This window comes from Ruditapes philippinarum, unplaced genomic scaffold (assembly GCF_026571515.1).
Source record: "Ruditapes philippinarum isolate M1 unplaced genomic scaffold, ASM2657151v2 ctg1400_1_1_1_1, whole genome shotgun sequence".
NCBI lineage: Eukaryota > Metazoa > Mollusca > Bivalvia > Venerida > Veneridae > Ruditapes > Ruditapes philippinarum.
This window is the reverse complement of record NW_026859487.1, coordinates 7,636-79,724: the sequence shown is the minus strand read 5'-3', so window position 1 is coordinate 79,724 and position 72,089 is coordinate 7,636. Positions and strand designations below refer to the sequence as shown.

General features: G+C 31.2%; 1 protein-coding gene across 1 annotated transcript; it reads right to left on the bottom strand.

Annotated features, from left to right (window-relative positions):
- Positions 1 to 20,561: 20,561 nt before the first annotated feature.
- On the bottom strand, positions 20,562 to 27,138 carry LOC132756675 (WSCD family member GA21586-like). The gene is made up of 3 exons (XM_060747807.1): positions 26,192 to 27,138; positions 22,610 to 22,846; positions 20,562 to 22,307 (listed from the first exon to the last, which is right to left on the bottom strand). Exons 1-3 carry the CDS (start codon positions 26,661 to 26,663, stop codon positions 21,919 to 21,921), a joined length of 1,098 nt encoding a protein of 365 aa, XP_060603790.1. The 5' UTR covers positions 26,664 to 27,138; the 3' UTR covers positions 20,562 to 21,918.
- Between the last annotated feature and the right edge of the window lie 44,951 nt (positions 27,139 to 72,089).

The following is a 72,089-nucleotide window of genomic DNA, read 5'->3' as shown; positions in this document are numbered from 1 at the left end:
TTAATCCAAGTTTCGTTTCCTCGTAGTTTTCATTGTCTTCTCTTAAATTCAATGTATCATAGATATCGTAAACATCATCACCTGCATAATGAAGTAACAGTGCTTTTTTTTTCGTTTTCTAGTGTTTATACCCAGTCCAACAAATAAGTTTTCTAATTTATCCAAATACTTTTCCCATCGTACTCCCAGAGAATTTTCATCAGCAAAAACATCGAATTTCGGAAAAGCAGGTAAATTATCCATTTTCAAATCTGCTTTTTTTCACAGAGTCAGTTTAAATTAATCCACAGTGTTTTTTTATCCGATCCTCGTCGCCAATGTAACATTTATATTTTCTATTTGGATGGCTTACTAGCACACAAACTAAACAAGACCCGAAGGATGGTTTATATATTTTATTATATGTGTTGCATCCAAGTATACACTCATAAACTCCCAAACATCAAGTAAACATACACACAGTAACAATAACGATATTTGATATTAAAGGCGTGGCTTATTATATCTTGTAGACTTGCTTACTACACCTTATTCAAAACCTAATATGTTTATCTCGACATTTCGTTATCTCGATATTTTTTTGTCCCGATAACTTCGAGATAACGAGAGTCGACTGTATTTCAATGTGAATGGTATGGAAGTACAAAGTTGGGTATTTATCGATCGATGTCTTAAAGCAATGTTGTAAATTTACAATTTTGTCTCATGAGTAATTGTCTGCAAGCATTCTAATTAATATATTTTTCTTGTTAGTCGAAAACAAATTATTTACTTAGTAAAGCTATAAGCTAGATAACTATATTTCAATTCCTAACTGTATAATCAAAGATGTTTTATAATTATTGTGATATCAATTCAAGGATTTTGCCTTTGGCTACATATACTTCATACCATGTTAAAATAATTGAATTTTTTTCAAAGAACATGTTATCATTTATAACGATTTATATCGATCTGTACTGACAGCAGTCAAGAAATTATATCTCATGTATATATTTTTGTAATAGATCGGGGGCCAATATTAAAACAATGTCATTGTCATTGCATTTACCGTTGCTGTGATAGAGCACAAATCTACCTAATAGTAACCTGGGATAGGTAAACACGAGGAAGTGGTCAAAACGGATGTGTAAAGCGTGCTAGGCCTTGGATGATTAAATTGCACACAAAAGTGCGTCGGTGTATTCTGTATTTAAGCCATAAAATACATATCTATTACATTCACATAATGTCACTCTTTATACTCTCTAACATGTCATGAATTATGAAAAGTTTTTTTTTGTTAAGTGAATTCATTGGTATGTCAATCTTATCCATTGATGACCGAAACATAAAGTTGAAGTAGTCTTAAAATGCATGGGCTCATCTACAACTTATTCTGGTTCACATGTTTAATCAACAAAATAATGTTTCTAATACAGACTTTGTTTTCAGAACCTATGTGAAAGGAAACCATAAAAGGTAATTCAAAATTTAACGGGTTCGTGTTGAATAATAATTTGCTTAATAAAATATAAAATTGCACGAATAATCGGCACGCCGCAGCCTGGACTGAAACCAAGGGTCTCTGGATTGCCGGTTCAGTATGCTTTCCACTAAACAACATCGGCCGTTGCGTTTCCTTCTATTTTTATATTAACTAAACATTAACTTATTCTTAACACTTAAAATTTTCGGTTGTTATGGGCGCATTCGTTAACAATTGTCATAAAGATAATTAAACGGTTTCTTTCCTTCTAACGTGATTCGGTCAAACGCCGTTATTGTAAGAATTATAATATTAAATAGAAATGTTAACCTGTAATTACATGTCCTAAATGTCTAAAAAACTTGATTAAATGTTGCCATAATTAAGTGGGCTGTTATAAATTAACTTGTGCACTTACCGCTTGGTAGCGGTAGTCAATATTGTAAAAACAAAACGTCATAGACATACACACTTGAATAATAAGTACCCAACTTTTCTTTCCAAAGCTATTAAACATTTCACATAGCTTGCAGCAATTATCAATGCTAATAGAAATATATGTGCCTTGTGTACATATATACTTCATATAATATATAGATATAGATAAATTTGATATCGAAGAAAGGCAAAAGAACAATTTTACACATTTGTCATAACATTGATTACGTGTAAAGTTCGGTGATGAAATCTCGATCAATTCAAAAATAATACTGTATGTACGAGGGATGTCCGGAAAGTTCATATACTTCTTCATTTTTATTGTATAACAATACATACGTTGTACAAATTTTGTCAGCAAAAATATACATATCTAGCGAACACATTTATCAAAAATTACTGAATTGTGACTTACGTGTGTATTTTTACAGCATATACATACAACAAATATACATCGTCATGGAGCACTTTGACAACGTCAACGGCGTCAATTTAATTTCATGTTTATCCAATATTCAATTTCATCCATTTTAAACAGCCATGGAACCTGCCTGGCGTATACTTAATACATGTTATGTTCCCTTGCTATTACTTTATGAATTTCATATACTACATTAAAAAAACAACAAAGGTGTCACTGGTTCCCATACAGTCTGTGAGATGTCTGTCTTTTTTTCAAGGATTGTTGTAACGCAATCTGCGACATTTCGGTCATGCTGCTTTTGGTCATCTTATACATTTCTTATACAAAATACTGTCATCACCGCTTCTTAATCGTGTTTGACAATTAAACACAAGTTGCCCTTAACAATCTATGGTTGATTTTGTTTTTCAAGTAAAGATTATAATCATTATTAGCGTTGCTTTGAAGTTAAATAACATTACGTTGCTCCGTCCTTGAATTTGACGTCAGTTTTGCGACACAAAACTAACGCAACTTCATTGCCTATAATCGTCGTTAACAAGTTGTTTCTTTGCGTATGACGTTGTAATTTTCACTAAATATCACGCAATAGTACCCTTTGATGTCGCAACATTAAAACAAGAGTTTGCGTTAAGATTACAACTTTTAGCAACTTTTTATTCGAGGAGCTATTGTCATGAAATCAAAGTGCTCCGTGATTCGTTGATCATGTTGCCATGGTGATTGGCGATTTGCGAATACAACTTTTATCATGTTTTTTAATTTAGAAATTTGTAGCAGAATACATACTTAAGCAAAATATTTAATTATCATGTTAATATGACTGCTTATAATAATTTTTATAGCCTTGTCTACGAACTTTCCGGACAGCCCTCGTATATCCTACAATGCAATTGAAATCCGCTTATTTTTATTTTCAAAAATTAGTGTTAAAAGGCTTAGAGGGAAAAATATTATTTATTTCTTACTTCATAAAAAGAAACACAAATAAATAGTATTTTATTTTATCATACAAGGTTTTACAGAGCAAGAAGTTAAATAAGCTGTACTTAACATTTAACGAAACAGAGCTGTTGGTGTTGATGAACTACCTGTTGAAGTATTGAAAAACTAATTATGTTATCTCTTTTCTGCATACATTATTTATCAATTGTTTTAAATTAGGATTTTTGACTCAGATATGGAACAAAACTTTATTAAACCAATTTCTAAGTCAACTACTAGTGACGCAAAAGATCATTTATCGGGGTATAGCTATAACACCAGTTATATATGAACTATATTGTACATTAATAAATAAAAGACTAAATGCATGGTGTTTTGAGAAAATATATAATTTTTGAGAGTCAGAATGAGTTAAGACCAGGTCGGAGTAAGTAGATCACATTCAATCTTTAACCAGTATTATTGATACTAGACCGAAACAACGTCTGTCAACTTTCTGTGCCCTTATATATTTTTAAAAGGCATTTGACTCAATTAATTGAGAGCCTTAATATATTAAACTGTTAAGTTAGTGTATAAAAATGTATTCAACATTCTTCACTTTAGAAATCCACCTTTAACTTGTTCAGATTATGTGTTTAAAAAGGAGATACAAATCTCAATTATTTTATACAGTACAAATATTTCCGTCTTGTATTGACCGAACATCTTGATTATTCTATTACAGCTAAAACTGTTGCATAGGATGCTCATATACTATTAGGAAAGTTAATTGCTAAAACTAGAGTTTTGAAGGTATTCCTTATGAAGCATTTACAAAACTGTATGAAGCTACAGTTGTACCAGTAATCACATATGCTTCTTCTGTTTGGGGCTGTGATACATTCGTTTGTATTAATGCTGTGCAGATTAATCAAACAAAACCTGCAACATTTTCAAATTTGCCGTATTGTGCTTTACTAAGGGATTCTTTGTTCTATTTTATTGCCACATCAGCGTTCTTTGCGACGTGTGGATAATGAAAAAAGTTGCCCTGTACATTCAATCAGAGATGTTATATTTCCGATCCTTAAAATTCGTTCAGAACGAGATTATTGTTGTGTTTGTGGTATTGTAAGTTTTAACTTTTTGGCATTTTCTAGTTGAGTTGTTCCAATGTTCCTTCTTGAATAATGTTAAATCACCTTTAGGATATGTTGCCCTCTTTTTAACTTTTCTTTGACGGCTTTTCCGTGATATGCATGCTTCATAACTTCTGACCCCACTTCGAAATGTCAGATTGTTTGGTTCCCCATATTGTTTTCTGGCTCAGGGCACACGCTTTCTATTACTTTGGACCATACGCCATTTTTTATGGAATGGCACTACTGTGTCACATTTAAGAGTCCATAACAACCGCCGTATGATCACATCTGTGGATGTTTCTTAATTCAAAATTTTACCATTTTAAGTTTAAATCTTGATTTCTGCTAAAGCCGGTGGGCGGTAGTTTGCACTTGCCAGTACAGTCCATGAACAGGCTTAATCAAACCGAGCCTGCAACATTTTCAATTTTGCCGTGTTGGGCTTCCTTTTGGAATTCTTTTTTCTCTATTCCATTTTCTTAATCCTGTTTGTTACTTTGAAACTACAAGAAGTCTCAACAATACCACCATTGTTCCTTTTTTTGTACTGAATTATGCGTGATGACGTCATATATCATAAAAAGATCAAGTCTATCACAAAAGGATAAATAACATGCCCTTAATAATATATACTTAACTTGGTTCAGACCATACGTAATCGCCTTAGACAAAAAAAACAACAACTAATTCTGATTCGATCGTGTCGACCTTATACAGGACACATTTTAACTGCGCGTCACAGAACCGCCCGTTAGTTTGGACCCGAGCCTAATGGCGAATTGTGATTTTTACCGACAAGTTACGCTCCGGGGTCAGTTTTGCTGACGGTAGGGTCAGTGTAAACGGGCAACGGAATGAGAGATTTGCCCAATGTTGCGTGCAGGAACAAGACCGTTTTAATAGTGATAGCCTCATGGTTTTTGCATAATCAATCAAAATCAAATAACAGATTTGGTCATCGTTCGGGGGAACCTAAATGCAGTAAGGTTTGTGAACATTCTTCCTGTTATGCAAAATAAGCAGGACAACACGAGTCCCTAAATAGCCTGCGTTATGACCAGAGCCACATTACTGGTACCGGTTCTGCAATGATATTGCAAGATGTGTTCCTGATGCTGAAATACTCTTACAAATTGTTGCTACTACTGGTACTGCATTTCATTCTTTAAGAAGTGGTACTGCCCCTGCAATACCATACAGTACTTTGGTTATGATAAAAATGTCATCAGTTTTTCTCAAAAAGTGAAGCTGTAAATCCCATGAATTTATTCATTATTTAAGATTTTTTTTCAAATATTACTCATAACTATAAAAAATCAAGTTATACGAGCTTAAGAAATTGCATTACATGAACATTTAGCTAAGAGAAATCATATTGCATAAATTAATTCTGTATTTATTTTTGTTGTAGTTTTTATGCATAACTGTTAAAAGCAATCAGTTTTCAAAAGGGATTCATTATTAAGGGGTTAATATGCGAAAATTATGGTTATTAACATTTATTCTAGTAGTCAAAATAAAATTCATGCCTTTTTGTTGAACTGTTGATTTTATTGCGATAAGAACCATCTAAAAGGTAGGTCTTTCACCGTAGGTTGTGTGAATTTTAATGTATTTTCTGAAACTGGATATATATTCTGTCCAAGAAGGGCTTCTTCAGTGTTGTTATATTTTCTGGTCCTTCGGGATCATTGATGCAAACACTACAAAGTGTTGAGAATTGAGTACCGCTCAAGCCGGTGCTAGGGAGCGTGAGGGATGTTGCATTTATTCATTATCCCTCATGTACAGACTCAATCAAACCCGGTCTGCAATTCTTATGTTATTTTGTTGTGATTAATACTTCCGAGGGATCACTTTGTTTCCAGAATTCTATGCATGATGAAACATTTTAAAATCTTATTTTGATCAATTGTAATCAATGAAGATTCACGTCACTGAAGTGTACACGCGTTAAATGGAAATACTTTAAAACTGTATCATTAATATATGTAAATATACATACTATTATACATGTTATTTTTGATTCACAGTGTGTATTCATTCACAGTATGATAAATATATAAACGTACTGTACTTCATAAAAAAGTACTGGTACTGCAGTACTGAGATAAAAACCTAGTTCTGGTACTAGCATATACTGGCACTTGTACTAAGGTACAACATCCTTAGTGCTGATGCAGCTCTGGTTACATTTTATGGCTCAGAACGGCGTCAGCGTCTTGCCATTGCCGGCGGCTTTGCCCAATGAAAGCCCCATATAACACATGAAGGACCAACATAGGCTCTGGATAAACAATTATCACCAAATGAACAATATCAGTAACCTGTAGCATGTCGTTCTTGTTGAATGGCTAAACATAACCAATGACATCATTCTTTCATTACAATAATATAAAGAGGAGAAAAGCAACCTGTATTAGTGCCAACGGGGGTCTTTCACGTTATTTACACAGAGAAAGTTTGGCAAATGAATGACAGAAAATATTTATTGATCTTATTTTCTCAAATCTTCAAATTGTCAAATAATGCAACGATGATATTTCTTAAAGTCCTAGCATGAAGTTCTATATAAATACTGTATAGTTTGTACTTGAAGCGTAATTCTATCTTTATATATTGAAAGAAATTAAGACGCCGACAGAGTCACCGAGAAGTTTAATCATGCAACTAGACAAAATCTCTGGAAATTACAGAAACAAACTTATTGTGAATATTCTTAGACTGAAATTAGTATAAGTCACTCATTTGGTAGTTAAACGTTTTCATAGCTCTCTGTAATAACTATTGCGAAATTTAAATGCTCTAACCTGACCCACGTTGGTCAAGTTGGGACACCCCCATTATATTTTTTGTAGGGAGAAAAGTTTTGTGCCTGTGACTGCTTAGTGTATTCATTCCGAAGACATTGATATAATATTAAAAGAAAAAAAAAATCGAATGAATGAAAATGTCTCCATTTAATGCTTCTTGACATTTGAGGTTGATATTCAAAAAGTCTCTCAAACATTTCTTCATTTTTTTGATTTTTAAAATCGACCCATGTGTCTTTTAACCTCAATTTTGAGCTTCATTTAAAGAAAAAACCTTTATCAACGTTTTAACAAACTCACAGAATTTGCTTTCAAGTTACATATAACATTGACATACCTATATTATATTTACCAAGGTGGCGTTATAACCCTCAGTACCCATGTAAAGATTCTTTCTTTTTGCTTAGTGTATTTTGAAAGTAACATTGTTGACCATAATGATGAACATCAAACCATTTACTCTAAACTTGTTTAGCTCGTCAACGATAATTAGGTCTTTGTTGACAAGTCTGGGAACTTCTAAGGTGGAACAACGGAATCGTACAAAATAAATGACTAAAAAAGATTCTCAATTAACAAAAACAACAAATTGATCCGGGGATTTTTTTGTGCACATAAGCATTACTTAGAACTTGAAGGATTAAGAGGAATACCTGAGGTATCTGAAGTTTTATGGACATCAAGGCCTACTTATATAATCTTAAATGTCAAATCCCGTCTACTACTTTGACTTGGTGGCGTAAACTATCTTGAATTTTGCAAAATTTTGAGGCCCTCAAAAGAAAAACAGTGTCAATGTTCGGCAAATGACCCAGCACGTCCCACCATTGTTATTTCATATGAACTGATAAGGCGAAAACTTATCACGATATGACTTTTGCATATTTGTTTGTAAATATAAGAAAACATGATTGCAAGTTGAGGCCAATAGTCATAAAGCACAGCAACCAAATATAATATTTTGTTGCACAAGGCATTCTTATTGGCACCGAATTAAAATTTGACATGTAATTAAGGATGGCGGTGGTATAAAAGAAGATAAAATGATCTTTATAACTTTTATATGAATTCAGAAGGAAAAACAAGGTTAATGTTTCTCTTTTTTCACCATTAACCGGAAACCAATGTGTAGTGTTTAAAAGTAGTTATTTCGTCAATGATGTTTCGTAGTCAGAGTCTGTAAACCAAACATTTCTACAAAGAAATATGAACTATTTTTCTGCTTATACAACAAATGCACACGTGTTCATTTAATTATGATATGACAATTCAATTACTATAAAAAACCTGTTAAAATCTTCCGCCTGATATCTTATATTTCTCTAATTTATACCTATTATACCCTTTAACAAAGATCAACACAATAAAATTGCGGCGCGTGCACCTTGCTTTATGAGCAGATAAGATACCCTAACTAATTTCCGTTTGCTTACCCAGTCTATATCCTAAATGTATCCAATAAACCATAATTTTTTTATGTAATATCACTTACTAGACATTAAATTTTAAGTACTTTTCCTTACTTATTTTTGATTAATAAGCATTGTAAACATAAACGTTCAAAGAATGTTTAGAAAAATTGTCTTGAGATAAACATCTTTTTTAGAAAGACAGAAATGTCAAACAATTAACAATATTTCATTTAATCTGACTTCTAGAGTCGTAAAAACTAGCAGAAATTATGATATATTTCAAGTATAATAGCTTTAAGGAAATGTAGCAATGTTTAAACACAAATAACAACGATGCTTATGATTAGTTATGGTCATTAAAATAAATGTTTTTTTATTTTTTTAACATGAAAGGCGGTCGTTATGATTTTTCTGTCCGATTAGATTTTCAAAAATTAGTCCCTTGCTCATTTGTTCTAATACAGCCAAAAGTTTATTGATACCACATTTGATACTTTTCCATTTTCTGAAGTTTTTTCTTCAAAATATGACTGGACCTTACGTGGAAAATCAATGAATGAAGTCCTCATAAAATTTCGTCCGTAACATGTTGTGTAAATAAGATAAACAATCAGGCAACGAAAGAGTAGGTGTACTCTTTCTCAGTAACGGTAAGTTTCTGCCTGTAATGGTACAGGAAAATCAGAATACAAAATAAATCAGCGAACGAGTGTTTTTTTTAAACCAAATGAGTATTTGTTAGACAATTATATTGCAAAATGCAACCAAATTTACTTGTAATGACGTGGAAACAAAAATCAAAATATTAAATTGGTGAATATTAACGCAACTTACTCTTTCGTGGTGTAAACCAATGAATGGATATTTTTAGTGCGCGTGCATGTTTTTATTTCTGGTAGATTAATGTAATGCGGTGGAATTATGGAATGATATAAAGCGTTGATGGAAGCTATGGAAATGAATAGCATGATTTACAATTACAAGACATTTGCATATACAAAGGATAATGCAGAAGAACCTGGAAATTGTTTATCTATTTTAGCAATCTTACATTTCAAAATGCGAAATCGATCAAAACAATGACGCACCATATCATTGAGAAAGTCTCCATCAATATTTGACTTCATCTGAAGAAAAAACTTATTAATTATCAAATGTTCATTGAATAATATACTAATTAATTTAAAGGAATGATTAATTATACAGTTAAAATTGGTTTTGAAGTGAATAAATGTTATATGTAGGGGGCTTCTGTAATAAATGAAATTTCATTGAAGAGCTTTTACCTCCACAATACGGAAATTGACAGAGCGTGAATAAAAATGGAACATGAAATGTCTTACTGCCAGTATCTTTCAGAAAGCAGGGATTAAATAATCAAACATATGTAAAAATAAAATTATGAATAATTTATGCATATATGTATTTGTTTTCACAAGGATACAATTTTTTGTTATAACGGAACTTACAACATGATATGGTTAAAATGAACACTTATTATGAAAGTGTTTCATGTACATAGAAATTTCAAGTTTGATTATCTCTTGTGATTAACCTAATTCTATTAAAGGATTCAATAAATTTGTAAATATTGTACTGAAATTCAGATTTTGTTGTAAATGACAGTAGTCAGTAGTTAATCCGTCCCAACATTGCATCCAAGCTTTAACTTGGGCGTTCATGGTAGCTTGCAATTATCACAGCCGTTTATAAACAGGCTCATTCAAACCGGGTCATCGGCATTTTTGGCGCGTTGGTTATAGGGTTCTGTTTTTCTCCATTTGCCTCTTAAGTGTAATTTGTATATTAAAAATAAATATCGGGACATTAAGCAGTGGTCAAAACATATTTTATTGGTAGTTTGCGTCGGCATAAGTTCATAGAAGTCCGCTAAAAAATATATTGTTTATTAAGCATAGATAAACATTGTTAACATTTGTAAAATGTCGAATCATTTATTATATATATAAGGTTATTTTCTGTTAAAGATGCTTGTCTACATGGGAATGTTTTATCGAATTATTTGCGCATGGGCAAATAGAGTACAGAAAGAACGTTACATTCATACGTATGAAAAATAAGATATGAAATTTTGTTACATCATAAAATGTATTTATTTTATAGTTTTGTGGTGCACTTATATGACAAAAGTGTGTATCGATTTTGCATTGGATTCAAATAAATTTAAATATTTAACGTAATTCATATCTTTTGAAATATCAGTCATATATGAGTTTGATATTTTTGGAAACACTGATTTTTTAATATATCTCTATTAAAGATTCCTGCTTTAAATAAAACAAACGTAATTTTATTTTGTAATATATCATCATTTTTAATTGGAAGGATACGACAAAACATTCATTATAGTAACTGTGAGTATAGAAATTACATTTTCACTCGTGATAGAAAGCTATTGCTAGTTGTTGATGCTATTGTAATTTATGTCGGTATAAGAAATGAAAGAATGGAAAAACATTAGGGATTTAAGAAATCCAAATTAAGTTTTGATTTTCACAGTGAGCATTAATATTATCATGATTAATCATCTCCCATTTGGTACCACACAATGAATTAGTCATTATTATATAGACTGGATACTGGTATTTGTATCCATTATGGTGCTCATTTTGAAAAACAGAATACAGTAAAGTGGATTATGATATTTAATGCAAACGCTCCTAGGTATGTAAATCATGGTCAAGTTTCGAGAGTGAACGAAAACTCTATGTAAATGAAATGTTGCTTCATGGATTTGATATAGAAATATTTGGCGGTTGTGGTCCGGACGGCATAAAAACTTAAACATATCAACCAGAGTTTAAAAATAACCATTCCGATATATAAATTTTACGTGGTGTTCGAAAGTTCAATTGTAAAGACTATGTTACGGAGAAATTTTTCCTAAATTATAACTACAACTGGATACTAATAGTAAAAATGGCCGTTTATCATCTGGGACTTTTATAAACACTAACAACTTCCCTAATGGAAAAGCTTTATTTGATTATCTTACAATCCTAGGCAAAAATGAAGAACAATATATTATTTTTAAGTCAAAAAGTCCATACCACCAGCCTTTATAAAATTTAACATGAATTGCGATATTTGCAGGAGAATTTAATAATAAATCGATGTAAAGAAAAAAGTATCATAATATTTAAAATTATCTTAATAATTAACAATGTAAAAGATCTTTAGATTTATAAGGTTTGAAAAAAAATGTTTAAATGTTAATAAAGTATTGCCCAACTGGGCATAGCTGTTTGCTTCATGTTCTTTAAATACAATTTCACTTAGTTTAAAGATCTTGCACGATATTTAAGATTTCGGAAATTCTCTAATTGCGTTTACAGAGTCCAATAGCACAGAAAAAATATGATTACAAGCAATAAATTTTTAGAAATGTCTATATCAGTAATTTTATTAGAATTTAACAGAGAAGTAATAGGAAGGGCATCGAAAACGAGGCTGATTTGTACAAGGTGACGTAGCCCCAAGTGCTGATTGTGTTGATGTTCTATCTCTTTTGTATCATAGTTACAAATAAAACGCGCCCCTTGTTGTCATATTATGAAACCCCAGACAAAGAAACCAATGAACGAGCATTTGAATATGATAATCCTTTCGCTTCCCCCTTCTAGGTAATTTTGTAATTATTCAAATGTATTTCAAAATTGAAAGTATTATTACAAACACAATGACGTTTGTTTACAAACACAATGATGTGAAAAACATCTTTAAATGCATTATTTGCAAAATTTATTTACATTAAAACATACAAGATTGTAAAAACATGTTTCTTAAACACAATGCTATAAGAATTGTCTGGAATATAATATGAATTATAAAAAAAACAAAACAAATCTATCCTTAATTTATGTAATTTGAAAATACCTATATACACGGAAACTGTCTCACAAAGTCGAGGACAATGGCTTTAAACAAAAATACAATCCCTGGGCATTAAATAATTTTGCATATATATGTATCTCAATAAATTTGATATACAATGAGAAATAAGAAAGAATGCATACATGACCTATTAAAGCATTGATACAGGCGTTAGATGTGTGTATGCGGTCTTCGTCATAAATAGACATTTTACCAACATAAAACGTGACCTTCAAAGCAATGTATACATAAGTGGTCAATAACGTATTAAATCTGTTAAGTTATGATGTTGACATCTACTCTATGTCTGACACTATTTGTCGAAATTTCAAGGAAATCGTAAGAAATATATATTTACAGTGCATCTTTTACTTCATATAATGCTTATATGGGCACAATTAAATTGGTGACGTTTGACTCTGACTTGGCCCAGCAGATGGTTTATTAACTTTTGCTTTTAGAGTTAAAATCTATTTTTTTTAAAAGAACCAAAATGTTCCGCTGTCATTGATATTGAAGTGTCTTACGAAACCTGTGACGGGTGACGAAAAGAAAATAGCAAAATGGTATGCCCTTTGTTTGTCAATTATGAACAGTGGACAATATTGAAAACATTATAAATGGAGAAAGGTAGCAAACATTTTGCAGTATATTAGAAATTTAAAATTATACAAATTCCAGTATGCTGAAAATTTCAAAGGCAATTGTGTATGTCTCGTAAAATAATGAGGCTTTACATAAAAAGTAACTTATATGTACATAATTTAAAACAACATTAACAGTTTTATAACATTATTAACATTTATTATTATAAACATTATTGTACTGTACTCAATCCACAGAAGTTTAATACCTCTGACTGTTAAGATATATAGTTTTTATATCATTCTTACAGTATATGTACGAAAATATTGCATTGTGTACGGACATGAGCGAAATTAACATCCATGTTCATTTGTGTTTTTTTCTCGCAAATGTAACATTTACATCGTGTACAAGCATAAACAATTTATGGCATCCCTGTTTTATGTAATGTACGCATATCATAAAAATATACCCTATATTCATGCATGAATACCATTTAATTGACAATAACATAAAATTGAACTTAAAAAAAAAACAACAAACAAACAAAAACTGCTTGGAAGAAGGTATTGATTGTCGTAATTGTATGTAATTTGACTGCAACAAATTAAAATAATGACAAAATAGAGAATGGCATCACGCACAGGTGACAGTATGATGAAACGCCATATTTTTGGCGTTTGTACGCTAAATAAGGGGTAACAAAATGATTTTTGTCACGGTTCAGAACTGTTTACTATTTAGGGGAGATGATGTGTGCTAGAGCCGCGATACGGTATTCTGAGGGTCCCGGGTTCGAGTTCCGGTCAGGCTGCACATTTTGTCACCCTGAGACGTATTGAAAAATTGTCTCCCTCCCTCGTTTAATCTTTTTGTTTTGTCACAGTTGAAAGATCTATTCACAAAATACTGTTAAAAGGTGAAAATTGTGTGTGACAAAATGAAAAAAAAATATATGTTTCTCAATCTGTTACTCTTTCAAGGTTTTGCTTCTTGTTACAAGCACAACCAAACAAAATAACGAAATGGCACAAATTAGTTAATTTGAATTATGATTTTTTGTCTAAATGATTTGATGAGTTGATAAAACGTTTTGTAACATTTGGATATCTAAGTTAATGCAATCTAATGATCCATACTGACTTAATCAGTTAATAGAAAATAAATAGGTGACATTTTAACAGAATTTGTCCGCCAGTTTGAAAACGGCCGAAGGATACAAGCCGCTTTAAATCGTGTTATTTATATTTATGGCGTTTGTTGATTAAAAACAATCATTGAATTGTGAATTTTAAAATAAAGGACAAGTTATTATACCTTTATTCTTAAGAGTAAATGTATATGATTATTAATGCCAAGTTTTAAATTGGTAGAACCCTTCCGGGCAAAATTTTCGGATAATTTGACCTAGTCTTCGGAGAAATTTGCGTTTATCAACTGCAGCTTAATATTTGTTCTAGCCCAATAAAAATTAAAATAATGGACAATAAACTAATATTAACACCCCTGACAAGTTTTAAAAGCATTTATTTTCATGAGTTTGATACTTTTAGAACCTTGCAGGTGTTTTCAAAATGCCTATGAAAGATGTAAAATTTGGCGATTTAGCTCAATTTCAAGCATATATTCTGAAGAAAATAAATACTGTCAGAATATTCAAATACATGCACGAAATAATTGTTCTATGCCGAAGATTTATACCAATTTCCAATTTTCAGAGCGCTTTGTAAACAAAGTTACAGGCAAGTTTTAAAAAACATGTATAAACCATTGTAATTTTATGCCCGTGTGATTATTACGAGACAACCGGAAACATAAAAAGAAAGAATTTCTATCGAAATTTAAACCTAACTGAAAGTTTAACACCTTGTCACCAAGGCCAGTAAGACAAGTGATATCTTGTAATTCCGATAAATACCGACAAAATGTAATTGAATATTCAAATATCTCAGGTCAATATACATGACTGTATACATCTTTTTTATATGTCATTGAGCCGTAGGTCAATAAACTTTTTGTCAATGTCATTGTATCTTCAGTTATAAACATTTCAAGATTCTTTTCCATTTCGTGAAAACATCAATTTCATCTTGTGTGACATCTCTAATTTTCATAGCAATATTATTTCAGATACCGTCTTATACTATTATTGTTATTCCACCGATAGACTTCCAAAGTTTTTGAATATATTTTACTCTTAGTATTATTTCACACCTTACAAAATTTAACCACTTTCAGCATTTGTACACATGATGTTCCAATAGAATTACTTGATCCAGTCAAAAAAAATCAAATCAAATCAAATCCATATCACATCCAATATAGCCTAGTTTTCATTTCCAGAGTTCGAAAGATTCATATCAAATCCATATCGGACCATATCTAGCCGCGTTTTCATTTTTGAGAGTCAAAAATCCTTATCAAATCTTTTTTGTTATTGAAGTATCAACGTTCTGCCAAAATGTTAAAAATGGTGGTGTAAAATAATCAGGTCATTAAACATAGTTCAGGACAATACTGATTCTATTAGACTCATGTACAGCTGCAAAACCTTTATCAGAATTGACGATTTTGTCTGCGTTCGTCTAAACGTTTAAGTACCGTGTTTTGTGCCTGTTACTATTCAGATCTTAAAAAATATCTCAATCAGATCTGTTTTGTAAATTTCGGGTTTCTTAAAGATGTTCAGTGTCTCTTTCGAAGAATAAAAATATAACATAGAGAAATATTATTAATTGTGATATTTTCATTTTTAAAAGTTTGTGATCTCATGTTGATACCGGATTTCGACGTGCTTTACGCCAAAGTTTAATGTAAATCCTTTTTTACATACGCTTAGGATTTAATCACTATTTAATTGCAACATGTTTGATATTCAATTCAGCAAACATGTGTCTATATGCGTACCAATATATCCGATATCAGGTTCATCAGACATTATATGATGGTAATCAGACTAGTCCGCCCCCTGCCCCCTTACCAGTTCATCTTCTGACACTTTTACACAGACTGTCCAAATCCTATTTAGGGTGATATTAAATTTAGACAATTCCTTACCATCTTTCATATTTCATTTTATTATTTACATATTTTTATTGATATGTAACAGCCTGGAAGGGACTCGAAGCCCCGACACTCGGAATACATGTACATTTGCCATTCCGCGGCTCTTTCCGCTGAGGTATTCGGTCGCTTACACTTTATTCCCCTAAATACTGAACAATTCTACACTGTTAAATATACTTAAGGACAATGAAAACGCACGGTCGGGATAATTGCATTTTAACAAGGAAAATATATTTCATTTAAATATAATTTCACAGTTTCATAAAACTGAATGCATTCCGGTCATTAAGATACCAACGTTATGAAAAATGATTGCATTTTAATGAAGTTATTGCATAATAAAGACAGTACCCGAAAAATCAAAAGTAACACTTTTGACTAATTGTGATAAGATCACAACAGAAAACATATTGAACCAATTCATGGTTACTTTTTGAAATGAATTTTTTTTTGAACTGTTAATTATTAACTTGTTTTTTTCACACCTTTTCAGAAATGTTAAACACAAATGAGCAATTAAAATCTTTATAAAAAGGAATATTAAACTATGCCAATGGTCAGTTTTAGAAATTGTAAAAACTCACATGGAAATTGCATATACACAATTTTCCTTTATAAAAGGTGCTAAATTTTAAACACTACTGAAGGCTTGCTACATGTAGCAAAATGTATGCAATGGTTCTACAAAGAGAAACCGATGGGTAGATTTAGGACAGATTCAGTCTTTTCAATCAAAGCTCTAACCGTTTTGGTGTCCATCGGTCTAGACCACAATTTCTAAGCTTCACCAGCGTTTTCGCACTACATTACAGGCCGAATGGCGCGATATCAACACCGTAAGGTCTATGAGGCGACGATGTACATCTTTAAGAGAAGCTGATGGAGTACATTGTCGTTTTCTAAAGATCCCGACGGTGACATTACGAATATACATTTATGAGTCACTTTGTTTTGGATTTTCATTTTGTTTTTCTCCATTGTTAAGTTTGCATTACTGTGATGAAAAGTGTGATTTTGGGATTTTCACCTTAGGTTCTTCGATTTACTGGTGTACATTTGATTTTTAACATTTTGAATAATTTTCAGTTGTTAAGTTTGCGTTTTGTATTAAAGTTATGATATATATCTTATGGAGTCGTTAGTGTTTTGTTTTCATGTAATAAAATGCATATAATGCGGGCGTGCGTTTTCATTGTCCTTAAGTATACTTCCCTGCTATATATGCAAATACTTTCTTGAATTTCCCAGGGTTACAGAGCAATGTGAATTAAACTCTGGGCCATATGGCAGTCAAAGGGACCCAAACTCGTGACACTCAGTTTACCGTACCGCGTCTCTACCGACTGAGCTGTCCGGCCGCTTACACCTTTTATGTGCTTAAAAGTGAACACCTCTTACCCATGACAGATACGGTTACATAGCTTTAAAAAAACAGGTAAATTAATTCTCAATTAACAGGCATTGAAAAAAAACAATATACATGCACACATTCTTTTGACAAAATTTACAATTACAATTATATTACCAGTATTATAATATATATTTTGTAACTGAAATGGGATGGGACGTTTATTGATAGTTCCATTATTTATACATGTATAGTTAAAACTTAACTTATACATTGTACGATTTCTATATTTTTGTACAAATAAAATAGTACATAATTCTACGGTGGCTGATTTGTGCCATGTTGTACTTTTGCTTTGGTAGGCGCAAGACGAAAACTCAAAAATACGACTAAGTAATTTGGTTGTATTTTTGCCCGACGCCCATAGCACTTTGTTGTTTTTCAATGTCTTCGTAAAAATAATGATATACATGAATATAACAAAAAATGATATTTTTAACTGGTCCGATACATCCCATAGAAGGGTTTAAAAGTGTCTACATGATTGATCCAAAGTGTCCAATGTATGGGCCGAAGTGTCCAAATATCCGGTTCGAGATGTCCCGAAAACTGTTCCGAAGTGTCCCAAAATCTGGTTTGATGTGTCTGGTATGAAATGTCTATTGTCTGAAATGTCCCATTACCAACTCAGCCACAATAAAATATAGTGAACTTATTCAAGAGTGCAAGGAAACAGCACCTACTCTATCACAAGTCTGTAGTGGGATTGATTCTGTTCTTAACCTGAATATTGACACCAGTGTCCCTCCATAATATAAATATGACATAAATAATATATTAAGTAAATCTGTCCCAAAGTTAGACATGTTATCACAACATACAGGCTTAGCCAACCTTAACAATATTCCCATTACTCTATAATAGAAAAAATATAAGCCACATCAGACTTGGTTTAAACTTATAATTTGGCTGTCAAATTAAGCCATTAAAGCTCCATTTACACTGTCCCGGTAATGGCCACGGTATTGCTACGGTGTCTTAAACCGTTGACCGGAGTGTTCCGTGGCGTTTTTCTGAAAAATCAAATTGCGTTTACACATCTCCGACAAAGCCCAGGCCATGTGCATTTCTGTTTTTAATACCCAATATAACACCGGCTATATATGGGTAAGTGCTGATGCTAACCCGGTGTATTCCTGGTTGATCCCTTGGAGACCCGTCTACACACGGTTTCATCACCGTCCAACCCGACCATCACTGACTTCACCACGGGTGATTGTCCGGGGTTTGATATCGGGGCAAAATGTAGAGCCATGGTGGTATATAGCTGAGACGTATTCTCTATACTCATGAACAAATTGTGGAGTTCAATATGGCAGGTATGTCACAGTATTAACTGTTCAATGATTAGGGAAGGGGATATTGAAGAAACCTTATAGCTCAGTTGATAGAGCTTCGGAATGGTATTCAACGTGTCCGTGCAAGCCTCCCAGGTTTGAGCCTCAGTCAGGCTGCACAGTTACTTTCGGGGACCAACATAGGGCCAAGACTGTTTAAACAGACATCTCACTATGTCAGTACATCAATTATTTAAGGAGATATTTCAATAAAGTGGGGGACTATGTTCATGTATAACGCGGATCGCATATTAAGAGAAAAATGTTTATGCGGTAAAGCTGCAGTATAGTATTTAAAGGGTTCTGGGTTCATACGGTAGTGCAGGTGAGGCATGATATTCTGAGGGACTTTGTTTTGAGTCTGAGTCAGGCTGCATATTTTTCTTACTCTGTGATTAATAAGTATTTCCAGCTAATTATTTGCTCGTCTGCATTTATTAACGAATATGTCTTACGTCAATATTGTGAACTATTTAATTATTGTCTAGTAATGTGATTTTATATTTTATAATACATTGTAGCAGTATTAAATTTGACAGCTTTTGAATAAGGGTGGATGGGGTTGAGTTTACATAGACTTGTGTGGACCTAGGCAGGTGCCCTCAATTAATTGCCTCCTCACCAGTGAGTTTTTTTAGGATAGCATGTAAGGATTAATCATTTAGATTATTATAATACCACAGGGGTATTTTCCTCCACTGGATGTAATCAGAAACTATATAGAGTTCTCCTCTGTAACATTTAAAACAACAATGTGAAATTTACTTGGAGTTTCATACTATCACCTATTCCACAGGGGACTGTGATGGTATAAAACGATGGTATAAAAGTCCTATTCACATTGTACCTATTCAAGGAGGAATCTCAATAAAGCAAGGATATATGTCATGGCTCCAAACTGTCCACTATTTAGGGAGGTGATGTGTAAGCAGCCTGATAGTTTAGTTAGTTGAGCTGCAGAATAGTTTCTGAGGGTCCGGGGTGCAAGTCTAGGTAAGGCAGCATAATTTTTAAACTTGTGACAGTAACATAAAAAGGAAGGTACTAGGCTTTTAATGTTGTTTAGTAATAATATAGCATATTAATACATATTAAGCGCATGTCAATAAATTTCAATTTTAAGTTATATGAAAAAATATTTTCTGTCGCGCTGTCTTGGAGTCCCACACTTGACTCCTCCGCATCTTGCACTAATGGAGGTGCATGAGGTTGACTGGTTTCCTTATTTTCCTCATTTTTTCCTCTCGATCACAGTTTCAGACCAAAAATAAAAGTGCATTCTTAATATTTATATATACTCATATATTGTAATGCCCTAGAAATTTTACCTCTTGTGATTTCACTGGATTTCAATATTGTTTATTTCTACTTTCACTTTCGTTTTGAGAAGCTTTTACTGGCGACAACACAGTAAATCATGCGGTGTCCTAATGAAACATACAGGACATCAACTTAAATCTACGTATTGTGCCAGCGATTAAATCCTTCCTGATTCTGGAAGCTTTTCCCTTAATGTTAAACATTTCTGAATTTAATTGTTAGCACTGTATATTTATGATAATTTGCAATGCATTTATCCATGTCGGCCATGTTGGACTATTACGTAGAGGTTACGTAGTGAATGCAAGGGATAGTTCTTTATCCTATTGCGCATAAAAAGGACACGTTTAATTATATTACTTTCGATATTAGCGCATGATAGCTTATATTCTGAAAAAAATCATTTGTTGAGGCTGTGACAAAAAATAATTTTGGTGCTAGGTTGAGTGCATTTCAGCTCTAACATAAACTCGTTTAAAATACATTTTTAGTTATCATTTAATCAAAATTAATCGCTAAACGATCTACATGTAGCTAAAGTTGTTAAAAATTTAATATGATTACGATATTTTAATGAAGGTTTAGAAACGTTTTCATTTTGCGTGCGTTTTAGCGTGCGTATATCGTTTAGCGTATTTCGTTTAGCGTATATCGTTTTGAGTGCATCTGCGTATTTCGTTTCGTATATCGTGCGTATAACGTTCGTTCGTTTGGCGTGTAACGTGCGTGCGTTTTTTCCAGAGCGTGCGTTTTGCGTGTAGACTGAAACGTTCACCCTACTGTACCATAGTCTTAATTGAAACTAATAATACAAGATTCAAGAGTTTTCAAGATCTCAAGATTTTTATTATACACAATAACTGTAAATATGACGTAAATAAATTTAACAAAAATAAATAAATAAAACAAATAGGCGAGGTTTATAGCATATAACTCACATATGTCATCTTACAATTTTCATTCTACAAGGAAAGAGAATTAACAACATTTACACTAAATGAAACGAGTTATTTCAAAAACAATTATCAAAATTTAGCACAATTTTCGAGTCAATATTTGGCGACGATAATAAAAAAAATCACATAATAAAGTTCAGGTTTCAAATTGTAATATATTTGGAATTCTATAAGAGTTTACATTCTAATAATAAATACAATTCGTCGCCCATGTTTTGACTTTGCTCTGTTTAAAGTTACCCATTACCAATTTCAAGTTTCTAACGGCATTTTATTATTTCAAGTTCTGAATTTGATAATTAATTTAAATATTTGTCAAGTTTCCAATTTCTTTTTCAGAATACAATAACATTTACAATAAAATGTATTTTTAGGCCTACCATTTATTTATGAAAAAGTCTGAAAACTTTTTTAAAACTGCTTGAACCAGCCTATTTATGCCATGATATTCATGACTTATCAAAATATCAGCTATTCTGCATTCTTACTCAATGCATCCATTGAAATTTGAGTTCTTATATTTATTTATTACCAAACAAAAATAAACTCAATATATTTCAGTTGTATTTTTTTCTTTGCAATTTGTAAAATTAGAATTGCCTAAATTGACATTTTCCTTACTTTAATTTCATTTAATACTTATTTAGAATCAGTTTCATCATATACAATTATATAGGAAGAATTTTCTTTAGGCTTGTAGCTTTAAGACAAAGACAACATAAAATGCATTAGAAACCTTGCAGTAAAATTTTTTCGGTGTGGCCACCTAGGTCAATATCTATATTATATGCATCTTTTAACATTTTTTCAGAATACCTTGCTGCTTCACGTAGTCGTAATAGCTTTTCTTTTGAATAAACGGCTCGTAGAAGCTCTACATGTTGCTTTTCGTTTGTCAAACGATGAAAATTTCCCTCCTGAAGTTTGACTGTACATTCGATATCTCTATCAGATATATTTAAATCGAAGAAGGACGCAAGTTTTTTCAGCTCACGTGACATGTTTGTTTGAAGTGTTTCATACTGAATAACGTGCACTGGTCCTTTAAATGCCTTTATTGTGCTTCTTGTCAGATTGACATACTTACGCAACCAGAGTTCGAACGATCTATTGCTTGCTGGAAGATCAACACCAATATTTTTGGAAATTTTATAGACATACATGTACATGTATATTTATAGTAATGTACATTTGTTTCTCCTTACTACTTTAATTGAAGCCGCATGCTAGTAAACATTTACTAGATCAGGGCAGTCTGATTTGTTACATATATGCTATAGTCAATATTGATATTAAAAGCGGATAAAAGCGCAACGTAAAAAAAAAAATCAAAATTCACAAATGAACCCATTTCGGAAATGCTAGTTAATAGAATATAAATGTGGATACATAATAGGCTTGTTTTGATATGTTATTTACCTTTAATCAAAACCTTTTCCGGTATATGACCCGTGTGTCCAGCCGTTTTAAAGTTTGCAAAAGAAAGAAGGGCATCATACGGATTTCTTAGAAGCAAAACTATCTTTGTGAACATATTAAAGTGCCGTGTTTCGTGTGTTTTAACAACAACGGTTTTGGTCATGTCATGTTGACATTCATGCGGAAAACCTCGCACTTTGAGACTTCCATCACAATAAACACTGGATGTTCCAATACCTGTAATGTAATTCCCTAAGTTTTGTATATTTGTTTTTCTTCTTCCCGTCTTTTTCCTCATGGAGATATTTTAAAGCTGTCTGTCTATATTTACGACAGCTATTTGAACTAGTTAAATGAACGATTTAGAATCTCATTTTAGTATTGAATAAAATTTAAAAATCGATTTAATCTCTTTCACATTACCTAAATAAATACAGTCAGTCAAATGCGCCATGTGACATTTATATTATGTTTATTCTGCTCAGTGTAAACATTATTACACTATCTTATCAATATAGATGTTTAAGCACTGAACTGGATGAACAAAAAAAAAGCAGCATAAGTTATCAAACTTTGAAAATTGATATTTTTAAGATCAATGAAAACAAAAGCAACACCATATATTGCATATAATTTATTTGGATGGATTCCATTTTATAGCGCAATGTTATATAGAACATGTTATAGCATGTTGTAGTGTTGCTAGCCAGTATAAAGCCAGTATAAAGTTTAATTTTTAACAAGAAATATCTTTAAAAAGATATTCGGCCGAGGTAAATGGCCTGATTTTGCTACCATATGCTATTTCGGAGTTTTTAATACACGAAGAAATGTTATCTCAGCGTATGTTCAATAATGACAGTAATCACGTATGCTGAGGGGTAGCTTTCAAGGCTTAAAGCATCAGAATTTTAGACATTTTTATCCCATTTCTTTCATATGTTATATATAGTTTTGAAGTTTATAACAACAAATTATTCAAATTAATTCACAGAATTGGTGATCAGAAGATAAGGGTGTTATAACAATAGATGTTGCATATCCTTTGTACATGTACAAGACCCATTATGCCACAGAAATGTTTTTATTTTTATGTCAAAAAGCTCTTCATATTTTGGTGTACTGTTAAAGTTTTATAAAGGCGACTCAATGGTCAATTGCCTGATTTTAGATAAGTTCAGTTAAAGTGACGACGTATTGTCTATGAAAGTCCAAGTACTGCTTTAATTACATTTTTTATGACATATAATTCTACATTTAGTCATATATTTTACGTGTGATTCCCATCGAACTTGCACTAAACCCACTGTTCTTACGTTATAAAACTCATGTTTGTCCTTTTTTAAGAGGTAGCATTTATTCGTTTCTGAGACATATTGTTCTTTAATATACATAAAAAGAAAACAGGGGAAATATCTACATTTAGATATTACATGCGCTAACTTAAGCTTGGAAACAATGCACCATATAGGATAGTTAATAACTAAATATCACCTTTGCCTTAAATAACTTAAAAAATGTAGTCATCTGCATATTATCTTTGTTTCATAATAAATGAAATATTAAAACGGAGATTTAAATGTATTGAACTTTTAAGTTGTCGCTATTCCAGCGATTGTAATAATAAATGTTGTTCGATTCATTCAGAGTCTCACAAAAAATCACTAATTTCAATTAGTAAATCGCAATACTTTTAGATGTACGAGGGGGCACATTTAGTAGTAGACGTTTCTTATAACGTTTTGTCAGGCAAAACTAATTTATAAAACAAATTCAACGGCAATTTTATATACAATCGTACATGAAATTTCAATTGCGTATAACAAAGGGTCTGTATTTGGCGGCAATTCCAACCGACAGGTCACATTTGTGTTTCCGGACGCCACCGACGTCACTGGACGATACTTCGATTTCTGAAGTTTCGTGCATCACTCATAACTTCTAAAAGTAGCGTCCGTTACATTCAGTACCTCTCTGATGTCGATAAATCCACATATTAAATATGTTCGTACCACTCTTTGTCAATATTTCCGCATCTGTCAACAATTATTTATTGTCTGTAACAATCCCCAGTAAGTTTCTTTCTTATAAAAAGATGTATGACGACATCTCTCTGAATCAAACACAATTATTTTCCTCCCGTAAAATACACAACTTTAAAAAATTGGCGGTCCCTTATATTACTCAAAGCCTGTTCTAATATAAATTTGCCGTATTTTACGGTACTAAACGTAAATAAGGTCTGATGGTGTGACTTTGTCTTCTACTAGAAGCAATAATTCATGTTTTCGAAATAGACTAAATAATATCATTGCCATTTAACGTTGATTGTCGAACTTTTTTATTTGTCAGCTCAAGGCCTTTTGTATTTATAACAAATTCGACTTAAAATGAGGCAACGAGTAGAGAAAACAGATTCTAACATTTAAGTTTATATTGAGTAAATTTCATTTAAAATAGTTTTCAACAATAAAATAACGAAGAAAATTTGTTTTTTGTTTTGTAAGATGTAATTTTATTTCATCTCGTGATCTTTAATAATATTCTCACTCGAGGTTACGACACTGGAGAATACTATTTGAAAAGCTCACTCGATGAAATAAATTTCATCTTTCACACTATCAAAAAAATATCCTCTATGACTTTGTTTGTTTTGCATATAAGATCGAAATATATTTCATAGAGTTGGCATCATATTCAACATTATAAAATATTATAGCTGGTGTTCAGAAGTGAATTATATTTCAATTTTACAAGCAAATCAAACAGGTTGTCTACTTATTTCATGCCCTTTTAGTGATTTTAAGACGTTTTTACTTTTTGGCCATAATATACCAGTGTAAATGAATAAAATAACTGTATTGAAAAAGTAAATAATAGATTTAAAATAAACAAGAAATTAAATAAGAATATCAAAATCTAAAAAACGGTAATTAAGGTACGTAACTTTATCTTTTTAAACCCTTTAAACATCCAGCGGTCTATTACAATTTCACTCGTTTCCCTGCAATACAAAAAATTATTTAGGTACAAATATAATTTTACCTTTTGTATCTTCAACTCCTTTGAATGAATATTATGTACGGTGTCAACACAAAGTCGGAAATTTCCGACAACTCCCTAACTGTCGACACACAGCGATCAAATTCAAACGCTTCTTTAATTGACGTTAGGTGTGTTTCATAAACGTGATCTTGTGTCGTCCTGAATACTGCCTCGTTGATGCTCTTACAGCGAAAATATTGATTATTTCAACGCCAACGTCGAAATGACGTAATTCTTTTAGGTAACGTCGTCATAACGTCATACATTATTTTTCCAGATTTTTAATGGGTTTATCTTATTACAAATATAGTAAGTTTACATGCTTAATAATCAGTTCGTTATTAAAATTTAGACTGGGGCGCCGGCGCCGTACCATGGCTATGAAAATGGCCGTCAGTCTTAAATGTTCGTACAATTTGAATGTTTATTGTTAACAACTGATATAATTTCAATTAAAATTGGTTTACAAATGAAAAAAAAATCAGGACATTAATCTCCGAATATATTGAACACCCCTCGTATATATAATACTTGTACCTGTCATTTGCTGTATAAGATGTCGGGTCCACGTATTTCCAGATCCTGGAAAGCTGACTAAACCTGTGATAGGCAAGTTTGTTTGAGACAATAATACTTCTTTCTTCGTGCAATTATCAGCTTCTGTTTTACTGTTTCCTATACGTGAAGTATTAAATTTTTGAAACTGTGCTCCATATTTAAACCCTTTACTCCCGTCATTTAATCTTATGTCAGTTAACTCTGACATGTTCGTCTCTCCTCTTAAAAAAATATTTGTCTTGTCTGAAATATTTTTTGTTTCCATTGATCTATCCGAACTTGATATATGTCTTTCTTTTGAAGGTTGTTGTAACGTAAGTTTGGACCGTACCGATTGATATGCATGGTTTTCGCCGTTCTCGACAATGTTTGTGTAAAACCTTATTGAAACACTTATTATAAGGAACAGAGCAATGTACAATTTGAAATTACGTGTCGCGTTTAAAAACATAATAACAGTTTAATCCCTTATGATTTTTTTAAGAATAAAAACACAATTCACAAAAACACAAAAATTCAATAAAGAAAATAAGTTCAACTCCGAGACAAAAAACGGAGGCAGTTTTATTAGAGGAACTGTCCGCGGCCCAATGGACAAGTACCATCCTACTATGTAAAACTGATAGAATATTCTTTTTACTCAGAGGTATACTCGAACTATTTATTTCATATTATATAAAATTCATACATATAATGAATTTTTTAACCAATATGCAAATGAATATTGGATTCCATAATTCCATATGCTTCTATCGCAATGTCTAGATGTAATATAGCACTTAAATAAGCATTTTCCATTAATATATTTATAGACAGGTTATTTTTTTAATTTGCAATAGCTTCTAAACCCTAGTAAAATATTATATTTTTATAAGTATCTAGAACTTGATCAATTCATGTTTTTGTTACTTTAATAGATGCATTTTCAATCTCATTTGAAGTGATTCTCTAGTTGAGGATATTGTTATCTTTTGTAAAACAATAAGTTCAATTATATCAGTGACACATGTGCTTCGGTCAGGTCTATGGTTTATCTTCTGAAAGTAACAATACAATTATCTATTTCCGGTTAGCATATGCCTTCTTGCTTATTTTAGCTCACCAGAGCCGAAGGCTCAGGGTTAGCTATTAGTATCAAAGGGGGATACTCCGGCGTCCGTCGTCCGTCGTCATGCGTCAACAATCGTCTTCTTCTCTGAAACCGCTGGACAGATTTACTTCAAATTTGGTCTGTAGCATCCTTGTGACAGTCACACTTGAATTTGCTCATGGCATTTCAATTGACCCCTTTTAGGGGTCAACAGAGCTAAAAATAGAAAAACCTTTAAACATCTTCTTCTACAGAACTAATAGATGGATGATCACCAAACTTTGTCTGTAGCATTCTTGGGTAGTCTTTTATCAAGTTTGCTCATAGTTATTTGATTGGCCCCTTTTAGGGGTCTCTAGGGCTAAAAATAGAAAAAAAACTTTAGACATCTTTTTCTACAGAACTAATGGATGGATGATCACCAAACTTTGTCTGTATCATTCTTGGGTAGTCTTTTATCAAATTTGCTCATATCAATTTGATTGGCCCCTTTTAAGGGCTGCTCAAGCTAAAAATAGAAATTACTTTAAACATCTATATCTAGAGAACTAATTGATGAATGATCACCAAACTTTGTCTGTAGCATTCTTATGTACTCTTTTATAAAATTTGCTCATATAAATTTGATTGGCCCCTTTTAGGGGTCTCTAGACCGAAAAATAGAAAATCATTAAGACATCTTCTTCTACAGAACCAATTGATGGATGATCACCAAACTTTTTCTGTAGCATTCTTAGGTAGTATTTTAACAAATTTGCTCATATTAATTTGATAGGCCCCATTTAGGGGTCAAGGGAGCTAAAATGATATAAACCTTTAGACAGCTTTTTCTACAGATCTTATTGATGGATGATCACCAAACTTTGTTATTAGCATTCTTATAGTAATCTCTTATCAAAATTGCTCATATTTATTTGATTGGCCCCTTTTAGGGACTGCTAAAGCTAAGATACCCCAGACCATGGCATTTCTTAAAATTATAGTTTAATGAAAGGGAAACAACTCATGCTGGATGTGAATCAATCTCCACACAGTAATCTCCCCTTAATTCTTCGGCGTAGATCTCTGCCACCAAGGTCCCGATATATCAAAATTTCTGATATACTATATTTTTTCAAAAATTGTTTTATCTACTGCCTTTATCTATCAGATAAGTTTTCTCTCATTTATTTAACAATGTTTATGAATAAACAAATACATAATATTATTATTTAGAAATAATTTTAAAAATTATGAGATTATTTTCTACCGAGACGATATTTTGATATTTTATATTTTTTAGCTTTTGAATTTATTTTTCGTTATTTTCTATTCTTTCGATAATTGTTTGATAAAATATATCGAACGTAGTCACTAAAAGTTAAAAATAAAACAGAAAGAGAAAAATAACGATAGATTTTCTTTGTAACGGTCGATATTTACATTTAGATTTCGACGTTACGTCATGTGACTTTCATCATCATGTGACGTCTTTGAAGGCAGTGATTACAATTCTGCCAAGGGAGGTAATCACTGTGAGGAGTTTGGATGTGAATGACCTGCTGTTATTTGAGGTAATGACCTTTTATGAAATAACTTAAGCACATTATACAAGATATATAAGAACTTAGTATCAAGCTTTATTTGGTTTCATTCATATTCACTTAATTACATCACTTCATGCAGTGTTTTCTCTAGAGAGCGTTTTCTGTGTTTTTGACACAGTACTTTTGCATTTGATGCGGTAATAATATAGCCGTGTGTTTTCCGTGACGCATATTTTTGCGAGCGTCGTAGTATATATTTTTTATAAATAGCATGAATTTCATCAGCTGATGGGTCACATGGTTTATCTTAGATGCTTTAGTGATTATTACATGTTAAAAGCGCACAGGCGCTTCAGATTGTGACGTCATTATCCGGGTAAATTCACAAATGTCTGCTTCGAAAAAAAAGCAGCCGAGATTGACTTCATTTTTCAATAAAGACAATGTTAACGTTGATGGAGCGACAGAATCTACCGTAAACAACTCTGCGCCTATACCAAATGAGGTTTCCCAACCAAATCAATCGGCGAATGCTGAAACAACTGAGAAATCCAAGCAAAATGATAATGCTCCGAAGCGATTTTTTCGTAACTTCGTAAGGAATTTTTGGTTATTAAAATGACTTGCACAGTTTGTATTACTGAAATAAACAAATCATTCACATCGGGATGCACAAACTTTAGAGTTTTTTAGTACCGTATGGTACTGGTTACGGGAGTTGACGGAAAATCGGAACTAGTGTGTTACGCTTGACAGACGCTACCAAAGCTCCATAATTTTACCGATTGGGCACATATTTGCCCTCAAATAAAAAGTTTGTTGTCCCATACTGTAAACACCTTACATATTTTGCATGCGACATTTAGTGTATTCATTTACAAAAGTTATCAAGAAAAAATGTTCCATCAAAATTAACCCTGCTGTAGCGGTCATTTATAAGGTCTAGTATTTCATGACATTTATGGACTGTCCGTAAATTTATAGATAGTCTGGGACATTATCTTATATCCCAGGGATAGTCTAGAAATTTAAAGATTTTTCAATCCATAAATTTACAAATCTATCTTCAATGTGAAATTTGCTGTTTTTAATTTTACACTTAAATCCGCAGCTTCTGACTAGTTTTTTTTATTGATTGTGTATATTTACAAAGGTAATGTGGTGAGTTTCATCTTTGTATGATGATTTTGAAATATTTAATAAAAGTGAAAATTGAAAGTCATATTGTTTTGAATCTCACCATACTGTTACATTTAATCATATAGTATGTAACCTTATTAATTTTAACCTGTGGTTTTGAATTTTAATGCAGCTTCTACTATTTTCTTACTTAATGTCTGTAAATTTACAGATACAAAAATCTGTAAAATTATGGCTCGTTCAAAAATTTACAGACTGCCCGTAAATATAATGAAATCCTAGACCTGTTTATTCTGCATTATTTTATTCTACATAGTCTCATGGGAACACACTTGCAACACAGATATTTCTAACAAAGCCTCCAAAATATTAGGGCAAAATATTTCAAAAATTTAAATTAGAAGGGCAAGTAAAAGTTGAGCTGGACTGGTCTTTCAGCAAGTTCTTTGAAAAATAACACTGAAAAACAGTTGTTTCTGGTGAGCGACCCAGGGCCATCATGACCCTCTTGTTTAATATTTAATGAATCTCCAATAATCGCTTGGTTGTTGTATATTCATATTTCTTAGTTCATCATCGTTGTCTTTATTGAACCTGTTTATAAATTTATGTATTGTTGACATATATATTTAACTAGCATTGCTGTATGCAACTTATTATTTTCTGGGGGATAAGTATTGTTCTTTTGTATTGCTTCGTTATATACCTTGTTTGCTGACATGCATCCACATCCGAACCAATGTTTATTTCCTTGTATGTTGTACTATAATATTTACTATTTTGTGGGAAAACTTTTATCTGCTTTTAATTTTATCAGCAATGTTATCAATTTTCATTTGGTCAGGTTGGATCTGATCATACTTAGATATTCTAAAATTGTTGATCACAATCAATTACATTTGCATTATATAACTATTGACAAACGTTACATATACGATTTTCTTTTACAACATTATTATGTCTTCCTAATGCAATATTCAGCCGTTAATTTAAAAGGCGAAACTGTGACATAGCAATTCTATATTTTAACAGAATATGCATAGTCAAATATGTTTCAACAGTTAGTAGGCTTTTAAAATTATTATAATGATCACATTTTCAAGAGGTTTCAAGAGCTTCTTGTCAGTCTAGTAAACAATAGCTAACATATCTATGTTTAAATATTCTAATAAAAGCATTGACATCGTCAACATTTAAACTAATCTATATGAAACTGAATCCATATTCGTACAAAAGTGTTCTAATCTGGCTTCCTTGCAGTATTTAGAGATTTTAACATGTGATAACATTGCTTTGGATGTCTATGTGATGGCATGGTTAACAAATTACACCAGTATCGAACACAAATTTAAATAATATGGCAACCTACAAGAATAACCAAGAACCAAACATGTATTGTAATTCTACAAACTTATAGAATACTTTTACGAACTTTATCATGAATATATTCTATCTACACATTCGTAGCCCCAAATTTGCGATACACAACAAAGTATTGGTTTGACCATTGAATCAAAAATCTTAAATGTATAAGAACAATAAAACCAAAAAATCTCTGATAGGTCTTTTTGGCAAGAAGATCTTTTTGCGCCTGAGATAATAACTTAAAATGAGCGGTTGAGTCTGACAAACTTGATGTAAGTAAGATACCCATGTACTTAAACTCATAGGTTAACACGATACGACCAGTGCTTATATCGACAAATATGACCAACATTTCGTAAAACTGTATTTGAGTCTAGTTCATATTTTTTCCACCCAAGTATCACAACAAAAGTTGTCAAAAATATAAATTTGCTGTTGAACTTAATTGCAGTTTCGGCACACCCTGCTACATCATCTGCAAACATCAATTAGAAAATATCCGGAATGTCCTTAGTGATAATAATACCACTACCAAAATGTTCACGTAAAGGACAAGACAACTCATCTATATACAGATAAAATTGTTTAACTTGTTTTTTTCCTTGGTATGTGCTAAGAGTTATTGAGTTTGACATATGCCCAAAAATTCTTATAGGGAGACTTGGGTGTATCCATAAATTTCCCGTAGAGTCCCGTGTTCTTTAAAGAAACAAATTTTCTACATTGTATTATGATTTTTTTTTTCAAAATATTTGTGATAATCAACGTAGATACAATAAAAAAGACCAAACATTTTAGATAGATAATTTTGAACCATTGTGTGTAAACAGAAAATGTTATCAACAGCTGAATTACCCTTCTGGCAGGGTGACAATGACGAAAAAACTTAATATCTAGAGATGTCCTGTTCATTTTCCCATGTTTTTCGTGCAGTTCACATATACAAAATTTAAATAGTTTTATTGTGTCTTCAATAACAGGTAACAAACTTCTTATATAAGAAAAAAAAACGCTGAGTGTTTTCATTTTACAGTAATTTTGAGAACAATGTGTATTTCTGAGTGGGTGGGGTAAAAAAAACAAATTTGTCTTTATCACAAATTAATTGTAAGTATTTGTATATAAAGCAACTTTATTAAACATTTTTTATAAGCTGTATTATTCTTAACAAGTTTTGTAATAGGAAAGAAATGTAAACATTATGAAGAGACAATTGTTTAGATTATAGAAAACACCTATATCTTTATTTAATTTATTTGCACTTTCTAATTGTCTTCCTTTTCAATGACTTTTTACATAAACAGGACACTTGTGTAATTTTTGTATATCCTACCAGTAAACATACAACTTTATCAAACAGATTGTAGCATTTCTTATGATGTTTCCTACAGTGATTGTCCAAATTACCATGTGTGGTCTCAACCCGGTACGGAATTAGACCCAAACCGTTGTAGTCTAGAAAGTAGTTCTTTAAAATTTTGAAGTGGCCCAATTTAAGTCATCTCTAGTTAGATTGGTCATAATTAAAATGTATTTATTGCATGTGTGTAGTTTTTGTGTGTTATATGATGAGTTTAAATGTTGTTTTTTGTGTATTCTCCAGGAACTCATTTGTTGGCGGAAGGATTAACGATGCACCACCCACCAGCAGTCAGGAGTATTTAAAGTGGTGAATTTAAACTGTGTTACAACAGAATGAAGATTTCTGAAAAAAGTAGATGGCTAACCTATTATATTTTGGGCCTCATTTGACTTAGATAGTGTTGATGTTTAAAGTTGAAGACAGTATATAATTCATCCAGAACAGTGGAATCCAGAATTAAGCCTCAAATGTGACTGATTTACTATAGAACAAAGAATACGAAAATTCACCAGGCCGACACCGTGTATGTGAGTGGATGGGGAATAATGTAATTACTGTTTACAATGTTGTAAATTTAAAGGATTTAAAATGAAATAAATGAATAACAAGCTGATATCATTATTTTTTGCGTCTTTAAATCAAATATATTTCAGAAGTTTATGTTTACTGTAAGTAACATGGATACAATAGGAAAGCATAGCCTAAATATGATGGAGTATAACACATACATGTATAGTTTAATTGTAACAATTAAATTTAATTCCGCTTTCCATATTGAATAAACTAATACCTAAATTAATATTTCAAAAATCCAAGGCAATTCACTTTCAATGTAGAAAAAAACACTTCTTCAACTTGGTCAACTAATATTAAACAAAAATGAAAATAAGTTGAAATATTAATTAATGAATTAATACTAATGCTCATTATACTTTAATTTCGGTATATTTAAGTATCTTGTCTTGTAACACATAAATAAATGATTATTGTTTTCTCAGAAGAAAAAGGAATGTTACAAAAATAAACGCAACATTCATATAATGATTTTTTTTCTAGTAGACTACTAAATTTATATTTTGAATTTATTATCAAGTTTTAAAAATCTCATACTTTCAATAACTAAATGTAAGGTATAACACGACTATATGCAAAGGTTCAAGACGCGTCTTCAAAATTATCATGAAAAATTGACAATTTCTCAAATTAGATTCTGCTTATTATATTCAAATAGTTTCAGCCATTTCTGTACTCATGACATCGATGTTGACCATCAAAGCCTGTTTTCGAATATGGCATTGCTACGTATCCTTTGCAACTGTTATGAGAAACCCTAACCCTACTGGCTAACAAAATAATTTAAATTTTATACTTCTAGACAAAAAAGGGAACTTCCAATATTCTTGATTACAGATGCAATAAAGTTAAGTTTTACATGTAATTGCAATATGGCTTCATTACTCAACTAAACAATTGCCATTTATAAGTAGTTACGCCGAATCTGTGCAACAGACTGGTCTTTACAAATAACAAGTAAGTAAAACATACACAATGTATTACACCTTAAATTGAAAGAAATGAATCACTGTATAAGGCTGCTAAGGCATGATACACGTATTTATTGAACCCCACAGATAAATATTCCCTGGAAAGTGTTAAAAATGACAACCCGATATTTTTATATTGAAGACTAATTCTCAAAGTTAATAATTGGTGTAATTTTTAGTTCAATATTGCTTTCAATATTAGGTAACTGAGACATTGCCGATCTACTGGCATCATATATGACTTTAGGCACTTTTTAGAAAGTTGCATGTGCTGTATATGTACATAGTTCATAAATATGGCATAACCTAATAGAAAGTGGCTAAAACACATGATGTCTGCTTATTATTAAATTATATACTATGAGAAGCTTAAAAAAATAATATAAACAACAGTAATCTAATACATGTATCTGTTTTACTATTATCATAATTGATTGTCGAATTCAGTACGGTAGCCAGGTTGTTTTTGTCATGCCGATGATCTTGAAATGTGTCCTGATGTTTCTAAATTAAGTTCAAAATTTATTGTCTGCTTATTCATTTTATAAAATGTCTTAATTATAAGATATGTTTGTCTGTTTAATTAATGTGCTGCTCGTTACGGCCTTATATTGCAAATATTATTAGGCGTTACTTATGCATAATTCCCGAGCTACTTTCACATTCCTGCATATTATGTAACAAATAAGTAAAACTCTCACTACACATATAGACGTCCATTGGGTTCAAACTATGAATTCAGATAACCGGGTGCAAAAATTGCTAAGAATATTTTTGTTAAAATGACATTATGCTCATATTTTTATAGTCAAGTTGAGCTGAATTGACTTTATATGTCAAAAGATTGATGGTCAAAATGTTTGACCAACATTTGATATTGGAAAATGTTTAGGGTAAAATTATAAATCTGCCTATAATATAAAAAGACTGTCCCACTCTTTTCTATAAACTAAGCGCTATAGGTAAATTCTTATGGATATTTACAGAAATTTTGTTTGGATCTGTGCGTTATTTATTGTGTATGCGAACTTTATTATTAAATTAAAAGGAATTATTGCCAAATGAAAACTTATTTTGATCTTCACCCGTTTACTCACTATATATCCTTGGATGGGCATAATATCACTAGGGTTACCAATATCCAGATTGCTCCTAATACATTGGTCACAGGGTTTTGGACTGTTGACAAAAATCTGGAGATTTGGATCTCTTTTAATTCCTCTTCTCTCTTTATATATGTGAACTGTGCATTAATGCAATCACCCTCTTTCTCTATAATTCAGTGATTTCCCTGTTTAGGGTATAAAACTTTTTATTATTTTTCAATGACTTCAATTTCCTCATTGTCTTCCATATTGTATTTTATGACAGGTAATTTACCGGTGTAAATAGTCATTGTGCTAAAAAAACAGATTAATCTTTTTTAATGAATAAATCAGTGAATAACACGCTGATTAATACTATAAACAAATAAGTGAATACGAAAAATTAGAACATGAAAAATTATAAAAAATATTGTCTGAATGTTCCAGACATGGGTAGTTGAAATATAGCCGAATTTTAACTCTACATTGACTTTGCTAAAATCACTAACTAGTCACTTGTTGGCTGGGTAAATTTTTTGCACAAAACCATTTGTACCTGATTTACTTAGTGACATCACCTTGTTTATCACTACCAACATTGTTCAAGATTAATCACATTTTTGGATCTCCAATTTCAATATGCTTATAAAATGATTAAAAAAAATCTTTGAAACATCAAGGTTAAAAGCCCTCATATTAATTCTAATTTTTTACCCTATACTGCAACTGCTCAAGTTATATCCTGCAGTCCAATTTTACTATCCATGCCAGTGAAAAGCATGTTCTGAATTTCGAAACGCAATACATTTCAAAAGTACAAATTTGAATTTATAAACACACAATCACAATTACTATTGTAGATCTCTGACAATTTGATGGCATTAAAAACGTCAGTAATTAGTGTTTTTGTGTGTTTTTTTTAAGTAAATCGAATTTTTAATAAAGCAATCTATTCTATATATCACTAAGACCTTAAATATTAAGGATTTGGCATAACACATTTGAATCATTATCAAATTAAGACATTGATCATGCCTATTTCTGTCCTTTTTTCATTTTTTAAGATGGCATCACCAACAGTTATATGCAATTGACAACATGGTGTGCAAAGTAAGTCTACAATGACCCTCTTGTTCTTGAATGTATTCTACAATTACAATCCTTTTTACCTATATCAGGAACTTTGCTATAATCAAATGTGCCTAAATTGTATTAAAAACTTTGATGAAAAAGTGATTTTATTAAATTTTATTATTTTTCTTTTTACTCTTACCTGAAACTTCAATATGTGCTATGTACCCAACCGAGTCAGTTATATGAAAGGTCGGAAAATATTTGTAGAAACTCATCAATAAAAGGTTACATATTTGAATAACTTTTCATATTTACAGATGAAATATGCAAGAAATATATAATATGATTGTTTAAACGTGGATATATTTTAGAAAATGCAAGTTAATTGTTTCAACATATACTTACATGGTTGAATTGCAACACTATTTTCGACTTTTATTGCTTAACTCCATATGAAACTATTAACAATTTTGCATACTCTATCCAATAGTGACTGAACTTTGTTAAACATTACAGATTAAAGTCTTTCAAGTAGTTTATATAAAATAATAACAAACTAAATAGATACAATTATTGTCACTAACAATAAATGTGTGATTTTGATTAATGTATAAATTTACCTCACCCACATAAGACACACTTTTTTTCTAAAAAAATACAATTAAATAAAAACATAAATACCACATTTTTTATGCAGAGGATGGTTTTCTGTATTATTAACCATTGTAATTCAACTGATTTGTAAATTATATTTTTATGGGAAAATGTTCGGACATTTTTAAATATTACCAATTTTTCGTTATATTTCGCCAAAATATTCAGCCTGTGTCTTTTAAAAGATAATATTACATTAAAATTAGATTTTAAATTTATATGTGTGACATGTACTTGATACGAAAATGTAAAGAACAAATGTATCTGTTTTAAAGTCAAGTAAAAGTTACTAAGTTGCATTTTCCATACTTTTAGCGTCCATCTTGGATTTCTCTTTAATTAATGCCAATTTATATAATTATGCCGGCACCCAATCATTCTGAAAGCCTGAATGTTACTCATCATTTGTATTATTTTCTTCAGCCCAGTCGTACAACCGTTTATTAATGATACCCGAAGATATTTTATACATAGTATTTGTAATAGAGGTGCCTCTGTAGTTTCCAGGAATATTACTTGGTCCATCCTTATGAATAGAGGTTATGGCTAAGATAATGAAATATGACCAATTAAGAATATATGATTAAACAATTCTAAACATATTAGGGCTATATCATCCATAGAAGTCTTATGAACGTTCAGACAAGTTTGCTATAAACAGCCTCAGTAATAAGTTTGCAAATCCGGAATTTTCGCAAACTCAACTACCTTTTTTAACATAGTTTTAATACAAAAAGTTAAATCAAACAGTAATTTGGATAAAAATAGACGATTATTGACCGATTACACAAATATAGCGCAATAATTAAACGCTGTGTGAGCGTTCAAAGTGTGACCTCCCACGGGTTTTTACGTATCCCAATGGGACTTTAGTGGGGTTGAAATCCCATTTCTTAAAGTGGGAGAATAAAACCGTGGGAGGAAAAATAATTTTGTTTTCTAAATATTTTTACATGTGTTGAACATATAATACTTATAATAAACTTATAAGTATTCGAGGAATATATTTAAAGAATTTTGCAATTCTCCCATTGGCTGAACTAACCCATTTAGTAAATGGGAGAAATCTCCCAAAATTTAAATGGTGCGGAAACCTCCCAAAATTAAAATGGGAGAAATCTCCCATGATGGCTAACTTAGAGAAATACCCCATTAGAGCGTGATGGGAGAATAGCATTATGGGAGAATTCATCTAATATAATATATCTTTTTTTTGTTTTACTTATTGGAACGGAATTTAACAGTAAAAGTTTTTCTACATGTTAATATTCGGTTCCGACCTTTTTAAAATGAAATAGGTCCGGTCCAATTAGTTATTTATTAACTCAATTAATTAATTATTAATTTATTTATTAGTTAATTAATTAATTCTAAATAAATAAATTCATTCATTCATTCATTAAATTAATTATAAATTTATAAATAAATAGAAAACTTAATAATTAAATTAACATATTGATAAATCAATATATTAATAAACTAATAAATTAATACACTTATTAATTAATTAAATAAAGAAATCAATAAATACATTAATTAATAAATGAAATAGATTGATAAATTGATGAATTAATAAATAAATAAATTATTTTTTTAATAAATTGATTAAATAAATAGATTAATTAATTGGTTTATGAATTAATGTTACAAATGTCCAATTAGTCTAATAATGAATTAAAATATATCTGAAATATTATGATTTCGCTTGGATTATTACCTTAAGTTTCATGAACATTGATAGCGACTTTTTTTTTTAATCATATAAATATATAAATGTATATTTCTTTCCATTAATTTATAGTATTTGTTCTGTGTAGTTAGTTATTATTTATAGTAGGATATAATTTTATGATTAGTATGATATTTTCGTGTTATTATAAATGTTTTACTAGTCTCTTATAATTCAATGATTGAATGGTCATGTACTTTTCTGTGTTTTATGTTTGCTTATGAATTTTATTTGTGTATGTGCATGAAAGAGACTTAAATAAATAAATATTATTATACATTGTAGAAATACTCAAAAAAATTGTTTAAACAGTATGACAGTCAATTTAATTAATTAATTCTAAATAAACAAATTCATTCATTCATTCATTCATTCAATTAATTATAAATATATAAATAAATAGAAAAATGAATAATTAAATAAAGAAATCAATAAATAAATTAATAGATTGATAAATTGATGAATTAATAAATAAATATTTTTTTTTTAATAAATTGATTAAATAAATAAATTAATTAATTGTATGACAGTCAACTGTACATTAAATTCGGGCGGTGTGTGGTCAGTGCAGTTCTAATTAGCAATGGGATCAATTATCTTTTATTACCCTTCATGATGGGGCTTTTTCTTAACAGCAATGGTCACGTGACAAAATGGCTGGACGTGTTATTTTTTGATCTCTCATTTTTTGAAAATATTTCGGTTATAAGAGTAGCATATCAGTGAAAATGTCAAATATTCTTCTGTGATATAATGTGTTGGATTATAAAGAATGACTAAATCAGAGAAAAAGAAGCATAAAAAGAGAAAAAAAGGTAGTAGTACAGATGATGAATTTTTGAATATCAGTAAAGTGTATAGATCCGGAGGCGCGACAGGGGTAGATCAATCATATAGTGATAACTTGGAACTTGCAAACAAAACAGAAATACAGACTAGTGAAAGCAATACAGAAGTAAGTGACATTTTGAATGCAACCAATTTAGTGCTGTTTGATAACCAGTTTCCTGTTTTTGAAGAGTCAGGAGCGCAAGAAATAGTACAGGCAGCCCCGGCTGATATGTCTGAAAGTTGTATAAAAATGGCCTCCGAAGACAATACGTGTATCCCTTCATATTCTGAAATTATGAAACATCTAATAAAAATTGAATCAAAATTGGAAAATATTGACATTAAGCTGAAAACTTTAGATGTTTTAGAATCAAAAGTTGACAAATTTGAGAGAGATTTAAAATCATTATGGTTAAATGTACATGATACAAAAAAAGGATACAGATGATAAGCTATTAAAGTTTGACGATCGCATAAGCCATGTTGAAATTTCTAACGCAGAGAAGTTGTCAAAACTTGAATCATTGGAAAAAGAAAATGACCAAATAAAAGAAGACCTGTCTTATCTACGATCCCAGTCTATGAGAAATAATCTCATTTTTGGTGGAATATCCGAGTCGCTGAATGAAAAAGCAACAGAAACTGAAAACAAATTAAGGGAGCATTTGGTTAATAAGCTGGGACTCGCACAAGATACAGTAGATGCCTTGAAGATAGAAAGAGCCCACAGAATGGGGTACCAATCAACTGATCCATCAAAATTAATCAACAGGAAAATTGTATGCAAATTTGCGTATTTCAAAGATAGAGAAACTGTAAGGAAGCAGCACTTCAAACTTGATGGTAAACAATTCTTTATGCATTAACAGTTCCCGCCTGAGGTCGTGGCAAAACGTGAGAGATTAATTCCTAAACTTCGTGAGGCGAGAGCAAAAAACCATAACGCATGGATCTCTTATGACACATTATTTATCGATGGAAAACCAATCAACTTTGAATAGGAAACATCGGAGAATGGGCCCAAAATATTAGTGTGGAATTGTAATGGTTTAACAGAAAGAAAACTTAATGATCCAGATTTTATTGATAAAATTAGTAAAAATGATATTGTTATATTATCGGAAGCTTGGACGGATAGTGAGTCTAACATTGATATTGACAACTTTACATGTTATAATTTCTATAGAAAATTCAAGCATAAAAGGGCTAAGCGTAACAGTGGGGGTATTGTGATATATATAAAAAACAATATAAAATCAGGTGTTTCAATCATTAAAAACCATTTTGATACAATAATATGGCTTAAGCTTCATAGAAATGTTTTCAATTTTACAAAAGATGTATTTTTGGCAGGTGTATATATATGGGGAGATGATTCTCCGGCTGCAAGTGTAAACAATGTTGATTTATTAACCTATTAGAGCAATATGTTTTTAATTATGAACAGATAGGTAGCGTCCTTATGGCAGGGGATTGGAACTGTCGTGTCGTTTTATTAGATGTGACAAAAATATTTCAAGTATTGATGATATTGACAACTTCCCAGATGAAACCTTATGCAGAACCTCAAGTGACCTTGTATGCAATGCTCGTGGCGTAAAACTGTTAGAATTTTGTAAAGCCACCTCTTTACGTTTAGCCAACGGACGATTGGGACATGATTGCGTAACCGGTGAATATACATATTATAGTCAGCAATCATGCAGTACAATAGATTACTTACTGTTAAAAGAAATTGATTTTCATATCGTTCAATCGTTCACTGTTAACCAGTTTGACTTGTTTAGTGACCATGCATCATTGAGTTTTAAGATATGTGGCGATAAACCACCGGATTATGATGTTTACAATAAAAATCATTACGTTTATTATAAGTGGAATGACGATCATAAAATGTTGTTTAGAAGGTCATTGTTGGGAAAAAAGAATGAATTTAATAGTATCATGAATGTAAATAATGTTCAAGAAATAAGTACTGTAAATGATTTAGTATCAAATTTTTCTCACTTGATTTGTGAATCAGCTGATTTGTTTTTTAAGAAAAATGTTTATTGTAAGAGTGCAAAAACGTATGATAACTCTTGGTTCGATACTGAATGCGCTGATGTGAAACGCACATATAAAGAAAAGTTGTATATTTTTAACAATGATAAGTCATGTTTAAACAGATTATCTTTATGCGATTCTAAAAAGACGTATACAATGATTTTGAGAAAAAAGAAAAGAGCATTTAATTTAAAGAAGTCGCAAGAATTAACTAATTTAAAAACCCGTAAACCAAGAGAATGTTGGCAATATTTTAAACAACAAAATAGACGTACGGGGGACGATATATCTGCTAAAGTATTTTTTTGAAATGTTTAATGAAATAAAAACAACAATCATTCCCGAGGTTGAAACATTTATTGATGACGGAAATACTAATACAAATAACCCTACTTTTGATGAATTAAACATGCCGATTACCTGTGATGAAGTTCGTGCTGCTGTTCGCAATTTAAATCGTAACAAATCTGCATCGCCAAGTGACAATTTACTTAAGGTAGACCATGGGTAATGGGCACCATAAGGTACTGTAAAATTGACAACATAGGACAGTTATATGTCTTCAAGGTCAACTGTATGCAAAATTTAAATAAAATTTACCGTTTGGTTTATGAGTTATGGATATATTTCTAAACTAAGACTTTGCCATTAAAAGGGCTTATTTTCAGAAATGAAGAAACTCTAAATAATCTGTAATATCATCATTATAAAAAAATGTTTTTCTATTACCTATTGTTAAGAAACAAATAGTAACATTCAGGTAACAAATTACACAAGCAAAATGTTTGTTTCTAAACAAAATGTTCTTAATATGTATAAAAATGTTACCCTACCCCACCCACTTTAAACACTAATTTTACCATTTCCCTATCTAAAATGCCTTATTCAAAATATTCCTAAAATTTACCATAATGAGGGGCTGTTTTCAAAGTTTGCCTAAATTTTTTTAAAGGTATATTGGTTGATCCTGCGAAATATAAAATACTTTTACCGTGTAGTTTTTATTTTATTAAACTTTAAAAATATCTGGTATCATATTTTCTATTTATTTTGTCATTATTTAGCAAATAAATACCTACAAAAATTATATAATTTAAATCAAACACTTTTTTCTTTCATAAGGGATCAGAGGGATACATAAAAAATGTTAAAAAGAAAAAAAAGAAAGAAAAAAAGTTGCCCCTTCTGGGGCTTGAACCCACGCCCCTCAATTTCAATGTAGTTTGCAAGCGATTTTAGTCTATTTGAATACTCTTCAAAGTGGAGGTAATGCATTACCCATGGTCTACCTTAATGAATATTTTATTGAAACTATTGATATCTTGGTAGGGCATATTACAGATTTATTTAATATTGTTTTTAACACAGGTTATTTTCCAGAATTGTGGACACAAGGTTTTATTGTACCTTTGCATAAAAAGGGGGATAATAGAAATGTAAATAATAACAGGGGTATAACATTAATCAGCAATTTTGGTAAATTATTTACTAGTATTTAACTTCAAGGGTAGAAAAATGGTTTGAGGATAATAATATGTTATCAGACGCCCAGTTCGGTTTTAGAAAAGGGCTCAGCACTGTGGATGCAATTTTTGTCTTACACAATTTAGTACAATATATGTTATCTGAAAATAAAAGATTTCCGTGCGCTTTTGTCGATCTTAAAAAAAGCGTTTGACTCTGTGTATAGAAACGCGCTATTGTATAAATTATTTAAGATGGGCTTGGATGGTAAAATTTTAAATATATTTAAAGCTATGTATTCAGTTGTAAAATCTTGTGTAAAACATTGTAATACATTTTCTGACTTCTTCAATATATCGATAGGTTTAAAGTTACATTTAATAATTTCATAAAAAACTAAATAGCGACATTTCATTAATAAATTGGGTTTTATATCGACTCCAGGTCTTATTTTGGTGTCCAAACAACCAAAATGAGTTTTATTAGCATAAAAATAGGTAACCTCATTGTGGCGAAATGGGAAATACAATTTCTGTTTGCATGAGAAACTCCGCCTTCGGATCATCCGTACATCAATATTAAATCAACAAACATGACTATAAGTGGCAGTCCTAATTTAACGGTATATCTCCGCATTGTAACGGATGTTTTCATACAAATTTAATCTTTTTACGAGATTATTACTTTTACTGAACCCCAGGTTTAGTGCACCGTGAAGCTTAAACGGTTAAAGTGTGTTTGCACAAGAAAATATCACATTTGCTGTGTTCCGGATAGCAACTATAAAACTGTGACGTAGCGCATACACGAGCTCATTATAGTCTTCATTTGCATGTTAAAATTCGTATACGAACTTTAGTGGTACCGTGGGGTTTCCCGTTTAAAATCCTAATTTATGAACAATATTTGATGAGATTTACAACAATACTATTAAACAGGTTAATGAAACTGTAGAATGTTTGATTTTTAAGCCGACGGCAAAATATTTTTACATATTTATTTAATGTAACTTTAAGGCAGGGACAAAATAATTCTCCGGCACTTTTCGCATTATTTTTAGAGGATCTTGAATTATTTTTACAAAACCGAATGGATTGTGGTCTCAATATTTATGAATTATGTATCATTGATTTATTATTTGCCGATGATATGGTGATAGTTGGCAGATCACAAGAAGACTTACAAAAATCGCTAAATACCTTGTATGATTATTGCAATAAATAGGGACTTGAGGTCAATACGGATAAAACCAAAATTGTTGTTTTCCGTAAAAGGGGACTGGTCAAATTAAGTGAAAAATGGTATTATAATGGAAAACATATTGAAGTTGTTAACGATTTTAATTATCTAGGGGTTGTTTTTAATTATACAGGTTCTTTTGTTTTAAATACGCAGTGCTTAGTAGGGAAAGGTTTAAAAGCTATGAGCATTTTATTGAATAAGATAAACAAATTTCATTTAAATCCTCGTGTTTCACTACAATTATTTGATGCCTTTGTTGGCTCAATACTTAATTATGCATGTCCGGTTTGGGGTTTTACTAAATCTAAAGATATAGAAAGGGTACACCTTAAGTTTTGCAAATCAATATTAGGAGTAAAACAATGTGCTAGTAATAATGCAGTGTATGGCGAATTAGGTAGATGCCCCTTGCATATCAAAAGATACGTACAAATCATTAAATTTTGGCTTAAGCTTGTCAATACGGATAATATTATACTGAAAGAAATTTATAGATATACAGTAAGCAATAGTTTGACTGGTGAAAATAATTGGGCTCAAAATGTAAAATCCTTATTAAATGAATTTGGCTTTTCTTATGTGTGGGACAACCCAATAAATGTCAAAAGTAGTTTCTTTTTATCTGAATTTAAGCAAAGAGTTATTGATTGTTTTAGGCAAAAATGGCATTCAGACATAGAAAACAATATTGTACTAAACACTTTGTATAGTTATATCAAAAAAGACTTTTGTTTTGAACCTTATTTAAGAAATATTTGTTGTAAAGGTATACTTATGAATATTTGTAGAGTTAGAATTTCTGCTCATAACTTAAAGGAATAGGAATGGATGGAATGATGTCTGTCTAATATAAATATTCATCATTTAAAAAGAGGTACCATGACAGTTTTTCTGCTGACATCAACCCTATAAGTGAGAAATTCGTGTTTTAAGACACTACTTTTTACTTGAGAAATAAGTTCATGGGCGCCGCCATTTTGGCGTTCTGCCATTCTCGCGAGACAGACGAGACCGAGATTGTGACGTGTTACACCCACTTCCGGTTAGTTGTACACGCTGGTACAACTGAAATATATCTTGGTGAAGAACTTATTAATCTTATTGCGTACATTATATATTATTTATGAAAACATCATATGGAACTGAATTGCTTTAATTAATTAATTGAAGACGCCGCGACATTAATTATTACATTAATCATTTGTCCGATTTTCAAGCTTGATGATGATCCCACCACATGATTTAAGCAATAACTGCTTAATTTTCATAGATAAACCATTAATTTAATTTGGGTACTATGAATTGACGATATATCCTTTTATTTTGTACTTAATTTTCGCTAGACAAGCTGTCCGAATAGGGTACATCGCCGGTCATGTATCTTTTTTTCAGCGTAAAATATCAACTAAATCCAATATGCAAAGATCTACTGAGGACGCGATTTTCCGCCATTGACGCTAAAAATGAGAATGGTGAGAATGGCGCAGGAAAATCGGCAGCCAGACTAATATCGTAAGAAAACAAAACTGCCCGTTAGGTTATTTAGGTACCCAGTCAAAACTGGTACCAACAGCAAAAGATTGCCCATTCCCCTGTAATTACAATGTACGCATATTCTCGGGTTTATCCAGTTTCCTATAGCATTTTTCCACGTTATCTACTTACCCAATTCCTTTCCCACACAGATACGCATTTCTACTACCGTAAATTTAATCCAATAAAACAAAAAAAATCATAAATCTACTTAATATTTAAAATGATTATTGGTAACTGAAAAAAAATATGTTGCTATTTTATGACATGCTGTCATTTACAGCATAATTCGACGGTGTGGCACTTAATTTCCCCTAAAGTCATTCAGGTCACCGATGAAGCGTAAAAAATAGATGTCTATTTCGTCATTAGAATATTTGACAAGGGTAATTAACCAATCAGGGCAACATTGTGCATGATCAAAAGGTCTGTCGACACAGAGGCATACAAGGAGCAATAAAAATCGTCAGTACACAGTGTGACAGGAACAGTAGGTGCAAATAAGGATCAATTAAAATGGACAATGCACAGTATTAGACATAAGTAGTAAGAACCAGCAGTTGTGTGAATAAATTATGCAAATTAGATTTTTGAGCAGCCAATAAAAATGTTTTGCCTGCAATTCATATTAGGCTACGATTACGCCGGCAGCATCATACGTTGACAGACATGTTAAAAATTTACTTTTCAAAAGAGTTGCTTATATTTTTGAAATGTGTACATCAATTATAACATATGTTCACACCTTTAAATTTGAAAGTCAGAATCAAACTGCAAAAATTTAATTATATGTACTATTAAGAACACGTTTTAGTAGGATTTTTATAATAATGATAATTATCGCCGTTCAATAATTAACAGCCAATTATTCGTTGGTGCGTTCGTTTATTTAATTGCATTATTTGATTGTGAAACTTTGTTAAATAATAACATGTGTATTTATTAAATCTGTGAAATATTGTTTAATTACATTAAGATGAGACTTCAATGAACATAGCATTGTTTGGAGTAACGGGCATCACTGGCATGAAGTGGTGCGACGGGTAGACGTTGATTTTTGTTTGTTTCTTTCTTTATTTATTTTTTTTTTTGATATTGTTACGTATTTTGAACCATAAAAAAATCTCCTCTACACCTTCTGTGAAAATTTAATTGTCTAATCAATACTTAATTGTAAATATTTCCCTACGATTCAACTAGATTTATCATAAAACTAAAGATGTGGGGAAATGACATCACGCGCACCTGTTTTTATACGGCCAATACACAAACATGGCCGCGCTTACTGATTTGTAGAAATCGATGATTTAGCGATTTAAATTTTGTTATCATTCGTTTAATATTATGATTTGGCGGCAGAAAATTTGCAGATTTATTATTTATAGTATACTTTTTCTGAAATCAAGTTTTTATTCTAACCTTGTCTTTCCCTTTAAGGATTGAAACCGGTAGATACGGACGTAATAGAACCCATAGAAATGAAAGATTATGCCAATTATGTAACTTACCAGAAATTAAAGATGAGTATCATTTTATTTTAGTTTGTCCATGTTATCAAGATATTCGAAGAAGATTTATCAAGCGTTATTACTATATTAGACCTTCTATGTATAAATTAGTAGATTTACTACAATCAGATAATAAAGCTATACTTTTACTAAATTTAGGAAAATATATAGATGTAGCTAATAAAAAGCGACAAGAATTGTTACTATCCGTTGTTTATTCATAAAACATTTTGAATGTTAATTGGTTCAACTTAGTATCCTTATTATCGTTAAAAAGATACATGTAATATTATACTTTTGACGCTGATATTGTCACTTCTTTTCTGTTTTTGGTGTTTTTCTTCTTACTGGAACTTTTTATTTCTATGAATGATAATGAAATTGTGATGCTTTTTGTTCCTTTATTTGCAGCTGTCTGTTCTCCGTTAGATAACATCAGTTAAAACTTTTTATATTCTTCTTATTATTTGTTTCTTTGCTTTTGTCATGTGACCACAGAATTATTATATTTGTAATTATTGTATGTAACGAGATACTGTAAATGTATAAGTTACCGAAATAAACTATTTCTTCTTCTTCTTCTTCATGATTATAAGAGACACACACAAAAAAAAAAGAAAAAAAAAAGAAAAAAACACGGTTTAAAAGAATAATAAAAAATAAAAAAAGAAGAAAAAATGGATGTTGATCATTTGAAAATGAATATGTATTAATGTAAGTTAACAAATTATATATACATGTACGCCGTAAATTGCATATGTTGTAACAGAAATTAGAGCGTTTAGGATGTTTTTCGTCTGCTTCATTGATCTCTTTTTTTCCTTGTTTACAATCCAGTTGAATAATTGAATGGCTATTTGTGCTAAAAACGGCGTATTTGAAAATCGTGTAGGCACGTTCATTTAGAGCACTTAAATAACAAAAGCATTTTTGTTTACATAAATATAACTTGTACAACACGAAAAATGAAACCAAACAGCATATATTTTGATGTATTAGCGAGGAAAAGAAATACAGATAAGTATAACTGACATGAAGGTTAACAAAATTAGGTAGGGATTTTCCTACGTCATCAATTAAATGGCGGCAGATATTGCCGATTATTTATTTATTTATTTATTTATTTATTTATCAATAAGTTAATTAATTAATTCTAATGAATGAATGAATGAATGAATGAATGAATGAATGAATGAATGAATGAATGAATGAATGAATGAAGAACGAAGGAACGAACGAACGAACGAAAACGAACGAACGAACGAACGAACGAACGAACGAATAAATAAATAAAAAAAAATCAAAAAAAAAATCATTCATTTAATTATAAATATATAAATAGACAGATAATAAATAATTAAATGAATAAATTAATAACTCAATAAATTAATAAACTAATAAATAATTAAACTTATAATTTAATTAAATGAATAAATTAATAAATAAATTAAAAATTTAGTCAATTGATAAATTAATAAACTAATAAATTTAATAAATTGATTAGATAAATAAATTAATTAATAAATTTATAAATTCATAAATTAATTCATTCGTTAATGTAACAAATGTCCAATTAGTCTGATATTGAATTAGAATGGATCTGAAATATTATGATTTCGATTGGTCGATTACCTTAAGTTTCAATACCAGTATAACAGTCACCTGTACATTAAATTTGGGCGGGGATAGGAATAGTTCATAAGATATGTGATTTATCCTATAACTGTATCTATAAATGCTTTGTCGTATTTCATAGTGTGAGAGAAATGTGCAGTCTGACCGAAACTTGAACCGGGGACTCCGATTGAGCTATTCGGCCGCTTACAAATCTTTTCCTGAACAGTGTATCCATGCTATTACAAGTAGAGAAACTGACAGCGAACAGCATGGATCCTGATCAGACTGCGCGGAGGCGCAGGCTGGTCTGGATCCATGCTGGTCGCAAACCCATTATGTTGGTTTTGTCATGACACGGCTCATATAATCACTTATGACTTTATGTAAATATTTTATGTTTATTGGAGGTGATTTATAGGCCCATTGGGCCGGGTATATTTGATATGTTGTAAAATTAGATTTGTAAAATAAGTTTACACATGTCATTAAAATAAATAAATTACTTACTTACTTATTTACTTACTTACTTATACACATAAATGAAATATAAAGATCCATTCACATTATCTGCGGATTTCATAATTGAAATTAAACTTTATCAGTATAAGAATATTTTGAGTATCGGTAAAAATTCGAAAGTCCAATTTAAAAAGTGATTTTACTATCAATATATAATTTAGTATGTTCTTAACATGATTTTTTAAAACAAACTACGATAATTTTTATTTTTTAAACAGAAATTTACTCATACAAAAACTGTTTCAAAGATACATAATTTTATTTTAACCAGGGTACAAATGTTAATTTACATAGCACGGCCATGTTCCCCTGTCCTGTTCAAGTCACCGTTTATGCAGAAACACGGCTGATGGGAGACGAGAAAACTCGGGAGATGATGATGATATTTTTCAAGAAATGCTATTTCGAATAATTTGACATCATCTATCAACAATGCATGTACATACTCCCCAGTGACATCCATCTGATTCTAGCAATTGTATATACATGAACTGAGTTTTCAACATTTATATTGGATTTTTTATTGGACAAATAATTAAAATTTAAATATTTGTTTCTTATTATAATTAAAACATTTTGTTTAGTTTTTAAGATAAACATTACGCATAAGGTGATATCGCATGGGTCAGTCACAAACACGCGCCTGTTTGAGGAAACAGTTATTTAATATTTCGTTATACATAAATTAACTGTATAGAGCCTTTGTACATCACAATTTTTTTCGACATTCCACATTTTGACTTATATTTCACATAAAGCGATATGGTAACACACGCACGCACGCACGAACACACAAACATACATAACTACACATGCACATAAAAGTGAACACGTTCCTACAGTATTAACACTCGCACATGTGATCACTTATGAAATATTTTCAATGTGCTCTTTATCAGTTTATGATGAAGTTATATTATGATTTTTTCAGGACAGTGTACAGCGTGTTTAAATCTTCCAGGAATGCAGCTGTGCCCTCTTAACAGCAATTATAGATGAAGCCAAGTATGGTAGCAAGTAATATAGATATAAGTTAACGTATATACATTGTTGTATTTTGTGAATAAAATAAGACAATTACACGGACGTACTGTCTGTAGAGAAGAGTTACACAGACTCATAAATTTCCATCCGTACTGACATCATTAGTTTTAATCTTTCTCTAGGAAAAGTCAAATTTCCTTAATTACACGCATTTATTTTGACATGAATAAATGTGGTTAGTTATAAATACATTGGTTCTCTTTTATATCTTGTTGGCGGAATGATGTCATAAAATGATGTCAATTAAGGCATATAAGCATTTTGCAGCGCATTTGAAAATGCTAAAACATCATTGCTTTTAATATGCAAAAATCAAATATATAAAATATATACAACTCCAACACACACAATTGTTTGATATCGATGCGCTGTGCATGCGACTTTATTTTATTAAATTAGTTTTCTTTTCTTAAACATATTACTGTATAAAAAAATATGTATTTCTTCACAGTTTAATCACTTTTATATATGTTAAAGATAGTATTTTTTTAGTTACTACGTGCGTAAGCGATAAGTACGCCGCTTTGATAATGTGAGAGTGACTTTACATTTTCTTTTGTGCATGTACACTAAAGTTAACAACCTTTGTCTGACTAGGTAAAACAGGGTTTTCAGAAGCGAATATAATGTAAGATAAGAAATAGAATTTGAAATGTCTTGATGGCAAAGTTAGTAAAGTCATTTGAATGTCATACACATTAAATTTTATCACGAGTTCGAGCCTCACAAGTTATCTTACTTTTTTTTGCGTTTTTCTTACCATATATCTTTTTAATTTTACATTAGAAAAATGAATTATAATAGAAAGGTAGTTTTGTTATGATATTTAATAATTTAGATATACATGCACGGATGATAGTGATTTTTATCCTGTATAGTGTGTAGTATGTAGAAGTCATAGTACTTTTGCATCGTGCAAACTTAACTATAGTTGAAACAGTCTGTGTACAGTATCATGCATTCCGTAAAATGTGCACCAACTTGCTGAATAGGGCTAAATATAGCTACATTTAAAACAAAATGAGAAGTTAATAGAAAATAGCACAGCATTTATAATCTTTGCAATAAATGATACAAAACTTTCTTACTTGATTGATAATTATAAAGCAATACTTTTGGGAAAAAGGTGCAATCCGAGCCTAGCTGAGAGTTGGTAAATTTGTTGATTATTTAATTTATATAGCTAGCCTGTTTGAAGATAATAAACACAATATGATAGCTGTTTTACACCTGGATGGTGGACTTGACCACCTCGTCAATTAATTATTATACTAAACGCACAGTACTTGTGCGCACGTGAAACATATCATGATATGGCGTTGATACGTAAATGTTTCACGTGCGCACATAATACTGTCGCATTCGCATGTATTAACTAAAATATTTCCTATGTTATTTTATGCAATTGTCACATATGATACGCATATTTTATTTTCTGAATTTGATTTCATACAATCAGATTAATGCTATAGGCAAGGGAGGATATTTTGATTTATAATTTTTGTGAGAATTATCACTTTATTTTTAGTGATGGCACACTGTAAGAGATTCTATTGTCAACTTACCCAGTAAAACAGTCTTAACAATAAAAAAATATTAATCTACACTATTGTATATTGAAGGTATTCATTCGTTGCTGTGAAGTTGTGATGATAAAGTTTTTGAAACAATTGAAACTGAAACAAACAATAATCCAAATTTGTTAAAATTTACGTTTTTATATAAATGAGAAATATAGCTGGGCATTCCGCCTTTTACTTAACTGGATATCATTGTGCAAACACGGATCTACATCTGAGTAGCAAATATATGTACATTTTAAACCATTTTTTTCAAACGAATTGACTCCTACTAACGATACTAATATACATCGTAAAACGATCAAAAAGATTATGTCAGCACTTTTTCCCAATGCAATGTTATTTTGTTTACATATATTTTTAATCAATAAAATACTCTTTACATAGAACAAAGATACCATTATAATTTATATTACAAGTGTGAAATAATATATTCGTAAAAGTTTCATAACAAAAACATATAACTTATCATCCGTCAAAGATTAATCATTTAATTTAAATCCTGTGTAAATGGTTGCTTATAAATGACATCTTTATCCTAATGATATAAGATAATTTTGAAATTTGCGTAAGAAAAAAAATTGTGTATACGCTTAAAAAATGCTTGTGTATAGACTTTTTGAAAGTTGTGATAACTATTTCATGACACTATTTAAACAGGATTTTAAAGTCTCTTTTTTCAGATACACACATGCCGAAGAAGATTGTAATATCTGGAGAAAACATTTCCTACGCCACAAAATAGACACCGTCACACTGGCCTATAGATGATTGATATATTTAAGTGCTTTTAAGAACAGTGTTTGAATGACGAATTTCTGAAAATACGGATTTTTAATTCTAATGCTTATTATTAAAACTTTCTGTAATTATCAATTTGTGCCATGGACTTATTTTCCTAAAATAACATGTGAATATTAACACGAGCAAATGATATGAATATCTTTAAAATGTTTTATGGGTATAATATAAGTGGCTCATATGAATCATTGTTAAGATAAATCGAAAAGAACTTCAATTTAGCATAGTTTGTTCTAGATTTAAACAACATGCAATTCATAAAGGTAACGGCTTGAAAATATCGAAAAATGTACATGTATAATTCGATCTCTGAAGAAAATATCGCGGTGCGGATGTTCTGCGCCGTGATACGTATTTCATGACTCTGTATTGCAACATACCGGTATATCGCCGTTCCGTTGCAACGCTACATTAATGTGTCCCTCTGGAATAAGTATGACTATTGTAGCGAAGACATGTTTATTTTGTTATATATATGTATACATATTGAATATATGTTTATGAAATAATAAATATTTAATAGTGACTCGATTTGGTTTTTACTTTAATATTTGAAATACTCCAATTGTGAAGATAAAGTTCTAAAGCATATGACTTTATAGTTCCAATTCACAATGTGTAATCAAACATGTTCTATTGTACAAGGCTGCATTTCGGTCATGTATACGTGTTACTTATATGTAAATGCATGCTTTTGATAGTATTTGTACCTTCCTTTATCTCGATAATACAGTTCTGTATACCCTGTGTACAACTAAAAAATGCAATTCCGTATATCCCCTGTATATATTGAAAATACGATTCCGTATATCCCCGTATATGTAAAAAATACGATTCGTATATCTTCTGTATATGTAGAAAACACGATTCCGTATATCATCTGTATATGTGGAAAATACGATTCCGTATATCATCTGTATATGTGGCAAATACGAGTCCGTATATCATCTGTATATGTAGAATATACGGTTCCGTATATCCTCTGTATACGTAAAAATACGAGTCCGTATATCCTCTGTATATGTAGAAAATACGGTCTCGTATATTCTTGGTATATTTATAGTATACTAGGGATAACAACCTTGATAAAGTCCGTATACGGGATTTTATTCTCCGTATACTTCAAACATACGAACAAATATACGTACATGTATATGGTGCAAATACGGAATTCCGTATATGCCTGATGCATATACGGACTTCCCGTATACCCGGTGTTCCCTATACGGACTCGTATACTTGGTCCGTATATTCGACAAATACATCCCGTACACGCCCGTATATGTCAAAAATACGGGACCGTATATTCCCGTATATCAGTATATTTTTCGCAGTGTAATATATATTATGTAAATTAAGGAATAATAAAAGTTGAAACGCATGCCAAAAATACGTTACCAATGGCGGTGAAATATTCTGAATATATGCCTTTTTGTGCGATATGGATTTTTTGTACCGATAAAGTCCTGCATATTACAAATTAGCAAAGAATAAATGAATGACATTCGAGGTACAATACATTGGAATTTTGTAAATTATTGTCTGATTTTTACTATCTAATATTACGTGATATGGAAACTGCTCTCCGTGTAGCTAAAGTAACATAATGCTCATGTTTTCATTATCAAGATTAGCTGTATGGACTGCATAATTCAAACGATTTATGTTTTTTATTTGTTTGGGTCGTCAGACCAAACAAATAATGGTAGCGAAATTTCAGACTCTAATGCTGTTAATTGCATTAGACAGACGGACTGTCAATGACAGACGGATTAATTTCCAAGCAAAATAATTCCCGAATGGTCAAAGATTTCTAAAATTGTTTTATTCTTTATAGATATACATGCTTATAGTAAGCGCCATGATTATTTACACAAGTGTTAAACAACAGTTAGCGTCGTTACAAAAATTCAATGAACGCAGCCCCACCCGGCCCAGCAGATACAAACCCTAACTTAGAATAATATGGTTTTCTTCAGGCCGTTAACATATAAAATCACCGTGGCCGAGGGGTTTGCGCGCTCGCTTAGGAAGCGAGAGGTCTTGAGTTCAAATCCCAGTTAAGGCAACTCTTTTTTTCAAATTGTTTAAGTCAAATAAACATTGAATTGAATATCAGTGTTGCAATTAGTCTTATAGCCAATTTACTACAATTAAAACGCTGGAAAGCATTGGTGGCACTATACAAAAACAAATTGTTTTATAATCTCACAAGCTGCACCTTTCTGACATTCTGAGACCCAAACAAATTCAGCGCATTCTGTGCTTTGATTATACTAATTGTGACTGATTTGAAAATGTTTAGGATAAGATATAAATCTGCCGAAATATAACAAGACTGCCCCACTCTTTTTATAAATTGGGCGATACGGGTAAATTCCAAATTATATTTACAGGATTTTCTTAATTAGAATTCCAGTATTTCAACACAACAGTTATTGAGAAATACTTAGGTAATAGATAAAGTTTATCTTTATACATTAGTTGATATTAATCGTTTTTTTCGACAATTATTTTATCGACAATGTTTTCGCATTTTCTTCCTATTTTTGTGACCTTTAAAATCAATAGATATGTATTCAATATATATCAAATCTCATCACTGCATGTTATCGGCAACAATATATTTCATTGCTATGATATCTAAGCGCACTTATAAAAGACTCTTTTCACAACGTAATATTGCGTAACAACCTTATGATGTGCCGCACCGGATAAGGACAGATAGCACCGTGGGGCTCTTTAACTTAAATTTAAGTGTGCGTTCATTATACATACTTTAACATGTTTATTAGTTTGATCTGTTTTTTTCTGTACGGTGTCTTATTAAATAATCTAACCTTTTAATGTTAATTCTCCAGGTTAAAAAAAATACAGCATTATTCAATATTCTTTATCTAATATCAGCCACGATATCACAATTGAATTAAATTTCACTGCTGAATAATTTTGAAAATGATATAACACATATATATTTAATTCGTCGTTGCTCATTGTCGTTAAACAATAAAACAAAGCATACATGAAATGACTTGGCAGAAAATTCAAATACATAAATAAAACTCACACATTCGAGGGGGCTATTACTAATTTTACTTGCACATATATTTCGATCTACTTAGAGAGTTCTTAAGCTTATCTACTCAGTATCATGTAGACGCTTAATATGCCTCTTCACTGACCAAGAGTTATCTATGAAAGCGTCTGCATGACCTGAGTCAAAAACATTATGTTGAAAAATGCCTAAAGACATACAGTGTTTTTACTGACAGGAAACTCAGCAGGGGTCCAGGCTCAAATATACATGGATTAAGTGACGTACATTTATCTTAAGCCAGTTTTTGCCAATACGCCGTCTTTGATAGAATTTTTCTATTTAGGTCAGGCTGTCTTGGGGGCTTCAGTCCTTTAAGCTCCATCCCGATGGATCCGAACCTGTAACCCTTATTTTTACCCGTATATCGTTTGAAATTCCGTACACTCTTGAGAACCATATATGTTCCGCAGTCAATTTCATTATTTATTATGTAACATTATCAATACTTATTAATTATACCAATAATTCATCGGTAAAGTAGCATCAATATATATAGCAGATAAAAGGTTATAACAATGCGTGCTAGATTAGATTATTAGTTATAAAAAATTTAGATAGGTAATATGGCCCTATATAAATGGTGGTTTTGGAAATATAGCCTATGTCGCTAGGCGATGGTTATATCGCAAACAACCGTTTATATAAAGCCATCTAAATAAAAATGAAGTTTTTTAGTAAGTTTGTATAATTGATTTTAATATAATATAATATATTATTTTTGTAAGTTTGTATAATGTTATATAATATAAGTAAATATTCAACATGTTTATTCATTTAAATAAATGAATAAAAAATACTTTCAATGCATCGAAATTTAGATGATCACGTAAATGACCATTACGAATAACAAATATTTATGGAAATGTGACATCATTTTATTTTTAAATGAAGGTGTTTAGATAATTTTTACCACGCGATACCATCCGATAGTTATTTGGTTTTGCAAACATATAATTTTGAAGATTATTTTCATTATCAACATTATTATTTTATTATATCAGTGTCACTCTGCCTGTGTATTTGTGTATGAAATCCGTTATAATATAAATTTTGATCACGAAAACCTGAGCTCCTGACAGACTGTTTATTAAGTCCGTGAATGGGATATTACATTTTTTTGTCCAAATGACAACAATAAATGGTCGGCGAACCATACGCTAAATAACTATGGAAACGCGCTGTTTAACCAATAAGCGTCTACGTGACACCTATATCAGACGACATTGAGCACGGCACCTAGGTACCGTCTAATAAACATAATCAACGTACGACGATTGTTTAAAAGAAAACTGTACCGGTCAAAATAATGTCGATAAAAATTCGGCTAAACAATGAGTGAGAGCACGCGCGCCTCATTTAAAAGTTTTGACGAGTTTCATAAATTCCATAAAAATATCTTTATGAATATTTCATTGTCTGAAAGAGAACAACGTTGCATTAAAAAAATTATACAAGTAAAATGGTTTCCTGCGGAGAACATTTATAAAGATTTAAAAGATATTTCATTTAACTATTTTCAACATGGTTTGGGGAAAATAATTAACGTTTGTATCAGGAATATACTAGTAGTTGACAATAATCGATCAATAGAAGAAGGTCTTTGGTCTTGGTCGAAAATAAAACAATATTTCTGTTTAAGAAAATGATTAAATACCATTGTATGAATATTTCCGTGCAAAAAAAATAATAAAATAAAGTAAACACACAAGTTTACGCAGAAAATATCTCTATCTATTATGGCAGATGCCACAAACGAATGTTTTAATTCTGTGGATTTTCACTATTAACAATTTATTGTCTGTAAAATTTCAGATAGATATTAAAGAAACAATTATATTTTTCAAACACATCATGCAAGTTTTTCCACCTTAAACGGTAAAATAATAATAGAAAATTAGAAATATCACGTAATAGTGTTATGTTCTTTAATTAGGTGTAATTCGGACTAATTCCCTAGCATTGTGTACACCGGTCATTTGAGAGACCGGTGTGTATACAATGATTCCCTAGAGGTAAATCCGTAACGTACCGGGAAACGGTATTTAGCAAGGTTTTCGAATAGGTCAATTAACCAATCATGTACGGTTTACAGATCACATGCTCCTCCATGTACCGAAAACAGGTCACGTGCTCCTCCATGCCTCAAAAATTAAACGCGTACCAATACCCTGCGGGCTCCGGCCCGCAGGGAACAATATGGGTGAAACGGTGCCGCTTTAACTACCGCGCGCAGCAAGCTTAAGTGTAATTTTTCATAGCTCAAGAACAATTTTATTAAGATATTTGGATGAAAATTCCACTGTATGGTAGGGAACAATATTGCATTAGAGAAAGAACAATAAATATTATGATATATTTAAGTACATGTATTTTCGGGGAAAAGCTTAAATCAGATAAAAGATGGACTTTCACTTCCACTGAATATTTAAAAGATATATAAGGATAATTTAGATCGGAATAAAGTTTATTACATATACAAGGTAGACAATGATAAAACACGTGTATTATACCGCTATAAATACTGTGCGCACCTAACTAAAGTTGAGTTTTTCACGAACTTCATTAATCGCTTAAGAACTTATTTATTAAAATATCTGGATGGAAATTTCACTGTATGATAGGGGAACATCTTGCATTTAAGAAAAATAAAAAAATATTATAATATATTTAAGGGTGTGCTGGAATTGTAACGTATAAATACATGTATTTTTCGTGAAAAAAACTTAAATCGGAATAAAAGGGTGATTCAAGTTTCAAATATATAGATATTTATTAAGATATATCGGGATGATTTAGATCAGAATAACGGTAATTGTATAACAAGATAGAAACAAAGAAATTTATGAAATTTTTAGGGGGGAAAACCCGGGGGGGGAAAAACACCATAATTTAGCCTTTGTCTTAAAATCCCGCGCACAAAATTTAAGTAAAGTGAAAAAATTTTAAATACTGGGGACAAGTTATTTTAAAAGAAAGTAAAAAGATACCCATAATTTATTTTATCTATATATCTAAAGGGGAAAAGTTATATGTAAAAGGTAAAAATAAAAGAAAAAACTAGAATTTAAAACCAAAGAACACACAAGCATACCTTTTTAGAAAAAACCCGGGGGGCGGGAAAAATAATTTTTTCACGAACTTTGGGTTTTCGTGAAAAGTTATAATGTTTATTTTTCCAGGAAACTCTACTGATATAATTGAACCCATGAAATTGGGTTAAAACAATAAATTAAAAAATTTTCTATTTTTTTTGTATGGTACAAGACTTTAAAATACATGTTCATATCGAAAATTGAAAATTCCGAAAAATCAGAAGTCGTAAAATCTCGTCTGCATATTCAAACTCCTCACAGTGATTACCTCCCTTGGCAGAATTGTAATCACTGCCTTCACAGACGTCACATGATGATGAAAGTCACATGACGTAACGTCGAAATTCAAATGTAAATATCGAACGTTACATAGAAAATCTAACGTCATTTTTTATTTTTAACTTTTTGTACCTACGTCCGTTATATTTTATCAAAAAATTATCAAAAGTAAACAAAAAAATGAAAAATAAATTAAAAAGCTAAAAAATATAAATATCCAAATATTCATATTTCAATGTTTGTGATGACAGAGATCTCTGTACTGATTAAGGGGAGATCACTGCGTAGGAGATTGCTGCATATTATGAAATAAGAGCGTGAGACCAATGTCGTAAAATGTCAGTTTGATCACGGTGACATATATTCTCACAACGACAATTCGAACTAAATGTTATCATATCAAACCAAATAAGATTAATAAGGGAACAATCGATGCGTTGGTACGACACTGTCTCTTATTCAAAATGCACATAATTCAAATACATGTACGAGGTGCCTGATGAGAACATATAATGGTGGAAATAAACGGAAGCCATCTATAATCACGACTGTCCCACAATTGTATGCTTATTACGGGACAGACACGTTGGGAGGGCTTTTAGGGTGTCGGGCTATTGCCGATTGGATGATATAGAGGATATTTGTTTAGTTCAGTGTAAGATCAGAATATATTTCACCGAGTGAGCACCAAAAGGTATATTTCACGAATGGCGCAGCCACGAGTGAAATATGAACTTTTGGTGTTCACAAGGTGAAATATATTTCGATTTTACACTAAACTAATCAAAGTTTCTTTTTATTATATGCAAAGAAACGTTTTAAAAAGACATTAAAAGACGTCATTTACGACGTCACGTCATTAAGTTGGTACCCAGTACTGTGCACGCTGGTATTTCACTGAAACAACATAAGGGGCTTAAATTCAAAACAGTGAAATTATCAAAGTGGTAATTTCACTGTCTCAAACAGTGAAATTACCAGTTTTTTTTTCACTGATATATTTCTATAAACCACCGAATAGCATTTAAAAAAAACAACATTATCCAGGGACAGGGGTTCGATTACGCTCCCTTCGGAATCAACTATATAAAATGATGAAACATAGATAAGCAATCAGCGATCGTTATCAGTTTCACCCTAAGATGCCTGCGAAGCCCATCATTAACCTTAGATAAAACTATGGTGCAGAAGTAATTAAGATTGAAATTATTTTAATTTTATATATAAATTTAAAGCTATTAAATCGGTATATTACATTATTAATAAAGTTACCAGATATACTGACATATTGACATATCGAGTAAGTTAGTTTATTATACCAAAAGTAAATTGATTTCTACAAATGGAAATAATAAGTTTTGTAGTGGGTACAAAACATTTATCCTGGCTATAGCAAAATGCATTGAAAAATAAAAAGGTTTCAACAAATCCACAATTTTTGTCATTACCTATTCATAATCACATTATAAGCATATAATAAGGTCCCAGAATATACAAAAGATATGACATTTTGTAGTTTATAACGTATAGCGTCAATAAAAACGCAGCCGTAAAAATGCTAATGTAATGAGTAAACACAATACAGTGAACGTTGAGAAAACGGGGCGCTGTGAATATTTTGAACTCTCTAAATAACCGGATAATTAATTTAGTCATTCATTTTAAAACGATTTGCATGAAACATTTGGACAATACCGGAATCTGTAAAAAAACGAGAATCGAACGTTGAAAGGGAAAGATTAAAGAGGTATTGAAGTTTCAATTAAAATTATAGATAATTACCCTGACAATACCGGACATCGAAAGGGGGAATAACCTGCAATTGTCAAAATTGGTTTGTTCTGCAATTCGCCTAAACTCGAGCCAGTTTGATTTTACTTTTGAAATTTATATTCTTTCTTTTAAAACATTTTAAATAAATTGTATTATTTTTTATATTTCTGTTTAATAATAATGACCAAAATGACTATTGGATACCTGCATTATCTTTTCAGGACTTTACAACCCGGATCATACTATATTGTAAAAATATTATTTTGTAAACCCCTTATGTATTTATTAATACCTGGTTGAATAAAGATATTTGAATTGAATTGCATTGTTATTATGTATTATGTCTCTTTTTACAGTTTGATTTACTGTAAAGCATATATGTTACCGTTTAATAATTATGCCTAAATGCGCAGGTGAAATCGGTATGAATAAAAACACAGTTTTTATTTGTTTGGGTCGTCAGACCAAACAAATAATGGTAGCGAAATTTCAGAGTCTAATGCTGTTAATTGCAAATGCCAAAAGTAGTCCATTTTTTTGAAGCGGTTTCTTCCCTTTATATGTAACACTAACGCCGAAAAATTCAGGGGAGATCACTGCGTGAAGATGGTCAAAGACAGGCACATCTATATTCAAACAAAATAATTCCCGAATGGTCGAATATTTCTAATATTGTTTTATTGTATTTTCTGATCGAAAATAAGTAAATACAAAGCGGACATTCAATCTCTGACACAGAAGTTTACGACAAACCTAACAACAAGTAGTTCTCAAAACAGCTTTAAACTAGCGATTTAAAAGAAAGAAATATTTTTATTTTGTTACAAGTATCCAACAAATTACAACGCATTCAAAGTTTAAAAATAGCGTTGGCTTATAGAATTGTCAATAAATGCACAATCACAAATTACGCGGATGAATATGATTTTATCAATGAAAATACTATTTTTAGCGATGTCGATTACCGAATACTACACAAACCGAGTAGTGGAATATATCGATTCTACATGTCGGACTGTTTGGGCGAGAAGATTTTCGCTAAATTATTTACATCAATTTTAAACAACAGGTTTATCCTGAACAAATTATAATAGTTATTATTAATAAGGATTACAAACCCGAAATGCAATGGAAGTTCTAAATTTAGAATGACTTGATGTTATTTAAACATTGTTTGTATAACTTCTCCGTGGTGCAAGGGTAACGCGCTCGCTTAGTGAGTGAGAGGTCTGGAGTTCAAACCCTAACCCTAGGTCTAGGGAACTTTTTTTTTAATTCTTTTTTAAGTGTCTTTGTTAAGGAAGTAGCCATGATATGCAAGGATAAAGTGTGGCTGTCGTAAAAAATGAACATAAATGATTTTTTGATGCAACTCTAGTTATGCAGAATTCCGAATGTATCAAACTCTGGTGCCTTGCAAAATGAATAATAATACATAAAAATAAAATTATACAGGAAAATACATACAGATATACAGTACGATTTAGATTGCAAAGATCAGAAAATACCACAGAACTTGCAGCCCTTTGATTCTTTATAAATATACATGCTTATAGTAAGCTCCAGGATTATTTACATTATTTACATACAGTTAAAGTCGTTACAAGCCCTAATTTAGATCGAATAATATGGTTTTCTTCAGGCCGTTCACATATAAACTCACCGTGGCTGAAGGGTTTTCTCGCTCGCTTAGGAAGCGAGAGGCATGGAGTTCAAATCCCAGTAAAGGCAACTCATTTTTTTTTTCAAATTGTTTAAGTCAAATTATAAACATTGGATTGAATATCAGTGTTGCAATCAGTCTTATAGCCAATTTACTACAATTAAAACGCTGGAAAGCATTGGTGGCACTATACATATTATCTCACAACCTGTACTTTTCTTACATTCTGAGACCCAAACAAATTCAGCGTCTTCTGTGCTTTGATTTTTATAATGCGTTGCTTTTGTATATTAATTTCCGTATGTAGAAATTTATTGACTATTTGTGTAATAAACAAACTTACTCGGTCCGTCAATATGCCAGTTTATTTCGTAACTTTATAAATGTACTAATTAAATAGTTCTAAATTTACATAAAATTAAATAGACAGGAAGCTTGTCTTAGGTAAATGGTGGACTTCGCAGGCATCTTAGCATGAAACTGATAACGATCGCTGATTGGCTTATCTCCGTGGCCCCTGTCAGCTTGATTGACAGGCGGCGTTATGTCAATTTTCAATGACTGCATGTTTATATTTGATACAAAATAACTACTTGTATGGCTTTATGCTACGCACGCCTTACGGCAAACTTGTTTTTCATCCCTTATTACTTAATCGCTACGTCTTAAAAATCTGTATGACACCGATTAGATTACCATTTGAGCATATTACCGTTTAATCTTATAAATAATGTTTATTTTTGTTTGTTTGTTTTGAAAAAAATTCAGTACTAATTTTTCATCCGACGATGATAACAATAGAAAAATGAAACAATTTCCATTATTGGAATTGCTTGGTTTTATCCATTATATGAACAATATTAAAAATTTGTTTTCTATAAGGTTATTATTACAACTGAACGAAGTGATCAACATATTGTTTGTTTTTCGAAAAAAAAACCTTACCGCGGTATTTATATTTAATGAATTCAAATAAGTTATATACTTCAAATCCAGGAGAGACTTGCCATTTAGCTTGTGAAACTATTTGAATGTCAAAATAGAATGGATGAGACAGAAAATACAGATAGCAGACCGGCGAAGAGTACATCATAGCATTTTGGATTGTTTTATATTTAAATGAATTTTGGTGATTAAATCGTTACATATGATACATTCCTGTATTCATTTTTGTCATATTCCAAGAAAAATTGCCAATGCCTGTTTTGTTATAATTATTATTATTATTATTATTATTATTATTATTATTAATTATTAGTATTATTTCTTCTTCTTCTTCCTATTATTATTAATTAATTTTATTATAATTATTTTAATTATCATTATTATTTTTATTATTATTATTTATGTATATTATAATTATTATTTATCTATTATTTATTATTATTATTATTATTATTATTATTATTACTATTTTATTATTAATATCTTTTGATAATATTATTATTATTACTATTATTACTTTTTATTTCTTATTATAATTATTATTATTATAATTATTATTATTATAATTATTATTATTTTTTATTATTTTTGTTAGTAGATCTATTATTTATTTATTTATCTATTATTATTATTATTATTATTATTATTTTGTTGCATATTCCCTGCCATTTTATTTGATTTTTGGATTTTATTTTATTCGTATATTTTGTATTATATGTTGTAAGCGCCACACCTAAAAGATAGAACACTCTCCCATTTGCAAGGAATGGGAATTATCTCCCATTATAAGAAAATGGAATTTTTTCCCATTTATCAAAATAGGATTTTCTTCCCATTATTAAGATGAGTGATTTCACCCATGGGTGCGTTTCACCCATAATGAAAATGGGAGATTCTAAAAATATTTATATTTCGATTTATATTTTTAGGAAGGAATATCTTAAGTCAAGATGAGTGATTTTTTTTTTAAATAATGGTATATAATTTTTTTTAATTCTCCCGTGATTTTTTCCCATTCTCGTAAAGAGGAAATGAAACCCCACGAAACTCCCACTGGCAGACCAAATCCCCAGTGGGGGAATCGAAAAACCCCATGGGACGGCCAACTTTGAATGTCTCCCCTGCATTTAATTTTAAGGGTATCGTCATTTCAAAGGCCAGGTTTTACTTGACTCTATCTCTTTTATTGACCGGTCTTTAAATTTTTTCTCTAATCAATTTAAAAAAAGGTAGCTGAGTTTGCGAAAATCCGGATTTGCAAACTTATTCCGGAGGCTGTTTATATATATCTTCGCACCTTATCTAGAGTAAATGGTTACGTGGGATAGAGTAAGATAAGCTTCGCGTTATGTCCTGAGTAAAACTTTTTATTATCTCAATAATAAACAATGATTTGTAACAGAGTTACCAACGTCTTCGCCTCGGGAGAGTTTTATATGAAGCATAAAATTAGAGGAAGTTTTATATGAAGAATAAAATTGTGCTATTTCAAAAGATTGAGGTATGAACCTCAGGACTTTCAGTCCAAAATTATGATCAATGCTAGATCTGCAAATGCAACAATAAATTTATTAAAGAAATAAAATGAAACACTGAATTAAAAAATCTATCACGTTAAGCTTTGACCTCTAAGTGTGACCTTGACCTTAGAGGTAGGGTTGCAGGCGTTGTGCATGACATATTATCTTATTATTGTTACTATTTTCAAAATCCCTTGAACTATGAAGATGAAGACACAAAATATACCCTATAACAGACTATGTTAATCTTTGATCTCTAAGTGTGACCTTGGAGGTAGGGACTTATGTTTTGCGCCTGACAAATCGTCTTATTATTGTGATTTTTTGTGCAAAGTATTTTTAAAATCCCTTGATCTATGAAAAAGTTATGGACTAGACAGAAAATATATCCTATAACAGACTATGTAAACCTTTGACCTCTAAGTATGACCTTGACCTTGGAGGTAGGAGTGCAAGTGTTGTACTTGACATATCGTCTTATTATTGTGACTATTTCTGCCTAGTAATTTCAAAATTCCGAAGAAGTTCTAGATCGAACACAAAATATAGCCTAAAACAGACTATGTTAATTTTTGACCTCTAAGTGTGACCTTGAACTTGGAGGTAGGGATGCAGATGTTGCGCATGACACATCGTCTTATTAAAGTGACTATTTGCGGACGGAGCCTATTTCTATATCCCCCTTTTTCTTTGAAAAGGCGGGGGGACAACAAGTAAAGCGGTAGTGACGTTAATATTATTATACATCGGCGACGTCTTGATTCCCGCTGTCAAGACGTCGTTGTTGTTCCCAACTACTCACAAAGTACGTCTTCCAAACATTTCCTCGGCCATGAAACTATTACGGTGCTGAAATGATTTGTAATAAGTACAGTTTCACAATAAGTCTCGAACTGACAAGTCCATTTCTCGTTTGTAAAATTGCTGCTCGTGTGAGGTCGCCATTACCTTAAATCAGCTAATAAGTATCCTAACTTTAATTATATTGAGTTTTTTAATTTTGTCTTACACTACATGGTCCTTTGGGATGAACTTTCATTTGCTGTAATGATGTTGACTGCGACAGGCATTTGATCACTCGGAAGCCCTTGAAACAACAAAATTACATGAAAATTGCAAATTTGGTTTGATTGAGTCTGTACATGAGGGATAATGAAAATGTGCAATTTCCGACACGCACCCTTAGCACCAGCTTGAACGATACTCAATGCTTAACACTTAAAAGTGCTGGGCTCTTTAATCCCGAAGATCAAAAAAAAATATAGCAACACTTAAGTGAAGTACGGGGCAACTTTTTACGGCTGTCAAACAGCACTCAACACCTGATTTTGTGATATATAAATATATGGAAAAAAGTGTTTCTTCGGAAGCACTTAAACAGCAAAATTACATAATGTTGACGGAAGTTTTAATTTTTCAACCAGAAGATAACTATTCTGTTGTTTAAATTATCATAAAGCACACAATACTTGTTCCTCCTAATAATTTCTACAGGTGTATTGGCTATTTTTAAAAAAAAATTATTTACTATTATCAAACAAGGGAAGTTATTAAGTCGTTCAAGATCAAACTAACTAACAACTGATATCTATGGTCATGGGCGAGGTCATGTTTTTTTAATGTAATAACTCGAAACCGTAATGATTACCTTCTCGACATTAGTTAACATTTCTGCTAAGAAGTTTTAATGTCCTCCCAAGGATTAAAATGATACAGGTTGGGCAAGAATGAAAAAGTGTTTTCCTATTTAAGTCTTTATAAAATAAGTAAACACCGAGGCGGGACATTTTTTATCTCAGCATTCCCCACATGTGTTCTGCACATCGTCTTTTATAAATAATATTTCTGCCAAAAAGTTTTAATTTCCTTTCATTAATTACAAAAGTCACAGAGCGGACAGGAAATTTTGAATTTGATACTATATGAATGACCTTTAGCTGAGGAAGTTCAATCTTGCACTCTGCACATCGTCTTATTATAATAAACATTTCTGCCTAGTAGTATAATTTTCTTCCACCGGTTCGAAATTAAGATACAAACAGGAAATGAAAGCTGCTAACAGCTGACGAACGGACGACCTGTTGCACAACATTATACGCTTACTTTTTTCGGGCGTATACTAAAATAACAGTTGGTTAGTTTTCTGTAATAAATTGTTTTAAAACATAATGGTGTTTTTTAGGAAATCAAATTTGCGCACATGAAATGTACAAATGTACAAAAAAATGCCATCACAAAGGGCCAAACATCAGCTATGTTGCACCAAGGATTTTCTAAATTCAAAAAGGGTAGTAAATTTCTCTGCCAGAGTTTTATGGACTTTGGATGGTGACCGCCAATTATGATCCCAAGACATATGTCTGATGTTTTTTTTTGAAAGCCGACGCTATATGTTTAACTTTCAAATGAATACCACCAGTCGAAACATGTCATTCTGAACAGTGACTTGGCTTTGCAAAATTTTAATCCAGACTTGTATCACTTCACTAAGAGTCATTTTTCAGTCTAAATCTATGTTAGAGAGAGTTACCTCTAATTATGATCCCGAAAACACATATATACTTCTATTTATTTTCGTTTCAAATTAAAACCCCATTGTTCTGAAAATTGATGTCACATACTTAACAAAACCTTAACCAAAAATTGACATAGATCTATTAATCAGACATTAGTGATGACTCTTTGATAGTGATTCTATTTAGGGTTTAAAGGCATGTAGTACATTAAAACCAAAGTTACTTGAGAGTTACGGGCTTTTAATAAATTTGTCTTGAAGAGTAACAACCAGTTATGATCCCGAAGACATTTATTTAGTTTCATGTGAATATCGTCAGAATAAATGATCATAAAGCTTCAATGATATTATGCAAAAACTCTGTTGGCACAATCGTGTGCTAAAACATAGTTTCCTATAGACCTTTTTCTCGGAAAAAACAACGTCCTCTTTACTACTTGCAATCTTTAAAAATTCCATATCATATCTTAGGCTATATACGTCAAAACCTAAACAATAATATAAGAACAAATATCAGACGGGGTGTGTGCAAAGGAATGTGAGTAAAGGGGAAGGTTTGCCTGAACTCCTAGTAAAAATGGGTTAAAAGCTGTAATCCTGTTGTGAGTAATATATTAAGTATTATTTACATTAAAGTAAGGACGCATTGATATTGTGTCTAGACATTTTGAGTGACTGTTAAGAAATGTTCTATCCCTTACGCATTATCTATTGATTTATTATTATTTCAAAATTTAACGCAATCTGTCCACAGTGTCTCTAAATATATAACATGTAGTAGGTGAATGGAGTGTATTTGTGTTTCCTGTCTAAATTTAAACCCGTTTAGACATTTTTCAAAATTGTGTCAAACTTTAAATAAAGCAATAAGAACATTTTGGCAAGCACTCATACTTTTTAAAAGATTGTTTTAATATAATATATTTATAATAAAGGCTGAAATGTAATTTAAACAACTACATGACTTGTATACTAAACAGGAAGGCATTGATGACCCTTTATCCCTGTCTACACAATTTCTAAAGTTGACTTATGATTGTGCCCTTGGCTTTTATTTGAACAAAATTGGTAGACATTTACTAGAAGGAAGATGTTTCATGAATAATATCTAAGCTCTAGTTATTTGGGCTTTTTAAAAGAACATTTCTTAAGTTTTTACTTTATACAAATAAGACATTTAATCAATGATCCCATGGACGGGCCAACTGTGACTTCATACCTTGTATTTGAACAAACATGGTAGACACACTCAAGAAGTTGTTTCGTGCCTAATATATAAGCTCTAGCTCTTTTTACTTTTAAGAAAGAAGATCTTTTTTTGGTTTTTAATCTGTACATATTAAGAAAATCAATGATCGCCTTGAGCTGGCCAATTTTGATCCCAGGCCTTTTTTTAACAAACTTGGTAGACACTTTCTACAAAATGTTTCATGCTTAATATCTTAGATCTAGCTTTTTTTTTTAAAGAAGACTTTTTTACGTTTATACTAAATAGTACTAAAAGGAAAATCAATGACCCTTTGGGACCAGGCCAATTTTGTTTGAGTAAACATTATAGACACTGACTAGATAATGTTTCATGCCAAATATTTAAGCTCTAGCTCATTCGGTATTCTAATTACACATTTTTTAAAGTTTTTTTCTGCCGGTTGATATGGCAACCAGAGTTCTGCATGGAACTAAATTCTAAGAATATTTTTTAAAGCTGTCTACCAAAAGAACTTTCCTGTGAAGTTTGGAAAAAAGTGGCTTAGCGCTTTAGTGGGAGATGTTTAAAGTAACAGTTTATAGACGGACGGACCGACGGAAGCCCACAAACGCTCACCGTGTTACTTTCGTAATGGTTGAGCTAAAAAGGAAGCTATATGTGCAGCAGCCATTATTTGAAATAATAATTGCATCTTAAACTGGCACATTATATATAAACTTCATAGCTGTAATTAAAAACACAAAGTATACAAAGAGGGATGTCAGATAAACCACAATTTTGAAAGCTTATCATGTAAAGCAGTTATATGTTAGCTTAGAACATTTACTGACCATTTTGTTATGTAATCTAATTATATTGTCAGTATACTGCATGTTAATCATTAAGTAAACTCTGGTGACAACGTGCGAGAGAGAAATTGTTCACTTTTTTGCTCTCGTTTGGTTTCATTAATAATGCGTTCCAGAATAAAAAAGGAAATTCCAGATGTCCCTTTTTCCGGGGGTCGACCTTAAGGCACTTTTTCATCAACAAATTTACATGCAGAGAGAGATACATAGTGAGACTAGAGAGATAGGGGAATAATTCCCCTATCTTTTAAACCTCAGACGAAACGCATTGTATCTGTCCGTTCTGCGGATAATATGCCACTATCTTTTTATAGGGGTTTATTTTCTAAGGATAATTTTGTAAATCGCTGTTCGGAGTTATTTGATCAATATGCATAGAAGTATATTGTTCATACTTTAAAATGGGTCTTGTTGCTGGGTCGTATGGGGTTGCGTTCATTGAACGCCGCCTTTCTTTGTTGATCTTGTTTATTGGCGACGCCGGTGAGCGGCGTCGTCTCTTATGGAATGCTTTTTATTTTGGCCTTTGGAAGGAGCTGTTATTATTAGCAGTTAATTTCATGTTGTGTTAATTAGATTTATTTTGATTCGTAAAAATCAAGTAAACAAATATGTTGTTATATTTGTATTTAATAACTTTATATAAAAAGCATTTGCATTGTGATATTATTTTCACAAAATTGCAGGCTCAGTTTAACAGCTTGTCCCTTTGTTTTATTGACAATACTAAAACCGGATTTCGAATATCGTTGTGGTCTACATTTATGCCGTATCCATTCGTTCATTCATTTATATATTTTCAAAATTTTCCTACAAGAAGAAAGTTCACCTGCAAATGAGTATAAGGATAGGTAATGGACTGTTGTAAACGATTATCCTATTGATTTTATCCATATTACGTTTATCTGTTGCACAGAATGGTTGTTTTTACAATGTGTACCAGTATCCGGATGATGACAGCTATCCGATTTTCTGAAATTACTGCTGTCACATGGCAATCTATTTTTTTATGAATACTTTACCATTAATTTGCTTTGCATAATAAAACTGAGCCTGCAACATTTCTTAATTTTGATGTTTAGGGTCTTCCTTTGGGTTTCAGGTTTTCTCTATTTTAAGGGGAAGTAACTCATGTTTACTAAATTATTTGTTCTTTTCTGTCTGTCTTAGGTATTACTTCTTATTTTTGTTTTATAAAATTTACCAGTTGTAAGGTCCTCAAAAGCATAGAGGCCCTGATGAGTGAATATTGATATACAGTAGAACTTCGGTAAGTCGAAGTTGAAGGGACTTGGGTAAAAACTTCGACACATCGGGACTTCGACTCATGAATCGCTCTCAATTCCATGACAAAATTTCGACCCGTGACTAGTGCTAATCATAAGATCTATAACGAAACCTTTTTCATGTTTATCAATCATTAATCAGATATTTTACATTTAACTATGATAAATATAGCATGTTAGATAACGTTTTTCACGGCTTATTATTTTGACTACCCGTTGACGTATACAATATAGTTACAAAAGGCGTAACAGTAGGAAAGGGCGATAACTAAACCGGCTTATAGTAAATATTTCGCGTGTTATTCTCACGCAACACCGGGTCATGGATGTTTTCAAATGAAAGTAGTTCTTACTGTTTACTTTCAAATACCACTACGGAAATTAAAATAGTAACGATTAAAGCATTTTATCACACATTTTATCGCAAACAAAGGCTGTTTGAACACACGGATGTGTAGTTGACACCTGTCACACAAGTTGATTGGAAATCGTCTTCGCAGCCAGATAAGGTGTGAAAAATGTCTCGAGATCGAAGGTGTCAAAATAATCGAAAAACTTCGACTTATTTGTGGTAAATTGCACTAGATTTACTTTATACGGACCACAAAAAAACTTCGACACATCGAAAAATTCGACACATAAAATCTCGACTCATAGATAGGTTTTTATAAGGAATATATAGGGGAAAAAATCGGGACTTTCATTTTTCTTCGACACATCGAGAAAATCGACTAATCGAAGTTCGACTCATAGAAGTTTTACTGTATATTTTTTACTGGCTTTATATACCATTGATCAGATTTTTCTAGTTTGTTCAGTTAGTACTAACCTATAGGTATTCTGCTAGAGAGAAATCTTCTAATCAATATGGGATATTATTATTTTCTATGTGTT

What these genes read in the sequence shown, in the direction of transcription:
- LOC132756675 (XM_060747807.1), bottom strand. Translation starts at nt 26,663, where the DNA reads ATGTTTTTAAACGCGACACGTAATTTCAAATTGTACATTGCTCTGTTC. An exon ending in TCTTATACAGCAAATGACAG is followed by an intron (nt 22,847 to 26,191) that starts GTACAAGTATTA and finishes ATTACATTACAG; the next exon opens with GTATTGGAACATCCAGTGTT. An exon ending in GGAAAAGGTTTTGATTAAAG is followed by an intron (nt 22,308 to 22,609) that starts GTAAATAACATA and finishes TTGATCTTCCAG; the next exon opens with CAAGCAATAGATCGTTCGAA.